Source organism: Eulemur rufifrons, chromosome 16 (assembly GCF_041146395.1).
Source record: "Eulemur rufifrons isolate Redbay chromosome 16, OSU_ERuf_1, whole genome shotgun sequence".
Classification (NCBI taxonomy): domain Eukaryota; kingdom Metazoa; phylum Chordata; class Mammalia; order Primates; family Lemuridae; genus Eulemur; species Eulemur rufifrons.
The window spans coordinates 9,351,783-9,415,039 of NC_090998.1; the positions used below are offsets into that span (position 1 = coordinate 9,351,783).

The window sequence follows — 63,257 nt, forward strand, 5'->3', positions numbered from 1 at the left end:
TCATAAAGGGTCCAGCTACAGAAGACAGTTGTGCTGCCACTAAGGAAAGCAAAATTTACTCTGAAACCTGCGGCAGTGTTTTCAAATGGATTTGCCAGTATTAGTGTTTAACAAAATTGATAATCAAATAATTAATAATCACTGTTTGGGGCCTATTACGTTCTAATATTTGTTAGGTCTGGAGCTGAGAGAGACACACACGAAGTCTCATGTGTAGCAAAAATGCTGTTTATTTTGAGCATCTGAGTGCAGGTGGGTGAAGGCCAAAAGAGTGTCCGCCCCAAGATAGGGGAAAGCCTTGGGTTTTATTGAGGGTTTCTCTGCAGGGAGTGAGTACCTGGGCCAGAACAGCTACTGTAATAAATTTTTTTTAAAACAACCAATTTCTGGGACCCCTGCATTGGTTTCATCCTGCAGACATAAGCGAAAGGGGAAGCTTTGTCCTTATCAGGGGGGATAGGAATGCTGGTGTCTGCAGCTGTTAGATTTACAGCCTCTGAACTCTCCAGACTTTTGCGGCTATTGTTTTACAAGCCTAAGTTTTCCATTAACTGCATTCCATCCTATACATACTTTTTGGGTTCCCACCTGGAACAAACCTAACAATAGTAATCTTCAGGACTAAGACTTAAGATGCCATTAAACACCAAAATCTCTTCTTTCTTCTCCCTCTATCATCTACAATGGTCCTAACATCAGAGTAACTCATGTTAACAAACTAAAGTGTACCCTTCAATTTTTGTGTGATAATATAATCCAATGTGAGCTCATGTAATTATATTCAGGATTTGTATTCATTTTTTATTTTATACCAAATATGACCATATTATGCCTGTTTTACTGTATCTTGCTTTTTTTTATTCTCAATAATATCCTAAGCAAATTTTATATAGTTCTAGGAGTTGATTTATAGTGTGAATTTATATATTTGTCACCCTTTCATTGTTGAGCATTAACTTTTTTTCCAGGTTTTTGCTACTGTGCACGCTGCTGCAATAAACATCCTGAATATTTTCTTAAGTAGTAGCACTTTTATTTCTATGATCTACAGCCTAAATATAGAAATTATGGGTAAAAGTGTTAAATGTGTTGTTTGTTTTAGAATTTATCCAATTTTTATATATTGTACTTTTTTACCTAATTTTAGAAACTAACACACTTATAAGAAGATACCAGGTACAGAAAAAGGAACATACTTTACTTCTCAAACCTCTTGAGAATTAGTTGCCACATCAATACATTTCATTATAAAATTTCAAGTATAATTGGATACTTTTGTGTGTAAATAAAAATCTCGTACATAACCACAATACAATTAGCAAAATCAGCATATTAACACTGACACAGAACTATCATCAAACTTTCAGATTTCCTTCAAGGTTTTCCAATTGTCAAAATAATGCTCTTTAGGGTAAAAGCCTCCAGCTGAGAATCAAGATCTGCATTTAGTGACTATGTCTCCTTAGTGTCCTTTAGTCTGGAAGAGTGCCTCAGCTTTCCTTGACATTCGTGTCCTTGACAATTTTGAAGAGTACAGGTTGGTTATTTTGTAAAATGTTCATTCAACTGGAATTTGTCTGATTGTTTCTCCTGGTCAGATGCCAGTTATGCCTCCCTAGGAGGAGCAGCACAAAAGTGACGCGGTGGAGTCTTGCTCTCACTGCCTCCTGTCGGGTGGTACACAGCTCTATTTGTCCCGTTATTGATGATATTTATTTCATTCATGTGATTTCTGCTTGGATTCACTGCAAATTTGCTCTTTTCCCCTTGTAATTAATTTGTGTTTTGTGGAGAGTGACCAAGATGACCTTAATATTACCCTTAGTTTCACTAAATTCTAAACAGGTTTCTTCTTGACTCTAAGTCTCCTGACTTCCCTTTTCTTAGAGCATTTACTTTAGCAAACATATAATTACAAATTCTGTCTCTGCCCCTTTGAGATAGCAATCTTTCTAAAAGCCTCTAACAGGTTTCACAAGCCAGGAAAGTCTTTCTCAAGGACCTGGGGGCCGTTGCTTTGAAACGTAACCCTCAAAGATGAGGGGGCCCCTATTTCCCAGCCTCTGTGGGAGGCAGGAGCCGAACTTCAGTGGGACATCTGGCTCCACATTGTAAGCCACCTCCTGTTGTGAGATCTGTCAAAGTCAAATAAAATATAGAGATGAATCTCTTAATTTAAAATGTATTGTTTTGAAAGTAAAAATTTGTAAATTTGGGGCATATGCATAGACTGGGTTGTCTTTGGTTGAAGAACAAAGAGAAGGTTGAAGGTTTTATAAAAAGGAGAAATGTAGTATATTATTTTAAAGGAAAGTTTGTTGGCATTAGTAAAGTTTGGAGGGGCTGGCAAGTTCTTGTTGGTAAGTGACAGCGGTGGGGAGAACTAGTCTTAGAGTCTCAGTTGGTTATTTTACTAGCTATTAGATTAAACTGCTTGCAGATTACAATAGGCAGTTTTAGCAGCCAGGCTTGTAGAGAATTATATTTTCGGAGCAATGGTATGTGCCCTGGGTGCCATTTTCCCCTGGCCACTCAACTATGTTTTAGTTAGGTGTGACAAGAAGTACCACATTTGTATGATCAACTTTTACAGATTGAAGAAAGTTTAATTTGCTTTTGGGTAAAGTGAATTAGCAAACACAGACGGTATATGATCTCCTCCTTACCTTCATTCCTAAAATACCTACCCATCTTTGTTTTGGCAGATTTTATTTCAGCCTGTGTTCTGGCCTCTTTCCCCTATGGCAATAGCCTTGAATAAAATATTCATTGTCTGTGTAACTTTGTTAAGTGCAAATTTTACTCTGTCAGGAGGTACTTTAAAATTTTATCATATCCCATTCATCACCAAAAGTTCAATTTAGAAGACCCACATTAGCATATTACTAACCTAACACCTGGCACATCAGCATAACATTAAACCTATTACCTGGGCAGACACTAACCTAACCTATTACCTGGCAGGCATTAGTCACCATAAGGCTGGTGGCAGGCACCCCTCCCCTCCCTAATGGAAAAAGAAGAAGCCTTAGAGACCTGCCAAGGACAATGCCTGCAAGGCTCAGCTAAGTTAAAGGATGACCACCCCTGGATGGTTACCCTGATAGGAGTCTCGGTTCCTGGAGTCCACACATACCACCGGCCCCTCCTATTTCTGAATACCTGCCCTAAAACTGCAAGGGACAATTCCTTGCTCTCCGCACCATAAATCTTCCTGCCAAAAAACCCCTACCCCCAGCCCTAAAAACACATATAAACCCACTCAGACTTCTGGGCGATGCGACTTCTCAGGTCTCTCTCTCTCCTGGGACCTGAAAATCTCGCCCAGGTCCCTCTCTTGGGACTCGTTACTCTCACCCAGGAGCGCTCCAATAAAGCCTCTTTACTTATCTCTTTCAACTCTGCTCGTCTTTCTTTCTCTGGGGCCGGCCAATCCCCAAAATCTTACAGTCACCTGAGACCCTTCCCCTTGGATCACCCAACTTAATAAAAATGGGAAAAATCGGGTAGACGGGACTCAGAATTTGGTGGTGAGACCACTCTGAGCCCGCTGGCGACTAAACCTTGATTCTCTGACTCTCCGCATGCCGCTCGGTTTGTCCTCTATGTAACACTTGCTGTAACACTAATGTTACTGAAAGCTCAGCACTTGTCCACGAGGCTGTATCAGAGGAATGAGGACAAGTGGTTGAGGAGAAGAAAAGAGGAGTTTACTACTTTCCTGGCAAATGAGGAAGATAGAGACTCCTGTCTAAATGCCATTGTCCTAAACATAAGCAGAAATACAGAACTTTTAAAGGGAGGGTTTTCAGTTCTAGGCTATTTTCATTCAACTACAGGTAATGAATGATTCTGATTGTTCCATCTCTGGTAAAGACAATTCCGTGACCTCTGCCCACCTGGGAGGCTCACCTGAACCCCCTTATCTGCCAGGCCTCCATCTGGACAGTTCAGCTGAGCCATCTCCAAAGCACCAAAACCATAAAAGTAACAAAAGTTTGTACTGGATGCTGATAATAAAAATAAGGATAATCAAAATACAGCAATAATTATAACCAACATTAATATAGTGCATCCATATGCCAGAGATTAAATATTTTCTGTATAATTGATTCATTTAATCTTCACAACAGCCCCGTGACTTAGGGCTAACATCTCATTTTTCGTATAAGGCAGCCAAGGCACAAAGAAATTAGTTACTTTATGCAAAGTCTTTAAATTTCAGATCTAGGATGCATGCCCAGCAATATACTTTAGAAAACCACACCTTATTTTGACACATAAAAATATAGGATATTTAAATCTGAACATCGGGTTTAATTTCATGGTAACTATAATCACATAGGGCCTCCTACTGACAGAATACTTCCTTTTCTTCCAGCTTGCACCTTGTTGCTGCAGTTTGCCTGCTCACCTTCAGACTTTTTGAATTCACCTGCTCTTTCCATAATTTCTGAGGTGTTTGACAAAAACACCAGGGACACTTGTTCAGCTTCCTGAGGCAGCAATAATAACAGAGACAAAGAGCTAACAAAAACATTTAAAAAAATCCTAAGAATGAGATGTCTATACTGGGCTTCAAAAAACTCTTGACATATTTCTGGGAATCTAAAAGGGCAGTGTGCATTTCCAGGGCGGCATGTGTTACTGACAAGTTCCAGGGTACTTGTCTTCGAGGCTACATCAGAAGAACGACAACAAGTGGTTTGAAGAGAAGAAAAGAGAACTTTATTATTTTGCTGGCAAAGGAGGAAAAATGTCAGACCTTCTCATCTCAAAATCCAAATTTCCTGAACATAAGCAGAAATATAGAGCTTTTTAAGGGAGTGCCCCTCAGTTCTAGGCTATTGTGGTTAACTATTCAAATCATCCCATCTCTGCCAAAGACAAAGCCCTACCTGGGCCCACCTTGAGGACTGGCATCAACCTGGCTTGGCTGAGTTATTTCTTGTAACACAAAGAACAAAAGACTTAACCTGTCTCAGAGATGTAGGTCAGGCCACAGTTCCCCAAAAGAGTGGGGGATGTTTTAAAGAGACAGAAAATCTTTTTTCTGTTTTTTCTCAGGCCATTTCCTCTGTTACATACACATGCCCACGAACTACCTGAGAAGCAGCTAAGTGATCACCTGCAGCTGACCTGGAAGCTCAAGCTATGTGGGAAGTGAAGGATAATCAGAATTGTAAACTACTTGCCTGAGGGTTCAAGGTGTGCCGCACCAGGCACACAAAGTCTCACAGCAAACATTGGGAAATTTGGAGTTCAAAAATGTACAAATCAATAAAAAAAGATAGATAACACAAATATTTAAGTGGGAAGAAGATTTGAAGAAACATTTCAAAAAAAAAAAAAAAAAAAAAAAAAAAAAACCCAACACCAGAATGGCAAATAAGCTTATCAAAACACTCAAATTAGTCATCAGAGAAATGGAAATTAAAACTAAAAGGAGTTACAACACACTGACTAAGATGTCTAAAATGTTAAAAGAAATAAACAAAAATAAAAACTGAGAATAACAAAGATTGGTGAGAATTTGGATTAACTCTCATAAACTTACAGAGGGACTGAAAATTGATAACTATTAGTTTCACAATTTCACTCATTTGTTAATAGAAACAAATTTGCAGGTACATCCAGAGGAAGGTATACATATTCATAGCAATTTTATTCATAATAGCCCTGAGCTGGAAACAGGTATCCATCAACTGTAAAATAGATAAATTTTGATGCATCCATACAATAAGCACTATACTTACTATAAACACAAATAAATATTGAAAATCTACTGATGAGCAAATAAGCCAAACACGAAGGAGTACAAATTGCATGGTTCCATTTTCATGAAATTTTTTAAAAGCCTAAAATAACACAGGGAAGCCAGTCTCACACAAATTAATATATAAACTGAAAGTGCTTCTTCACAGCCCATGTCAGTGTGGTTTCACCAGCTTTGTTTATTTCTTTTTTCTAAAATATTAAGTGAATACAAACATTTTGGTTACATGGATCATTTTTGTAATGCTTGAGTCCTGGCTATGGGTGCTCTTGTCACCCAAATGGTATTCATAGTACCCATTAGATTGGCTTATATCCCTCCCCTCTTCCCCCCATTGCCCTCCACTAAATTTTTTTTTCCCTCCATGCACTCACGTGTTCATTAGTTAGTTTTTATTTATTTATTTAGTTTTTTGAACCAATTTGTAATTCTTTTTTTTTTCAGAGTTATTATGGGGGTAAAAATGCATTTGTTACATAAATTGCCTTTGTACTGCCAAAGTCAGAGCTACAAGCATGCTCATTAACAGACAGCATTCACCGCACCCCTTAGGTGTGAATTTACCCAGGCATCCTCCCCCCTCTCCCTTTCCCCACACCCTATGAATGTTAATTCTCATATGTGCACATTGATGTTGATCAGTTAGTAACAATTTAATGCTGAGTATATGTGATGTTTGTTTTTCCATTCTTGTGATACTTCACTTGGAAGAATGGTCTCCAGCTAAATCCAGGATAATACAAGAGGTAGTTCACCATTTTTTATTATCGCTGAGTAGTACTCCATGGTATATATATACCACATTTTATTAATACACTCATGTATTGACAGGCACTTGGGTTGTTTCCCAATTTTTGCAATTGTGAATTATGCTGCTATAAACATTCAACTACAGATGTCTTTTTTATAGAATGTCTTTTTTTCTTTTGGGTAGATACCCAGTGGTGGGATTGCTCAATCAAATGGTAGTTCTACTTTTAGTTCTTTGAGGTATCCTCATCCTACTTTTTGTAGAGATTGTACTAGTTTGCAGTCCCACCATAGTGTATGAGTGTTCCTATCTCTCTGCGTTCAAACAAACACTTGTTGTTATGGGACTTTTTAATGAAAGTTGTTCTCACTGGAGTTCAGTGATATCACATTTTGGGTTTGATTTACATTTTGTTGATGATTAGAGATGTTCAACATTTATTCGTATGTTTGTTTGCCATTAGTCTATCTTCTTTTGAAAAGTTTCTTTTCATATCCTTTGCCCAGTTTTTAATGGGGTTGTTTGATTTTTTCTTGTTGATTTTCTTGAGTTCTACATAGATTCTAGTGACCAGCCCTTTATTGGATGAATAGCATGCAAATATTTTCTCCCATTTTGTAGGTTTTCTGTTCACTCTAATGATAGTTTCCTTGGCTATGCCTTTTTAATTTGATCAGGTCCACTTATTTATTTTTCTTGTTGCTGTGATTGCTTTAGGGTCTTCTTCATAAATTCTTTGCCTAGGCCAGTGTCTATGAGAGCTTTTACAACATTTTCTTCTAGAATTGTTATGGTTTTATGCCTTATGTTTAAGTCTGTTATCCATCGTGTGATGATTTTCGTGAGAGGTGAGAGGTGTGGATCCTGTTTCAGTCTTTTACATGTGGCTATCCAATTTTTCCAGCACCATTTATTGAATAAGGATTCTTTTCCCTAGTACATGTTTTTGTCTGCTTTTTCAAAGATCAAATGGCTGCATGAGGATGGTTTTATATCAGCATTCTCAGTTCTGTTCCATTGGTCCATATCTCTGTTCTTGTGGCAGTACCATGCTGTTTTAGTTACTATACCTTGTAGAATACCTGAAGTCTGGTAAATTGATGCCAAAGAGTGATAGTTTGACCTCTTCTTTCTCCTTGTGGTTAATGTAGGAAGGTTCAAGTCCATTTTGTTTTTCTTTTCAAAGAACCAACTTTTTGTTTCATTAATCGTCTATAGAGTTCTTGTGTTATTGATTTCCTTTAGTTATGCTCTAATCTTGGTTATTTTCTTCTGCTTGATTTGGTATTCATTTGCTCATCATTTCCTAATTTTTTGAAATGATTCATTAGATTGTTGATTTGTGATCTTTTATTCTTTTAGATATAGGCATTTATGGGTATGAATTTTCCTCTCAGAACTGCTTTAGGTGTATCTCACTGATTTTGAAAACTTGTGTCCTCTTTATCATTTAGTTCAAAGAATCTTTTGATTTTCATCTTAATTTCCTCCTTGACCTGACTATCATTCAGCAGTAGGTTGTTTAGTTTCTGTGACTTTGTGTAGAGATGAGTGTTTTTGTTGGAATTGATTTCTAATTTTATTTCGCTGTGGTCTAAGAAGATGTATGGTATAATTTCTATTTTTTAAAATTTTTTGAGACATGTTTTGTGGCCTAGAATATTGTCAATCTTAGAGAATGTCCCATGAGCTGATGATAAGAGCATATATTTAGTGGTTTGGGGTAGGATGTTCTGTAAATGTCTGTTGGGCCCATTTGTTCTAGAGTTCTGTTTAAGTCCCTTGTTTCTTTGTTTATTTTCTGGTTGGAGGATCTTTTCTGTTCTGTCAAAGGGATGTTGAAGTCCCTGTGTATTACGATGATATTGTTTATCATTTTGTTAGATTAATTAGGGTTTGCTTTATGACTCTGGCCATGCCTATGTTAGGGTGCATAAATATTTAGAGTTGTTTGGTCTTCTTGTTGAATTGTTGCCTTTACCGCTATATAATGACCATGTTTGTCTTTCATTACTGCTGTTTATTTGAAGACTAAGATATCTGATACGAGAACTGCTATACCAGATTTCTTTTGCTTTCCATTTGCATGGAATATTGCTCTTCTTCCCTTCACCTTGAGTCTGAATGAGTCCTTCTGGGTTAGATGTATTTTGTGAAGATAGGAGATACTTGGCTTATATATATTTATCCATTTGTTCAGCCTATGTCTCTTCAGTGGACAGTTCAAACTATTCACATTTATTGAATGAGTTGATAATTTTGATGAATTTCTGTTCATCTTGTTGAGTAAAACTTTGTTTTTTTGTTTTATCTCTTGAGCCATTGTGATATGTGGCCTTTGAACTTTAGCTTTTGTGTGATTTTATACAGGTGAGTGTCTATTGTGCTGATTTCGTGTATAATGCAGTTCTCAGTACTTCTTGCATGGTAGGTGTTTTGACAAATTCCCTCAGTGTTTGTGTGAGAAAGACTTTGTTTCCCCATCATATATAAAACTCAGTTTTGCAGGATATAAAATTTGGGCTGGGCATTATTCTGTTTGAGAAGAGTGAGAATGGGGCCCTAGTTCTTTCTGGCTTGTAAGGTCAGTTGAGAAGTCTTCAGTTAGTCTGATAGGTTTAACTTTGTAAGTTACCTGGTGCTTTCACCTTACAGCTCATAGGAGCACCTCTTTCATGTCTATTTTGGCCAGTATGATGACTGTGTGTCTTGATGTTTTCCTCTTTGTGATGAATCTCCCAGGAGTCCTTTGAGTTTCTTGTTCCTAGCCAGGCCAGGGAAATTTTCCTCCATTCTCTCAAACAGATTATCCAACCATTGTGTACTTTCTTCTTCACCCTCAGGGATGCCTATGGTTCTTATGTTGGCCTCTTTACATAATCTGATATTTCTTGTACACTTTTTTCATTTCTGTTATCTCTCTGCTCTATCTCTTTGACTGACTTGTTGAATCAAATGGTGTTCTCTTCAAGCTCTGAGATTCTTTCTTCTGCTCAATCTAACCTATTCTTAAGGCTTTCCACTATGTTTTGTAATTCCTTGAATGAATTTTTCATTTCCAGAAGCTTGCTTTATTTTCTTTAATAATTCCATTTCTTCAGTAAATTTTTCAACCATTTCCTGCATTGTTTTTGTGTTTTCTTTGTGGTAGGTTTCCATTTTATCTTGCATTTCATTGAGCTTCCTTACAGTCCATGTTTGAAATTCTTCATCTGTCATTTCGATACTCTGATTTTGATTAGTATCCACTGCTAGAGAGGTGCTGCTCCCATTTGGGGGTGCCCTTTCACTTTGCTTTTTCATACTTTTGGAGTTCTTTCACTGATTCCTTCTTATCTGGACCAGCTTTTGTTTCTTACTTTTGGATTTTCCTTTGTTTAGATAATGACATGCCCAGTTTAATATCTGAGCCAGAATGTGGTGCTTGTAGGTGAGAATTGACCACATCCTGTATGATGAATCAGTCAATGCAGTAAAAGGGTGTGCAAATTGACCACCCTCTCAGTAGGTGGTGCTTACTAGAACGAATAATTTGCAATGTTGTTTTTGGATCCTGCGACCAGTAGAAACACTCTAATGCCCCAGGTGGTGAGTGGGGTTTTGGAATTTCCAGGTGGTTTTTATTTCCACCTCAGCATTGTCCAGTGGCGGAATAAGGCTTGGCATGGCTGTGTTGGGTGAGCCTGCCCTGAAGCTTCACAAATGCTTTTATTAGAGGCCAAAGGTCTGTAACCCACCTCTGGGCAATGTTTCCACATGGGACCTGAAGTGGCCCACTCAACCAGAAAGTCTGAGTGTGGAGGCAGGGTTGTCTGTGACCCTAGTCAAGCAGTCTGGAGCAGGCCTCACTCCTTTCCATATACCCTTATTCATGGTTTCCCCAGACCACTTCCCACAAGCAGGACTTCAAGCCAGCCAAGCTCCCCCACAACTGTGATGCAGGCTGGGAGGTTTCCCACCCTGGGACCCAGCCTGAATTGGGAACATGGCCCTCCCCATGGGAGGAGGGGTGCCTCACAAGCATGTCACAGCTAGGACCCATTCTGTACTCTCACGCTTGGTTTGCCCCTGCAGGTACCCACACCTTTCAAGACTAATTCTCAAATATTCCTCTGTACCCTGGGACAATGTGCTTGAGGCCTAGGGATATGGCATCTGGCTTGTGGGCCCCTGAGACCAATCCTTGACCATGCTAGGGAGAAGGATGCTGGTCCCAAGTCACCAACAGGATGCCCAACCTGGTTCTATGTCCCTCCACCTTGGGGTGTGCTCTGCTCTACTGGAGTTACCAGGGAAGCAGCACCAGGGAGGACTGGTGGGCAGGGAGCTCACAGTCTGTTCTCCCCTCAGTCCCTGCAGGACCCCAAAAGTAAAGGTCTGTGCCCTGTTTCTTGTGGAAACCTCTATGTGGTGGCTCAATTGTCCCTCTCAGCATCCATGGGTATGGGAAGGAAAAGGGAGAAAAAGAGTCTAGATGGGGGAAAGTTTGCATTCTGGTCATCTCTGACCCTCTCTCTGGGAGGCAGTGCACCCAGAATGACCAGGCTCTGTGGTCATGAAGATCACCCAGGACCCACTTGCCCCCCGTGGCTCCTGTAGTCTGGGCGGGAGTTTGGAAATGTCTGTATGGGAAAAAGCAAGATGAAATCTGAGGGGTTGAGGCCCCCTGGGGTGGACAAAGGCACCCGGTAGGCTGAGAAGCAATATAGCACCTGCTGTGTGGCTCCCACTCTGTGGGGCAGAAGGTGCCCTGGAAGTGTTGGGAGACTGGTGCCCTGTAGGCAAGAAGCTCTCCACTCACTTGTGGCAGCAGTTTCTGGGCTCATGTTGGCAGAAGGTCTCTCCAGCAGCTCGAGAGCCCATCAACAGTCTGAGAGGCTCCACCTACCCTTCTTGCTAGTCTCCAAGCCTCTTGGGGTTTAATTTGCACGGATGCCTTTCCTCTTCCAGTTCTTCCCTGCAACTTCCTCCTGTGGTGTGTCCTGTACATTCAGGCACCCCTTCCTTCAGACCCTCATCTGATCTATGTTAGTCTGCTATTTTTTTGTCTTTTATCTAAAGCTTCTCCTTCTTACAGAGACACCCTGGCTGGTGGTGTCTCTGGTCCTCTGTCTTGTTCTCTGCTCCAATTTTCAATTCTTGGTTAGTTACAATTTAATGGGAAGTACATGTGGTAATCCAAATATTCTTGAGATTCTTCACTTAGGAAAAGGCTCCCCAGTTCCATCCAGATTGTTGTAAAAGGTATTAATTCATCTTTTTTCATAGCTGAGTAGTACTCCATGGTGTACATATGCATTTTATTAATCCACTTATGAATTTTTTTGGCTTTAAATTTTATTTTTTTATTTTTATTTTGTTTCTTGCTTTTATTTCTATTTATTATTATTTATTTATTTTTCAGAATTTTACAGGGGTACATAGATTTTGGTTACATAATTTGCATTTGTAGTTTGAATCGAAGTTGTAAGTGTGTCCTTCAGCCAGTTAGAGTGCACTGTACCTGTTAGGTGTGAATTTACCCATCCTCTCTTCCCCCCTCCCACTTAATTTATTTCTCTTGGATTTTACTTCCATATGTGCACTTCAGTATTGCTCAGTTAGTTTCAATTTAATATTGAGTACATGTGGTGTTTGTTTTTCCATTCTTGTGATACTTCACTAAGAACAATGGTCTCCAGTTCCATCCAGGTTGTTACAAAAGATACTAGATCTCCATTATTTTTATGGCTGAGTAGTGCTCCATGGTATATAAATACCACAATTTACTAATCCCCTCATGCATTGATGGGCATGTAAGAGAAAGGAAGGCATGGAAAAAAAAATGTGTATTCTGTCTTTCACTGAAACTGGCTTCCCTGCCTGAGGCCGGTGGCTGGAGTGCTCTCTTTGTAAAATCCCTTCACCCTTTAGAGTGTGTATTCTGTCTCTCACTAAGACCCACTTCCCAGTCCAAGACCAGTGGCTGGGTGAGCCAGGGGAGTGTTTTCTTTGATTCTTTGCATTACAGAAGATACAGAGGACCAAGAGACACTCCCAAGAAATCCTGGGCAACTCAGCCCAGCTCCAGACTGGTGGTGGGGGGATCCCAACAGATTCTGGAGATGAAAGTATCAGACCATCAACAGTAGTTGACAACACTCTGAACCTGAAAACCCTCCCCTTTAAAAGCTTTGTATTTTTGCTTATCAGGGAAGAATAACTGGATTTTGGAATGATAGCCTATGTTTTTTTCTCCCTTTGCTAGCAAAGGAATAAATCACTTTCCTTCTCTTCAACAACTTGTTCTCATTATTCTGATTCAGTCTCATGGACAAGTGATGAGTTTTGGAATCAACTTGGGTTGATTCCACATCTTTGTAATTGTGAATTGTGGTGCTATAAACATTCAAATGCCAGTGTCTTTTTTACAAAATGCCTTTTTTTCTTTGGGTCAGTACCCAGTAGTGGAATTGCTGGATCGAATGGTAGGTCTACTTTTAGTTCTTTGAGTAATCTCCATACTGTTTTCCATAGAGGTTGTACTAGTTTGCAGTCCCAACGGCAGTGCAGAAACGTTCCCTTCTTTCTTTGTTTATGCCAGCATCTATTGTTTTTGGACTCTTTAATATAAGCCATTCTAAATGGGGCAAGGTGACATCTCATTGTGGTTTTAATTTGTATTTCCCTGAAGATTAGTAATGTTGAGCATTTTTTGTTTCTTGGCCATTTGTTTCTTCCTTTGAGAAGTATCTGTTCATGTCTTTTGTCCACTTTTTGATAAGGTTGTTTGTTTTTTTCTTGATGATTCGCTTGAGTTCTTTGTGAATTCTGGTTATTAGCTCTTTATTGGATGTGTAGCTTGCAAATATTTTCTTCCATTCTGTATGTTGTCTATTTGCTCTGTTGATTGTTTCCTTGGCTGTTCAAAGGTTTCTAGTTTTATCAAATTCCATTTATTAATCTTTATTGATGCCATGATTATCACTGGGGTCTTTTTCATAAATTATTTGCCAAGGCTGATATCTAGAAGAGTTTTTTCTACATTTCCGTCTAGAATTCTTATGGTTGCATGCTTTAATTCTAAGTCCTTTATTCATGTTGAATTAATTTTTATAAGTGGTGAGAGGTAGTAGGGGTTTTGTTTCATTCTCCTGCATGTGGCTTCCATATATATGGGAGAAGGGGAAACTACTCTGTTTCACTAACCTCACCAGAATACCTGTTAACATTTTTGCCAATCTTTGAACTGATGATTGAATGTATGCTCTAACCTGATTCACAAACATTAATTACTTAGACTGATATAAAAAATGAATCTGTTTCTTTTTCTGGTTTTCTTTTATTTGAGTCTTTCATAATGTTATCTTCTGTCTCTTCCATCTTCAAGTTAGTGTATATTTTTCCTACAAATCCATTTTCTTTCTGTGTAGCACCGAGCTGTTCCAGCACCATTATCATTAAGATAAGCACATTCTTCACTCCCTTTCACATGAAACCTGCAATAAAAGAATTAGCCATTATGTACTAGGGAGTCATGTGATTTCTTCCTTGTCCAGTGATACTTTTAAACAAAAATCCTATCTATCCAAAGACCTGAAAAGGTATAATGTGATACAGTCAGTGCTCTCTGGCAGGGGTTGAAATACCTATACTAAGTTGGACCAAAAGAGGCTCTTTTATAAGAATTTGTATTTGTTAAACTGACATTAGGTCATTTACATGTATTTAGCAGAGGTACCAATTCATATAAACCAGTGGTTCTCAACTAGGGCAGATTTTTACCCTCCCCTCCAAGAGACACCCTTGGCAATAGAGGAGATGTCTGGAGAAATTTTTGATTGTCACAACTGGAGGCAAGGGTCTGGTGGGGTGGATAGTTACTATCAGCTAGTGGGTAGAGGGTTGCCGCAACATCCTACAATACGCCAAAAATTGCCCCATTTCCACAGCAAAGAAGTATTCAGTACAAAATGTCGGTAGTGCTGCTGTTGACAATTGTCAGTTGTCCCTCTCAGCATCCACGGGTATGGGAATGAAAAGGGAGAAAAAGAGTCTAGATGGGGGAAAGTTTGCATTCTGGTCATCTCTGACCCTCTCTCTGGGAGGCAGTGCACCCAGAATGACCAGGCTCTGTGGTCATGAAGATCACCCAGGACCCACTTGCCCCCCGTGGCTCCTGTAGTCTGGGCGGGAGTTTGGAAATGTCTGTATGGGAAAAAGCAAGATGAAATCTGAGGGGTTGAGGCCCCCTGGGGTGGACAAAGGCACCCGGTAGGCTGAGAAGCAATATGGCACCTGCTGTGTGGCTTCCACTCTGGGGGGCAGGAGGTGCCCTGGAAGTGTTGGGAGACTGGTGCCCTGTAGGCAAGAAGCTCTCCACTCACTTGTGGCAGCAGTTTCTGGGCTCATGCTGGCAGAAGGTCTCTCCAGCAGCTCGAGAGCCCATCAACAGTCTGAGAGGCTCCACCTACCCTTCTTGCTAGTCTCCAAGCCTCTTGAGGTTTAATTAGCCCAACAGCAGGACTACCGACATTTTGTACTGAATAATATGAGCTAAGCAGCTAAGTCACTAAGAGTCACCATTTCAGGTGGTATGCAGATTTTCAATTTTACAACACTGAAGATGTGAAGCCCAGGACAAATTGCATCATAATGCAATTACAAATAAAACCAAGTTAAAATGAACATTAAATTGAGCTTGAACTGTAAAAGACATCAGAACACAGGTAACATGATGCTTGCGGAAGAGATGTAGAATTGCAAAAGATAGTTTAAAATTAGGCAAAAGTTTAATTTGAGGGTAGCTATATATATATATATAATCAGGTCTTTATATTCAAAATAGCCAACTAGAAGATCTGCTCTTCCAATCTTTATGGTTGACTCTTGGAATGAAACTGAATAAATGATACGATTCCCCACTTCACCTTTCTAACATGCACAAAAATCTAGGGCTCTAGTGAAATTTAGCTAATGCCCAGGTCCTAGAGAGCATTGCACTATTTAAATGTAAGTAATCTCAGACAGAAAGAAACTCACCATTTGGGAAATGTGTTTCCATTTACCCATTGTCCTGTTTGATTTTTTGTCATCTTCAGCCCAATCCAATGATCAGAACTGCATTTGTACCGACTAAGAAAAGACTTTAGAGATAAAGTTAATTAAAATTTTACTTCTCAGTTTTCACTACAATCTTTTGTACACCTCTTGCTTTGCAGGTTGTAAGGTGCAAGACACCTTACTAGAAAATAGCGATGGAATTTTTAAAAAGTACTTTTTTACCTCTGACCTTTAGTTTCTTTCTTTATAAAAAAAGATGTGGGATACAATTTCTTTAGCTACTTTTTGATTCCAAATTGATAAAATATTTGAAAATCCATTCCTTCAGAATTTTCAAACTCTTAGCTCCTGAAAGCCAAGATTTACAATTGAGTTTTTGCATATCATTCCTAATCATCAGATATTTATTATAATATTTTTCTACTTCCTAGTAAATACTAGTATTTTCAGTTTAATGTTATATTTTACCTCAATTTCTCTCCCCAAACTACAGGCATACACACACACACACACACACACACACACCCATATATCCAATTCCCTTAAAACATAGCCATCATATTTTACTTTTCTACCAAACATTTAAATTTCTAAATATATCATTCAAGGATAAATATAATATTTCTTCCTCATGTTTAACTCTCCTGCTATCTTAGACCTTTTTTACCATAGGATTACATGGAGCAAGTCCTTGAGTATACTCTGCCACTAAATAGCTGGTAAATTTTACACTTAGCATTGTATCACTCCATTTTTTTAAAAATTTTATGATAAATATAAAGGAGTTAGGCCAGATTATAACACTATGGTTAAATCCTGTCTAGTATCAGTAACAGTTATAAATTCTGGCATTTTAATATATCATCTTCTGAAGAATTTCATAAATTTCTTTGAAAACAATTCAATTCATTGGGCTAAGCTATGGTTTTGCAAAGAAAAAGACTAATGAAACATTGTTCCTGGATTCAAAGGGCTTCATTTGTAATGAGGAAAATAATGTAAATGTAATATCAGAAAATATTCTACTAAGTAAGGACAAGATAATGAGTATAATAAATACAAGGAAATTGCAGTTTACAGAAAGCAACATCTGAGTCTTAAAGGCAAACTTTTATATAGGATGTGCTGTAAGGGAAGAGTAGAAGATTCCATGGTAAATACAGGAGACAAAGAAGAAGAGAGCAATTCATATTCTAGGCTCAGGAAAGAGCTTGTTTGAATGCAGAAAAATGTAAGAAAGGATACATGTATTGGAAATAAAGGAGCTCAAGAAATTTCATCCCTAAACATGACTCCTTGGTATAAAGAATATTTTTAATTAAAGGCCCTTAGAGATCAACAGGGCCTTGGAAGGGGCTTTCCCTCTATCTGCATAACTAGAGGGACCCATCAAAAGAACAATGGACTTCCCCTCCCTGTTATCTCACTATATTGCAGGAAAGAAAATCAAGAATGCAACCAGACCTGGCCCAAATTATTGTAAATATAATATCTGTCAAGATTAACTTAATTTGCAAAGGGAATCATTTATAAGTCAAGCTGTTTCCTCCATCCATTCCTCCTCCCTAGCAACCATTTATTGCCCCTAAACAGAATTGCCTATATTCCTCATCTTCCTCTTTGCTCTAAAAAGAGTATATAAAAATATCTGGATCCCATTGAGATATCGGGTAATCACTTTGTGATTCTCCCCATGTGCACAGTAAATAAACCTCTTCTACCTGTTTCTCTTATTAATTTGGCTTAATTGTGAATTAATCTCTCAGTAAACTTTTTGGGGAAAGGAAGTATCCCCTCACCCACACAGAAACCAACAGGATATATGTTATTAGATAATTGGGAAATTTGAATGAGGCTCAGTAGACATGGTCTTGGTGCCAAGCAACTGGAAGGTGAGTTTCTTAGAGCATGCTGTGTGAAAAATATTAATCATTATTTGCTCAATTAAGCAATCCCCTGTGTAGCTCCTTGTTAAAAATGCAAGAATTCTAAATAGGTGGAAATAAATATGAAAAATATTTCATAGTCACACTTCATACAAACTCATATTTATCTAAGATATATACTACCTTATGGTTAAAAATGCACAATACTTTAATTAAACAATTTTAAACAATCCATTAAAAGTCTTCTATAAATTACTTCCCCACTCCTTCACAGACAGCTTTACTTCATTCTGTTTGTCACTTAAACTTTGCCAGTGTATGTCGTACATTAGCCATCTGTTATCTTCACAATATATCAGGGTACTTTATGATCATTCTTTTCTCTTGATCCAAACAGTACAGCTGTCTTCCTTGATATATTTAATGATTTCTCTGAAGTTCAAAACTAATTATTTTTGTGTACTTCTGTTCTTTGTGTTCCTTGATCTTCACTATTTTTGTCAATCTTTGATGACAGAATTCCTATAGTAAATATTTTTTAGTATTGATTGCATTTCCATTTCTTTATCCTTCAAACATTTTAGTAACACTCATTATGCTCCCATCTTACTTCTAGAAAGAAAGCTTGTTTCCAATTAGCTTTATTTCCCCCAAGAGGAACTATAAGGAGCAGTCAGAGGATTTCTTAGAATGTTCATTTTCAAAACTCTTGCAAAATTCAGCAGTGACACTATTGACTATGGAAGCCCTTCCTATCAAATTGTGCTTCCACCTTAGTTCATCATTTGCTATATCTAGTCTTAACACATCTAGCTTTTCATGTTTTATTAAGCTGTCCATAACTTTTGTTGCTTGCAAAATAGTTAAGTTTCCTTACACTGATCTATAAATTGGCCCAGCCTGATTCACGTGCATTTAAATTTGAACGAATCTTCGGGTAGACTGTGTAAATATACTTTATTCATCACAGAAATAACACACAGCTGTCTTTTAACAATGTTGACCATTGTGCTGTTCTGCTTCACATTGGAAACACTTCTCAATTGTACATTCTTTGCAAAAAAATAAATTGTAATTAAGTTATATTACCTCTTATGTTATACTAGTCTCTTAAAGAGACTAAATAAAAGTAAACACACACATTTACCATATAAGGGAGTAAGGGAAAGAACACATTTCTCAAATCCAAAGGTACCATTTTATAATCCCTTGTTAAATTTCTTGGAGTAAGAAGAAGAGTCTTCTTACTCACAGGGATTTTGTCATGTAAATCAATATTCATTTAACAAGGATCCACTAGCTTTTTTGTTTGTACCTGACTTTGTGTGATATAGCCACGGATACAATTTCAGACAAGATGTGGTGTCTGCTCATTGGAAACTCATACTTTGGTCTGGGGGAAAATTTTCTTTTCACTATTGCATTACTGGTAGAGAGTGTTCTGATGGAGGCTGCCGTGGGAACTCAGGGACAGACAGCAAAGGAAGATGGACAATAAATTTCCTCAAAGGGAGTAGAATGGAGAATTGCCTTCTTCCTGAGGTGATTCTCCTTTCTTGGTGGAGTAAAAGGTTTCCAAATATTATCAAGCTCTTCTATTTGCACTCTTTAAAATATAAAGACAAATATCAAGTCTATTACTTGATGTGAGTCTTACACTCTTCAAACAAAATATCCCTAAGGTTTTTTTTAATCTCATATAGCATATTCTGAACATCTTCAACATTCTGCATAGATGAGAATGAATGAAAAGTTTTTAAAATTATAATGACATTTGAATATTTCTAATGCTTCAACTCAAGATAATTCATAAGAAATGGTTATTAAATTACTTACCATTTCTTTATCAGTGTCAATTGTAGTTAGATCAGCATGTGCAGTAATACAGTTGTCTCTACTTGATTTCCAATCCCCTTCTTTTTCAGAGAAATAATAACATTTGTCTTGGAAACCAATCCAATCATCTGGGCAAAAACTTTGATGGTGCCGAGGTAATAAAACTAAAAATGAGACAAATATATATTCTAAAATCCAGATAAAGTAATATGCTATTGTGTTTTTGGATGGCTGGGGAAAGACGGGATAGTAATGTAAAAGATTATGGTCATGACCAAATTTGTATCTCTGTCACATAACAGAGTGAAAAAATTGTATTTCTTTTGTCTTATTAGGTCAAACATGACAATTTAGAATTTAACAGGGCCCTTACATTCCTTTCAACTCCAACCTTAGTGACATATAAGCATTCCTTCCTGGAGCAACCAGTAGTATTCTACTTGTGTGGGTCAACCTTGCCATTTCTGGGTAAATGAAATATGATGAAATCCTAACATTATCTGGGAGTAATAATAAAACCTTAATTTATATTAGACTGTAATAAATCTAGTACACATGATTTAATGTGCAAGGAAGTAATTAAAACAATAAAACAGAATATATAACAAGATATTGGATTTCCTGTTGTCAGCTGGTTACCTCCATCACTGTGTAGTTCTAGCTTGGCTAATGAAAGGAATCCACATGACATTTGGAAGGTGGAAATAACGCAGAACACATTATTCCTAGAGATCATGGGGACAGGGGCTTCACAGGCCTTTCCATGAGTTCCACTTTCACAGTCTTGGCAACCATAAGCTTTAGCTTCTGAGACTTTCCTTTAGTATTGCATTATAGAACATTGGGTATTTAAGAACAAATTATTAATAGAATGTGTATGGGTGGTTGGCAAAATGGCAGATTAGTGGTGGCTTCCCGGCTCACTGCTTCCAGAGAAAGAGGTGAAGAACTCAGATAGCTACACACAAGTGGATCACTCCTCACTCCCCAGCACCCCCCCACCCCCCGCCCCCAGAACAGCATCGTGAATCTGCAGAGAAACAGAGTGTGACATGTAGCTCAGGAAAAAAGGTGAAAGAGAGATACATTCACAAAGACTGGAGAGTGCGGGAAACACAATAGGGAATAGAGAGATGCGCATGACTCCCCCACAGACCTCCACATCCATTCAGACAGGGACACACCTGAAGTTGGTGCAAAGTTGTGGCATGGGGCAGCAGGCTCTGTGGAGAGGAGACACTAGCAGCAAACATTTTGAACTCTCTGGTGCTCTGTGATGGAACCACACTGGGTGGGAGAGTGACTGGTCTGAGTGGTTACTTCCTGTGACCACAACTGCATGAGGGAGTTTGGAGACAGGCATCTCACCTCTGGTGGTCAATGGACTCAAAGCACAGGAGGTGAATGCTGAAAAGGGGGCTCTGCCGCTAGAAACTGGTGGTGACTTGGCCAGCTTAGAGTGGGACAAAAAGAGCAGGGCCCTCTGCTAGACAGATGTGAGACTGAAGGACTGTAATGCCAAAGTAACAGCTGGTGGCCTGTTGATTCAGCCTGCCTGACCGGCTTCTGCAGACTCCTGAGTGGTCACCCCCAACACTAGCTTTCCAGGGGCAGGCAGCTGCCATCTTTGGGGTCCCCAACCTGGAAATGCTGTAGCAGCAGTGGTTTCAGGCACCACTCCAACCCAGCTTGGGGACTTTCGTGCCAGGCATGGCAGACTCTACCCGTGCTGGTGGGGAGAAGCAAGAAAATCCATTTTCTCTGTGTGGCTGGCATGAATCCGTGGGACTTTGGTGCTAAAAAATAGTAGGAGGCCTGTTGATTCAGCTCACCAGACCAGCTTCTTCAGACTCTTGAGTGCTGGCCCCCAACACTAGTTCTCGAGGGGTGGGAGGCCACCATCTTTGGGGTCCCCAGCATGGAAACACTGCTGGATGTGGTGGTTTCAGACAATACCCCTTTTCTAGCCTGGAGACTTTCATGCCAGGCACAGAGGACTCTGCCCTTGGAGGTGGGGCAGAGCACTGAAAGCTACTTTTTCTGTGAGGCAGGCATGAATATGCAGGACCTTGGAGCCAAAGAAATCGTGGCCTGTTGATTAAGCCCTCTGGACCAGCTTAGGCCATCTAATAAGAACATAAGTCCAGGGCTTGCTCTCTGGGTCCCAGTGGCTGCCAGCACTGGGGTTTGTGGACACGGAAGGAAAAACCTCACCAGAGGCCTCAGCAATTGCACCAACTGAGCCCTCCCATCAGGAGCAGCCCTCCAAGTGTGGTGAAAGAGCCCTGAATAACATGTTAGTAGTTCCCCTTCGCAGCAGGTCAAGCAACCAGAGAAGCACACACACCTAGGCTTATGTGTACTAGCTGAGATCTATTTTGCTCCTACCCCTACCTTAAGGGGGAACAGGGTCTAAGCAATGCTCAGGAGTGGCAAGGCCCTTCCCAAAGATTGGGGCATTTGTATACCCCAGCCAAGGGACCAGAGCCTACAACAGAGACATCAGATTACCTTGGTAACTGGCTCTTCCATGCAAACTACAATCAATGACAGAGACTGTAACCCCATAGCTTAACACAGTGCCCTCAATCTCAAGCTATTGACAGCAGTGGAGTCATACCCACAAGTGCAATCCACCAGCTTGGAGCTTAATCTGGGGGTCCAAACTCACTAGTCTCCATTGGCAAGAGGTGAAGACAACAGGTCAGAGGTAACCCAACTTGCTAAAATATCCCTAAGACAATAACAGACCAGTGGCACCTCTCCCCAGCACTGTCAAAGAATGACCCTCGGAGACTTAGAGATAGGGCCATAAACCAGTCTTAGCACCCCCAGTTCTTGACCAACAAGACTGATGAGAAAGAATTAGTGAAAGAATGCAGGAAACATGAAAGAGCAGAGAGAAAAGTCACCCCAAAAGAAATCATTAGATCCTCAACAATGGATACCAACTCAAACAAATTGATTAAAATGACAGAGGAAGAATTCCAAATATAGATTGTAAGAAAAGTCAATGGAATTAAAGAGAAAATAGAAACCCAACAAAAAGAAGCCACAAGAACAATACAGGAAATAAATGAAAAATTCTCTAAAGAAATTGAAATATTGCAAAAGAATCAAACAGAAATATTGGAAATAAAAGAGGCATTCAAGGAATTACAAAACATGGTAGAAAGCCTTAAGAATAGGTTGGATCATGCAGAGGAAAGAATCTCAGAACTTGAAGATAATGTCTATGAGCTAAACAAATCAGATGAAGCAAAATAAGACAGAAGTAAGAGACATGAACAAAATATACAAGAAATGTGGGACTATGTAAAGAAACCAAGCATAAGAATTATAGGAATCCCAGAGAGAGAAGAAGAAAACATACAAGAGGTGAAAAATCTATTTCTTGGGATAATGGAGGAAAATTTACCTGCCTTGGCCAGAAATCTAGATAACCAAGTACAAGAAGCACACAGAACTCCCAGGAGACTCAATGTGAAAAGGCAGTCACCACATCATATAGTTATTAGGCTGGCCAAAGTAAACATGAAAGAAGCAATCCTTTGAGCAGTAAGATGAAAACAGCGGGTAACTTATAAAGGAAAATCTACAGACTGACTGCAGACTTCTCAACTGAAACCTTACCAGCCAGAAGGAACTGGAGACCTATCCTCAATCTTCTAAAACAGAATAATGGTCAACCTAGAATTCTGTATCTGGTAAAACTAAGCTTGTTATATGAGGGAGAAATACAGAATTTCCCAGACAAGCAATCACGGATGGAATTTGTGAAGACCTGCCCTGCAGGAAGTACTCAGACCTGCATTATACACTGAACAGCACAATAGACACCCACCAAAGTAAAATCACTCAAGAGTTAAAGTTTAGAAACGCTGATTCCACAATGGCTCAACAGGTAAAACAAAACAATAAGAATTTATCCAATAGTATGAATAGGAATATACTCCGAATATCAATTCTCTCAATAAATGTGAATTGCTTGAATTGTCCACTGAAGAGACATAGACTGGCTGAGTGGATTAAAAAAAACACAAGCCAAGTATCTTCTATCTCTAGGAAACACATCTTACCCACAAAGATGCTTTTAGACTCAAGATGAAGGGTTGAAAAACAAACTTCCAGGCAAATAGAAGCCAAAAGAAACCTGAGGTAGCTATTTTAATATCAGATAACATAAACTTTAAAGCAATAAAAATAAAGAAAGAAAAATATGGTCACTATATAGTGGTGGAGGGAAAAATCCAACAAGAAGACTTAACAATTCTTAATATTTATGCACCCAACACAGGAGTGCCCAGATACATAAAGCAAACCCTGTTTGATCTAAATAACATATGCTATAGTAGCTGGGGATTTCAATATCCCACTGACTAAACTGGACAGATCCTCCTGGCACAAAATGAGCAAAGAAACAATGGATGTAAACAGAGCTCTAGAACCAACAGGTCTAACAGACATCTACAGAACATTCCACCCAAATAAAACCGAATATACATTCTTCTCATCAGCTCATGGAACTTGTTCTAAAATCGATCACATCCTAGACCACAAATCAGATCTCAAGAAATTAAAAAAATAGAAACTATACCATGTATCTTCTGAGACCACAGTGGAATAAAATTAGAGATTAATTCCAAGAGAAACATTAACCACTTCACAAAGTCATGGAAATTAAACAATCTATTGCTGGATGACCATTGGATCAAGGAGAAGATCCAGATGGAAATCAAAAAATTCTTCAAAACAGATGATAACAGGGACTCAAGTTCTCAAAATCTATGGGATACAGCAAAAACATTCCTGAGAGGAAAACTAATAGCATTAAATGACAGCATCTAAAAGACAGAAAGTTCAGAAATCAACAAACTAATAACCATCTCAAGGAACTGAAAAAGGAAGAGAAAATCAATTCTAAACCCAGCAGAAGAAAAGAAATAACTAGGATCAGAGCAGAACTAAATGAAATCGAGAATAAAAGAACTATACAGAAGATTAATAAAACCAAAAGTTGGTTTTTTGAAAAGATGAATGAAATTGACAGCCCTCTTGATAGATTGACAAGAACTAGAAAGGGAAGGACTCTAATAAGCTCAATTAACAATGTAAAAGGAGAGGTCACTACAGACATCATGGAAATAGAAAACATTATATTTGAATATTATAAAAATCTATATGCCCAAATACTACAAAATGTGGAGGAAATGGACAAATTCTTAGAAACACACAATCTCCCTAGGCTCAATCAGGAAGAAATAGAATTCCTGAACAGACCAATATCAAGCACAGAAATTAAAACAGCAATTAAAAATATTCCAAGAAAAAAAGTCCTGGACCAGATGGGTTCACAGTTGAATTTTACCAAACTTACAAAGAAGAATTCATACCTTTACTACAGAAATTATTCCACAACACTGAGAAGGATGCAATCCTTCCCAATTCATTCTACGTAGCCAATATCACCTTGATACCAAAGCCAGGAAAGGACACAGCAAAAAAGAAAACTACAGACCAATATCCCTCATCAATATAGATGCAAAAATCCTAAAAAAAATTTTAGCAAATCGAATCCAACAGCACATCAAAAAAAATAATTCATCATGACCAGGTGGGTTTTAGCCCAGAGATGCAAGTCTGGTTCAACATATGCAAATCTATAAATGCAGTTCACCACATAAATAAAAGCAAGAACAAAGACCTAATGATTCTTTCAATAGATGCAGAAAAAGCATTTGACAAAATCCAGCACACTTTTATCATAAAACTCTTAACAAAATGAGCATAGATGGGTAATACCTCAAAATTATTAAAGCCAAATACAATGAACCCACATCCAATATCATACTGAATGGGGAAAAATGGAAAGCATTCCCACTTAGATCTGGAACCAGACAAGGTTGCCCACTATCTCCACTTCTATTCAACATAGTGCTGGAAGTGCTTGCCAGAGCAATCAGACAAAAGAGGGGAATTAATGGTGTACAAATGGGGGCAGAAGAGGTCAAACTTTCACTGTTTGCTGACAATATGATATTATATCTAGAAAATCCTAAGGATTCAACAAACAGCCTCCTGGAATTGATAAATGAATTCAGTAAAGTCTCAGGATTCAAAATCAATGCACACAAATCAGTGGCATTCATATACACCAATAACAGTCAAGCCAAAAATCAAATCAAAGATGCAACACCTTTCACAATAACATCAAAGAAAATTAAATATTTAGGAATATATCTAATGAAGGAGGTGAGAGACCTATATAGGGAGAACTATGAAACACTGAGAAATTGTAGACGATGTAAACATACAGAAAACCCTACCATGCTCGTGGATTGGCAGAATCAATATTATTAAAATGTCTATAATACCTAAAATGATCTATGGAATTAATGCAATCTTTATCAAAATGCCATCATCATTCTTTGCAGATCTAGAAAAAATAACTCTATGCTTCGTATGGAACCAGAGAAGACCTCATATAGCCAAAGCAATCTTAAGCAAAAAGAACAAATTGGAAGCCATCAGTCTACCAGACTTCAAGCTTTACTACAAGGCTATGGTAACCAAAACAGCATGGTACTGGCACAAGAACAGAGATATAGACCTTTGAAACAGGCCTGAGAATCCAGATATAAAACCATCCTCATATAGCCATCTATTCTTTGACAAAGCAGACAAAAATATACACTGGGGAAAAGAATCTCTTTTCAATAAATGGTACTGGGAAAACTGGATAACCACATTCAGAAGATTGAAACTGGATCCCCACCTCTCACCTCTCACAAAAATCAATTCACGTTGGATAACAGACTTAAACCTAAGGTGTGAAACTTTAAGAATACTAGAAGAAAATGTTGGGAAAACTCTTATAGACATTGGCCTAGGCAAAGAATTTATAAAGAAGACTCCCAAAGCAATCACAGCAGCAACAAAAGTAAATAAATGGGACCTGATCAAATTAAAAAACCTTCTGCACAGCCAAGGAAACTATCATTAGAGAGTATAGACAACCTACAGAATGCGAGAAAATATTTGCATGCTATACATCTGATAAAGGGCTGATAGCAAGAATCTATGTAGAACTTAAGAAAATTAACAAGAAAAAATCAAACAACCCCATCAAAAAGTAGAGAAGGGACATGAATAGAAACTTTTCAAAGGAAAACAGAATAATGCCCAGCAAACATATAAAAAAATGCTCAAACTCTCTAATCATGAGGGAAATGAAAATCAAAACCACAATGAGATATTACCTAACTCCAGTGAGAATGGCCTTTATTAAAAAGTCCCAAAACAACAAATGCTTGCAAGGATGTGTAGAGATAAGAACAATCTTACACTACTGGTGAGACTACAAATTAGTACAGCTACCATGGAAAGTAATTTGGAGATATCTCAAAGAACTAAAAATAGAAATACCATTTGATCCAGCAGTCCCACTACTAGGCATCTACCCAAAGGGAAAAAAAAAGACATTCTATAATAAAGGCATCTGCACTCAGAATGTTTATGGCGACACAATTCACAATTGCAAAGATGTGGAAACAACCCAAGTGCCCATCATCAATACATAAGCGGATTAATAAAATGTGGAATATGTACACCATGGACTACTACTCAAGTACAAAAAACAATGGTGAGCTAGCACCTCTTATATTATCATGGATAGAGCTGGAGTACATCCTTCATAGTGTAGTATTACAAGAATGGAAAAACAAGCACCACATGTACTCACCATCAAATTGGTACTAACTGACCAACTCAAAGTGCTCACATGGAAGTAATATTCACTGAGTGCTGGTCAGGTGGAAAGGGGGTGGTAGAGTGGGTAAACTCACAAAGAATAGTTGCGGAGCTCACTGTGTTGGGAAAGGGAATGCTTGTAGCTCTGGCTTGGGTGAGGCCAAGGCATTATATGTAACCAAAATTTGTATCCCCATAATATTCTGAACTTAAAAAAAAAAATGTATATGATGCCTATTCTGAAATCCATAAAGTATGGGTGAGGGAAACTATAGATCTCTGAATCAACATTTTAAATATATGATACAACATTAAGATGATTATTTCCTCAAAATTTACCATGGTTTAATGAAACCTCAAGCAAAATTACAAATAATTTATGTGGCAATTTAAAGGATCAAAAATGTTCAAGACAAACTTGAAGAAGAAAACCAAGGCCTTTAAAATACTTAAACTTCCAGATATCAAGACTTTTCATAAACCTGCAGCATTATAACAAAATTATATGAACATAAAGATAGATAAAATAGAGCAATAGAATATAAGAATTTAGTAAAAAAGATCTTCAGCTACACAGTTGATTTATGACAAAGGACCAACTGCAGTTAAGCAGGGAAAGTATGGTCTTTCCAATAAATTTTTCCATGTTGAAAAACTACTTAAATTGGAAAAATGCATCTTAATTTTTATTTCTCATATTTATGAAAATCAATTTCAAGAGGATTATATTTCTAAATGTGAAAGGAAAATAATAACATAATAAAGATAATCAAAACCCTGTTCTACATGTCTCTGGAGTGCAGTGAACTTCTTAAACAGGATGCAAAATGTGATAATAGACAGAAATATAAAATTCCACTCCCTTAAAATTAAGAAGTTCTATTGATTGAAAGATATCAAAGAAAGGGTAAGTTTTTTTGACTCTGTTTTGGTAAGACAAAGGGAAAATTTAATCTTCATAAGATATTTGCAATACCCATAAACTGCAAAAGATTCCCATCTAGAATATTATAGAACTCTTATGAATCAAACAGAAAAAGACAACTCAACAAAATATGGGCAAAATGTTTAAACATGTCTGTAACAAAATATTCCACCTAAGTAAACAGTAAATATGAAGGTACTTAACAGTATTGATGATCAGAAGAATGTCAATTAAAGCCACAATAAGGTACCAACATTCACTCATCAGAATGGCAAAAATGGAAAAAGCCAGCAATAAAGTATTGACAAAGATGTGGAGCAACTGGTATTCTCATACACTTCTGGAGGGATTATCTACTCTTTATGGTATCATATATGAAAGCTAATCTATACGTATTCTACAGCTTATAATTCTTCTCATAATTATATCCTAAATTATATCCACTATTTATTAAAAGATTAAAAATATAAAGTATATTCTTGTGTAAAACCATACTATTTGCAATAGTCAAAAGGTGGCATTCCAAATGTCCATCAAAAGTAAAAAATTAATACATGATGCTATATACATAGCATGGAATGTACTACAACGAAGGTCTGCAAACTACAGTCTGAGACCAAAGTCAGCCCATCTCATGTATTTGTATAGCCACCAGCTAAGAATGATTTATATGTTTTAAAATAATTCAAGTATTTAAAATAATTAAAAGAAGAATAATATTTTGTGAAACATTAAATTTATATAATATTTAAATTCTCATGCTGAATTTTATTAAAACACAGCCATACTCATTTCTTTATGTATTTTAATCTGTATTTGCACTACAAGTACAAAGTCGAATAGTGCAACAGAGATTGGCTAACAAAGCCTAAAATATTTACCATCTGGCCATTTATATAAAAAATTTTCCAACACTTTTTTTACATCAATGAATTAATGAACTTTTGCTACATGTAATGACATGAAAAAATTCAAACAAGCATAATGTTGAACAAAATAGAAAAGATGTAATAATACATGAAAGTTACATGATTTTATTTATATAATTGTTTTTAAATGAGCAAAATTAACCTATGGCAATAGAATCAAAACAGTGATTACCATTGGCAAGAAGTGTTGAATGGAATGTGAGACCATTAAGGTGAACAATTTTGCCTTAATCAATCTTGCCTTAATTACATGAATAAGTCATGTAATTAATAATCATTCATTCATTGGTACCCATTAAATATGTCATGAAAAATGGGAAGAGAATGAGTACAATGAGAAAAGATCATGACTGAGACAGAAAGGAAAAGGATCATAAAACAGAAAGCTTTGAATAGAAAAAAAGTAAGAAAATAAAGAATGAAACTTACCTGCTATACTCACTATTAGACCAATGATTATCATTACTAATAAAGCATATGCAATATGTTTTTTATATCTGCACATAAGACCTGAAAAATAAAAATAAGTACATTTAGGAGACTTCTGGTTCCAAATTGGTGGTGTAGAAGCAAGCTAGTTTCGCTACCCCCTGCAGAAAACAAATAAACAAAAAATGTGTACTGAGATTATCATCAGCAATACCCCAGAACTCAAATATGAGGATGATTCCGTTCCTGGAGTCACAAAGAAGTAAAAAGTCTCTGAACAAATAGTGAAGGAACTGGACCTCCATATCCATGATGCCCCTCCCCTCCATCTGCCCTGCACCAAGTACATGGAAAATTTCCCCCTGACTAATAGTTTCTATACTAGAAAAAGTGAGATCAAGGTGGACAACCAGCTTCCCCACTATCTTGGGTTCCCTTGCAGAAAACCTGTCCCTGCCTCAACCCACAGAAAGCATCAGGCATGCCTCAAGGAAGAAATATCCATGAGGACATCCAGAGACAAAAGGTGGAGGTGGGGCTACTGTCACCAGGCCTAGAAACTCTGTTCTGTTACTTGGCCAGAAAAGATCCAGATCAGGGTGACTGCTCAGCAGCACCACACAGGAGGAGGTTTGTTCCACAGGTCCTCTGGGAACAAACCACTAACCAGCCTTGCCACACTACCAGGATAGTCCTTTGGGACCTCGCCCATTTGGATGGGCGGCACTCTAATTGTTTACTAGAACAGAGGCAAACCTGTGATCAAACGCCATATAGTCATGAAAAGGAGGCAGCAACCTAGTGGGGAAAAAAAAAAAAAAGAAAATCAACAAGTAAATTATAAAGAGTACTTAAGCAAACATATTCAATATAAACCAAAACAACCAGATAGAGAAGAGTGGAATAAATAGCTAATCCTTCAATATAAAGACATTGATGTACATTTACAAGGAACAAGAGCAAACAGGGAACCAGAACCTCCCCAAATGGACAAAGCTAAGAATCAGCAACTGACCCTACTGAGACAGCAATATATGAGCTCTCTGATCAAGAATTCATAATGGTAGTTTTAAGGAAATTCCATGTTCTCCAAGATAACACGGAAAAAGCAATGCATAAATTTATCAGAGAAGTTTAACAAAGAGATTGAAATAATAACAAAAATCCAGAAATCTTGGAACTGAGAAATACTTTGCTGAACTGAAAAATTCATTAGAGGCTCTCAACAGCAGAATGGATCAAGCCTAGGAAAGAATCAGTAAGCTCAAAGATAGGATATTTGAAAATACACAAAGAAAAAAGAATAAAAAGAAATAAAGAATGCATACAAAAGACCACATCTTAGCATTATTGGTGTTCAGGAAGGGTTGAGCAAGAGCAAGGGGTTAAAATGTTTTTCAAAAAATTAATAACAGAAAACTTTCCAAAAGTTGAGAAAGAGATAAATATTCAGGTAGAGAAAGGTCAGAGAATACCAAACAGATCCATCCTAAACAAGACTACTCTTAGGCATATAATAATCAAACTCTCAAATGTCAAGGACAAAGAGAGGATCTTAAAAGTATCAAGACAAAAGAAACAAATAACAGTTAAAGGAGCTCCAATTGGTCTGGAAACACACTTCTCGATGTAAACCACATGGGCCAGGAGGGACTGGGATGACATTTCCAAAGTGCTGAAAGAAAATTAAAGAAGAAAAAAAAAGCTATGACCTAAGAATACTGTGTCCAGCAAATCTATCCTTCAAATATTAATATTAAAGAGATATAAAGTCTTTCCCAAACAAAAGCTGAAAGAATTCACCACCAGCAGGTATTTCCTACAAGATATACTAAAGGGAGTTCTCCAATTTGAAAGAAAAAACACTAACATGCAAAAAAAAAAAAAAAAAAAAAGTAAAAGAAAAGAAAAAACAGTTTGAGTTATAAAGCCCACTGGTAAAATTGAGTACATGGGCAAACCAAGGATATTCTATTAATAATACTGTAATCATGGTGTGCAATCCACTCATTACTATGAAACCTAAAAAACAAATCTATCAAAAACAATGATAGCTACAACAACCTGTTAAGGGATAAGCAATCTGAAAATATGCGTGGCTCTTTAGGGTGGAATTCCTTGGCCCTGTAGCTACCTCCAGGCTTTTGGCTTCCTTCCCTTTGGAGAACTATCAGCACATTCTAACACTGAATGTTTCTAAGAAAATCTACTTTTAAAAATTTATAGTTCCATAGATTTAGGGGTACAGGTGGTTTTTGGTTGCATGGATGAATTGTATAGCAGTGATATCTGAGTTTTTAGAGTACCTGTCACCTAAATGGTGTACATAGCCCCCAATAAGTAGTTTTTTACTTCAAGTTTATTTTAAAGGAGAGATAGCCAGGCATAGTCAAAGGTCATAGGTCATAGAACAATCAATCAGAAGGTGTGTATTTGAGATTTTTGCCACAAACAAACAAAAGGAATTTGGATAAGTCATTTTTTTTTTCTGATCCTGTGTTTCCTCATCTGCAAAGCCAGTAGAACAAAATATATCTCTGGTGAAGAATTGTTGTTCTTTTATTAGTATCCACTCAGGAGGAAATAAAAATAGAGAACACAATATTTTGAGATGATCATTTTATTATTTTATATGATTTTAAAGTATTTATCTTCATTATAAAATTTTATAAAATTAAAAAAATTATAGAACTTACTGTAAGATGTACTAATACTTTTTGAGATTATTTAGCATTTATATCTTTTTCACCTAGTGAAAAACTAATTATCCTTATGATGAATAAACTTTGTCTTTAGTCAATGTATGAAAATTTAAGTTTATACTACTTAAAGATAACCAGCATTATCATTTGGGTTAACATCCATCTATCCATATATTTCTCTAAGTCTATTTTCACACATATAACCATTATCTTAAGTACACATAATTTTAAGTGATTACAATCATAATGCACATACTGTTTCAGATGATAATGTTTTCAATTAGCAATTTGCTTTTTTCATGTGTAGTAGACTGTTAAAAGTGACTCCCAATTAATCTTGTCTCCCTGTGTCCACCACCCTTTTGACACATGACCTTGTTACTTCTCCCATCAAGAGGTATACTGTATTTCCAACACTTGAGTATGAATTGGCCTTGTGCCTTGATTTGACCAATATAATGTGGTAGAAGTCACACTCTGGACCATTGAGGCCTTACAGTTTGTATCTTCACTCTCAGCATCCAAGCCAACATCTAAAGAAGCCCAGGCTCTCCTGCTCAGGGAGAGGGAGGAAAGGGAGGGGAGAGAGGGCAAGAAAGAGAATGTCTGTGGAGGATAACCAGCTGACATCCAACCACTGACTCTGCCATTTTGAGTTCTCAGTCCCTGACCAAGCATCACAGCTGGCATCACATAGAGGAGAAATAAGCCATTCCCACAGACCCTTATCCATATTTCTAACCCACAGAACTGCAAACAAGACAATGATTTTTGTTTTAAGCAACTAAATTAGGGGATGTTTGCTCATTCAGAGCAATAGATAAATTTATACATCATATATGTTTATACATCATAATTGTAATGGCTATTATATGACTATACCATTAAAAAAACAAACTAATCCTCTTCTGATATTTAGGCTGTTCTACCCCTTTTTAAACCAGAACTGGAATAAATATAATGTAAATATGTCTTATATACTTGTCTAATTATCTTAAGATAAATTTTCAAAAATAAATAAAATTGGTATAAATTGGTTGAATGTTCTTCCAAAAGTGTTGCACTAGTTTTAAATATTATGGACAAGGCATGAATATAATAGTACCCACAAACACTCATAGAAAGTAATTTTTGTAAAGTAGCATAAAGGGAGAAAATGAATACAACAGAGAATATCAGCACTGTTTTGATCAAATTCAACTGTCTAGTATTATGGAGTTATGTCTAACTTTGTATAGTTCTGCCAGATTTCTAAAGTTTTATTTTTAGTTGTACACTTTCTCTGACTTTCTGGAATTTCAAAGCTACACAATAAGCATGAACTGCAGTATTTGCAATGCTTCACTTTTGAACCAGCTCTGTGTTCCTTTAATTGTTCATCTTTTAATAAATATTTATTAATCACCTATTATGTGCTAGTTTTCAAGAACTATAGTAGTAAACAAACAAGATAGAGTTCATGCCCTCCAGAAACCTACATTTGATGAGAAAGGCTGACAATAAACTAATAAAAAGAGCCCCAAATTACAGATTTTAACAAGTGCCAGAACAATAAACAGGATGGTCTGGATGGTAAGAGGAAACAGCCTAAAAACAATAGTCATAAGGGTCACTCTGTGAAAATGACATTAAAACCAATTAAAATATGACCAGTGGCCATCTATGCCAAATAAACAAGAGAAAACATTGCAAGCAAAGAGGACAGCAAATGCAAGTGCTTGAATCAAGAAAGAACTTAAAAGACTGTGGCAGAGTACAAGTGGATCCCAAATGGATCCGGAATGGATCTGAGAGAGTGAGGAGAACAGTGACTAGCTAGATAGGAGCAAAATGATGCTGAGTTTTGAAGACCTTGGAAGGAAATCAATTTTCTTCTAAGTGTCATAGGAAGCAACTGAAATATTTTATGTAGGTGTTTGGTATTTCCACCTTTATGTCTTGAAAAGATCTCTAGAGTACAGGGTGGAGAGACTATTTAGGAGACTGTGACTCTACCACACTGAATGATGGTGATGGTTTTAACAAGGGTAGTAGCAGTGGTTACAGAAAGAATTAAATCAAGCACATTATAGGTGTCCTTGATAGAGTGTTTTCAGGGAGTGATGGGGAAGGAAGTCAGATTGCTTGGGAGTGAGGAAGTGAAGTCAGCACGTAGACTCTTACAAAACTTGTGCTGTGTGAAGGGAGAGGAAGCAAATAGTTGGAATGAGATGAATGGTTATGATAGAAAGTTTTAAAAAGATGTTTATATGCTGAGAGGAGTGATTCAGTGTGACAGGGAAAAATTAGCAATGCAGGTAAAAGAAGGGGATAATTAATTAAATAAAAAATAATGGTTCTTACACAGGCTAGAAGGGTTTGGTCTGAATCACAAGTGGAGACATTGCTTTTAAGTAGGAGAATTTTCCCTATCTCCAGTGCAGCAAAGATCAAGAAGCAGAAGAAACAACATACATATGACTGTAATCCTTTTTGGTATCATACATGCCTCAGTTCAGAATTTGAATCCAAACTCTTTCCAATGAGGTTTTTCATCACCTTTCAAATATAACCTTATTAATTTTTAAATTCTCTATCAATTCTTGTCAAGAAAACAAGAACTTGTTTCTTCTTTTCTATACCACAAATCAAATAAATTTGTCACTGTGATATTCTATGTTTTATGTCCATGAATTGGTACAGTGTAAAAAGGGGATATTAGTAGAAGAGATACCATGGTTTCAAAAGCTTGGTCAAATATTTGTAGTGTGTAATTTTATTTTCTTACCCCATTTGATCTTATATCTCTTTATCCATTAAATATCATGCAATCTCTATTTTTTTAAAATTAAAGGGCACAGGTATATTATGTTTTTAGAAAGCAAATAATAGGAATTAAATAAAAGGTAGCTTTTGCTATTATTTTTTCTTGTGTTATAGCTATCCTGTTTTTCAATATTTTAATTATTATGTATATGTGTTTGAGTGTGTGTGTGTGTGTGTGTGTGTGTGTGTGGAAGGTGAAGATTATTTACAGCTGTACAAAGTGGAAATATTTTTTGATATATTTTCACATCCATTATTTGAAGTAGGTAGTAGGCCATTTTGATACCCTTTTCTTCAGCATGATTATTGAAAAGAAAACTCAAAGCTGCTTGAAATGAACTGCCTTTTCATTAAAAAAAAAAATCTTAGGTTTTTGAAGTGACGAAATGGTGTTTCTGAGAATTGTGGACTCACTTTTTAAACAGGAAACACCTCTGAGCTAACAGGAAGAACAAAGGGTGTGCACATCCTAACAATATAAGAAATGATCATTTGCACATCCCGGCTGTAATGAGAGCCCTTCCCATGGCAGAGATGGCAAGACATTAGAGCATAAGGCTTTATGGCGCCCGTAGGAATGCTACATCCTAGGTGCTGATGGCCCCAGCTTCAACCAAGATGCATGAACTTCAAATGAGACAAAAGAACAATGTGGCTTCTGTTGTAAATGTGACACAGAAATAGCAGAGCTAGAACTAAAAAGATAATTCAAATTGGAGCTTTGTCTTCTCAGAAGTGATCAGTGAAAGCATGACTAAAAGTCATCTTGATGCTTTGATGTCTGAGAAACTGGGAAACTTGGGAAAGACCTGGTAAACTTCATATAACCTTGGAAGAAACCTCCCACTCTTACCAGCACCAAATGACAAAAGGTAAATAACCTGTTCACTCAGGAAGATGGGAACTTGGAGGGGCATTTCATTTAATTTAAAGAGCTAACGAATTGAACATTTCTTGCACTGCTTAAAATGTGAGTACAAATTTATTCCTGCTATATGTTCAATCTGGGTGGACCTCCCAGGTGGGCAGAGGTCATGGGATTGTTTTAGGGAGAGATGGGACAGAAATGGGACCATTAGAATCATCAACTGTAATTGAACAACAATTGCTTGAAGCTGAGAACGCACACTCTAAAACCTCTGTATTTCTGCTTATCAGAAAGACGATGGCATTATAGACAAGGGTCTCCATCCTCCTCATTTGCCAGCAAATTAATAAATCTCTCTTTCTCCAACCACTTATCCTCATTCTTCTGATGCAGCCTCAAGGACAAGTGATGAGCTTTTGGTAACAGTAGCATACATTGGTTGAAATGAAATTAAATGGGAAATATTTAAAGCTCACCCTAGTCATTGTATTTAATTCATCTTAGTTTCATCCCCTCCCTCTTCACCACATTTTCACTATGTTAAAATGACAAAGATTTTCTCCTTAGGTTTAGAGTTCGAATCTTACATGCTCTGAACTTACTACTTAATATTATCAAGCTGTTTTATAAATGTACTTTTTTTAAAGTATGTTTTCATTCCTTATCTTCCTTAGGTTTGGTAAAGACATCTCCAAGGGTATCAGAGTACTGGCAATTATTTAGTAAGAGTGGGAAGGGGAGATGCTCTTACTGTTAAATACTTCTAAAACCCAGTCTATCTTGACTCCACTCAAAAAAGCAATCTTTTAAAATGTTTGAAACATTGGCTAAGTTTTTTACATTATGTATGCATTCTGAGCATTGCATGAGTATCTGAGTCATGTTTAACATCTTCTATAGTATTCGTTTCATGAAATACTTAGTGAAAATGATACTAAATCTTGAGCACTTTTAAATCATGTTTAATACTTCTGCATTATTAATTAACGTAAAAGTAAACCTGAATTTATTAGGCCAACGGTCCATTACAAATCTTAATTTTGTTGTTACAAAGAAGGTATTTTCTGGTTTGACAAAAGAAATGATAAAACCCAATCCTTTTCTTTAAAAGCTTTGTTTAACATTATGAGTCATAATTTCGGTGAGTAACTTTCATTCTGAACAATTGAAAATGTCCTTACCTTGCTTGTTTTTATCAGTCCCCTGGTTGCTGTTCTCAGTTTTCATCATCGCTTCAGCCAGGGTTTTCATCCTGATGCTTTGTGTCCTATCTTCCAGAATGTCTCTTCAAAGTTGTAACTTTAATATAAAAAGGTTATTGTTTTTACCGCACAGCTCCAAACTAGAGTTATTCTACTTTTGAAGAGTGATTCAAGGTGTACGCAGCATTTCCCATACGTTCGGTGGTTCTTCAAAACCACGTGGGTACTAGGAAGTCATGTAAACCACAATATTTTTCTTATGAACAAAAAGAAGTTTGTCAGGGAGGGGAGAAGCTTATAAAATAAAAATTAAAAGGTGGTTAAGCACACACATATTTTCTTACTTTCTCAACAGGAATCCTTTTCTGAACCACAGAACAGAAAATTATTCAAGTGGCTGTTTTTCCAATTCTCCCAAGAGTGGCATATAGCTAGTATCCTTCAAGAGCCATAGGAGAGACAGATACTAATTAATTTTTATAGAATGCATGCTTTAGGATATTACTGCTTAATTATCTTGTGTTAAGAAAGACCACCTTAAAAGTAATGAAATCAAAGAAAAACTTTGAACTTTAAAGTTTAAACTTTACTTTAAACCTTGGCTACCGAAAGAACAAAAGCTATTCTCTCTCTTTCTCTCTCTCTCAAAGACAAGCATGGGTGCACAGACACACACACACACACACACACACACACACACACGTTACCGAAAGCTCGGCACTTGTCCTTGAGGCCACATCAAAAGAACAAGAATAAATGGTTTGAGGAGATGGAAGGAGAAGTTTATTACTTTTCCGGCAAAGGAGGAAAAATGGCAGACTCTGTCATTTCAAAATCCAATTTTTCCTGAACATAAGTAGAAATACAGAGTTTTTAAAGGGATGGCCCTCAGTTCTAGGCTACTGTGTTAATTATTCTAATCATCCCATCTCTGCCAAAGACAAAGCCTGTGATCTCTGTCCACTTGGGCCCACCTGTGCTCAGCTGGGGGGCTGGTGCCAGCCTGGGAGAGCTGAGATATCTCCTGTAACATAAAGAACAAAGGAGGTACCCTGCTCCTTCCAACCACTGGCCTGAGACAGGGATGCAGGTTTTAGTTCTCACAAAGGAGTGGAAGATGTTTTAAAGGGACAGAAAATATTTTTGTCTTTTGCTTGTTTGTTTTTGTTTTTGTTTTGTTTTTGTAGGCCATTTCCTCTGTTACATATTCCCCACTCTCAATTGTATGCTTCCATATCTATGGGAAGAGGGGCAACTACTCTGTTTCTCTCTCTCTCTCTCTCTCTCTCTCACACACACACACACACAAGAAAAAAAAAAAGAAAAAAAAAGGAAAAAAGAAAACAAATACAAAAGTGCCCAAATTATCAGCAACATACAAGATGACGATGCTATTATGTTAGTGCAAGGTTACCAACCCACAACTTCCTTTTCAATCTGTTCCTTTTTTCTTTTTTTCATTTCAATAGATTCAAGGGGTACAAGTGTTTTTGTTATTACGTGGATGAATTATATAATCTTAAATTCAGGGTTTTCAGTGTACCCATCACCAGAATAGTGGTACGTTTACCTAATAGGTAGTTTTTGATCCCTCATCCTCTTCCCACCTCCCCCCTTCTTAGTTTTTAGTGTCCATTACACCACTTTATGGCCATATATATCCCCCATTTGGCTCCCACTTATAAGTGAGAACATGTGGTGTTTGTTGTTCCATTCATGAGATGCTTCACTTAGGATAATGGTCCACAATCCCATCCAAGTTGCTGCAGGAGATTTCATTGCATTCCCTTTTATGACTGAGTAGTACTCCATGATGTACACATACACACACACACACACACACACACATACACTTTCTTTATCTGCTGTTGATTCCATATTTTTGCAATTGTGAATTGTGCTGCAATAAACATTTTGGTATAGCTATTTTTTTTTTTTATAAAGTGACTTCTTTTACTTGGGTAGATATCCAGTGGGATAGTGGGATTGCTGAAGTGAACAGTAGGTCTACTCTTAGTTCTTTGAGAGATCTCCATACTGTTTTCCATAGAGGTTGTACTAGTTTATATTCCCACCAAGAGTGTATAAGCATTCCCTTTTCATCACCTCCATGCCAACATCCATTGTTTTATTTACTTTTTAATATGGTCATTCTGACTGTGTTAAGGTGATATCTCATTGGTGGTTTTAATTTGCATTTTCCTAGTGATTAGTGATGTTGAGCATTTTTTTCATATTTTTTTTGGCCACTTGTCTATCTTCTTTTGAAAGAAATCTGTTTATGTCTTTTGTCCACTCTTGGATAGGGTTATTCAGTATTTTCCAATGATTTTATATCCCATCTCCATAAATATATTATGGAGGAAACTGAGGATAAGAAGCCTATGTCCCCCAAGCAGCTCCAGAATTGCCAACACATTGGTTCTGAGAGAGAAGCTATAACAGAGGGAATGGCCCCCCAAAAATGGCAAAAATATTTCCTGTCTCTTTAAACTTCCCCCACTCTCTTTGGGAACTGTGGCCTGGTCTGCATCCTTGCCTGAGGCAGGTGGTCAGGAGGGGCAGGGGAATGTCTTTTGTTCTTTGTGTTACAGGAGATGGCTCAGCCATCCCAGGCTCTGGCAAAGACCTCCCAGGTGGGCAGAGGTCACAGGCTTTGTCTTTGGCAGAGATGGGACAATTAGAATCATTAATGATAATAGCCTGGAATTGAGGCCCATCCTTTAAAAGCTCCATATTTCTGCTTATAGATAGGAAATTTAGATTTTGAGATGAGCATCTACCATTTTTCCTCCTTTGCTGGCAAAGTGATAAACTTCTCTTTTCTTCTCCTCAAACCATTTTTTCTCATTCTTCTGACGAGATCTTGAGGACAAGTGCTGAGCTTTTGGTAACAAAGCTATGAGGGGGAAAAGAAGTGAGAATAGAAAAGAAAGTATAGTGTAAAGAAATGAAAAAAAAAAAGAAAATGTGAAGAGAATAGGATACAGGGTTAAACACATCTGAGTGATCTCAAACATATAACTCTGGTCATTGCTTGAATAAGGAAATTACGCAAGGTAAAATGCAGAAGAAAAGGACAGATGATAAAATTGTTCTTTCCATTTTGGGACAGAGAAAAGACAGAAAGTTTGTGGAGAAATAAATATATTCTACTTTTGTTTTTAACAAGAGATGGTATCCAAGCACTATTAGAAATGCAAGTATAGAAAAATATAGAGATCATACAATCATGGTTAAGTGATATCTAGTTTTGTTTCTAAAAGGAAAACAGTCAAAATATAAAAATAGACTCAAAATATAAAACATTTCATCACCTCAAAATATTCCCGATGTCGCTTTGCAGTTCATCCTCCTGCCCCTGTAACCAGGCAGTCATTGACTTACTATCGATAAAGTTGAATTTTGCTAGTTTTAGAATTCTGTATAAATAGAATTACAGAGTTTGCATTCTTGGGATTTTACTGTCTTTCACTCAGCATAATATTTTTGAGTTTCATCCATGTTGCATAGAGCAGTAGGTAATTTCTTTTTATTAGTGAGTAGTATTTCACTGTATAGATACATAACAATTTGTTTATCCATTACTCCATTGAGTTTTTTTCCACTTTTTGGCTATTATAAGTAAGGTCAACATAAACATTTGTGCAAAAGTCTTTCTGTGGACACATATTTTCTAATCTCTTGAAGAAATATCTGGGAGTGGAAATGCTAGGTTGTATAGAAAATATGTTTTATTTTATAAACACACAAAGTTTTCAAAAAAGGCTGTTCCATTCCCATCACTAATGCAGGAGGGTTCCATTTGCTCTACATCAGTAGCAATGTTTGACATGGCTAGTCTTTTTAATTTTAACCATCCTTGTAGGGATGCAGTGAAATATAAATGTGGTTTTAATTTGCACATCTCTAATGTTATGTTGTGCATTTCCTCATGTGCTTATTTGTAATTCATTTTTTGTGACCTCTCTATTAAAATATTTTGCCTATTTTGGGGGTTATTTGTTTTCTTATTATGAGTTTTAATATGTATATACAACTCACATAGAGAGAGACACACATAGATATGTATATATAAATATATAATATGGGTTATAAAATAATATGGAAAAATTTCATTATCAGATACATATGTTGCAAATACTTTCCACTATTTGTATAGAGCCTTTTCACAAAATCTTTCTTAAAAGTCTTAAAAAAATCTAGAACCTTCTAAACATTGAACCCTCTAAACCTGAGAAAGTGATGTACTCTCCCCTGCTAAGGTCTAGCCTTTTTCCTTACTTAAAGTAAATTTTGAGTCCTGGTCCATGAAAGAAACTACACACCTTCCATATAATCCTCTCTTCCTTCCCTTCCTGGCCATAAGGCCAGTAACTAAGAATAAGTGCTAATCCTTGTAAGGGACAAAAAGGACTAGGCTCAGAATGATTTTGGACTTAACCAATATGTAATGACAACCTGGAGAGTACATAGTGGGATGGGATTCTGGGGGTGCCAGATCAAGAGAGAAACATAAAGCTGGATAAGTGGTATTCTATCAAGATTGGGGCGTTCTGTTGGAATATAGAATTTCACAACTTGGTAAAATGCTGTGAAACAGTGCAGGTGTCGCTGAGATAACTCCAAGAAGATTGAAGAAAGCAATGGCTCATTCTAAGCACAGTAAAATATCAGAATCACTGTGGTGAGTAGTTAAAGAAAATATAAAATGACTTAGAGAAGTTACATGCTATAGTGGATATACTACATAAGGACAGGAAATCCACCAAGTTACTACATTCCATGGGATGGTATAATGGGCACTTTACTTACCAACACAATAAACAACACACTGGTGAAAGAACATGAGTCCTACATAAGCATCACTGAGGATCTCAGCATGGCTTGCTTCTGTAGGCCAAGGATTACAGTAGGAAATTCTTGCACAGAATTGGATTTACTGAGAGTATTGGGAATGATGGGATTTGGAGTAGGAGAGGCCAAGAGTCACAGCTCCTCTATTAAAGAAGGTGGGCACAATTACGGTAATTAGCATTGAATCTGTAATAGCAGCCAGATTACTGACACACAGAAAGCTATAGGAATATCAAATAGACCCCAGTATTCCCAGAGGGAATATAACTAGGTAATCAAAAGTGTGTGTCCACTTCTGTGCTGGTCTTTTAACAAATGGTGGCACAGAAGAAAAAAAAAAAACTCAACAAGCTCTGGTTTGTTACATTTGCTGATTTCTGTGGTATAAGTATTCCCATAGTGGCTGATTTCAAGCTATCATAACTGAACACAAAGTTGGGAAGAGATGTGCAATACTACACCATTACATGTTATTTCCACTCTATAGATGTAATAGATGTCAATAACTGCATGCATACATAATAATCAAATGTACTAAAAGTCATCAGAAATTGATGAGTTCTAAGTATCTTACCTTTGCTTTTAATATTAATTTAATTTTAAGTTTAGATAATGCAATTTTTGATAGTGACTGTGTTTAACAATTAGCTCACAAAATCCTAAAAATTTAACAGGCAGCTATTGCAAATATACCACTGGTTTTGTTCCACATCTACAACAGAAAAATCAAAGATGGAATGACTTTTGTTCCTTTGGGTAGATGCCCAATAGTGGGATTGCTGGATCGAATGGTAGGTGACAAAGCCACCTGTGCCCGAATGTTTATAGCAGCACAATTCACAATTGCAAAGATGTGGAAACAACCCAAATGCCCATCAATTCATGAATGGATTAGTAAATTGTGGTATATGTATACCATGGAGTATTACTCAGCTATAAGAAATAACGGTGATATGACATCTCTTTGGTTCTCCTGGAGAGAGTTGGAACCCATTATATTAAGTGAAGTATCCCAAGAATGGAAAAACAAGCATCACATGTACTCACCAGAAAATTGGTTTCCCTGATCATCACCTAAATGCACATTTGGGAATGACATCAATTGGATATCAGACTGAGGTGGGGGTGGGGGGAGGGGATGGGGTATAACTACATGATGAGTGCGATGCGCACTGTCTGGGGAATGGGCACGCTTGGAGCTCTGACTCGGGGGGATGGGCGGTACATGGGCAACGTATGTAACCTGAACTTTTGTACCCCCATAATAAGCTGAAATAAAAAAGAAAGAAAAATCAAAGATGGATCTTAGGCTAAGGGCAACCATACCCCCAAATCTTTTAAACTATTACCTCAATCTGGTTTGGCCTGAGCCAGTTTTCTGACAGATGACCCAATTATAGAAGAACACAGGTCTTCAGAAGGAAGACCTCTTTGATGCCAACACTATAATAAATGTTCATTATTCCTTTGGTCTAACCTCAAAGGGACTTGTACTAGTCTTTTAAAAATAAGGAGACACAAAATCTGGTAGGCCTTGTCTGGTACTGGAGAAGCATCGCCATACCTGGGAATTGAGTTCTGACATGTGTATTAGGTGATGCAAAAAGCTGCTGGGCTCCCGGAGCAAGAAAGGACTCTGTAGCGAGTCTGGCTGCAGTGGAACTATCCCTGCCACTAAAGCCATATGATTTATCACACACTATGACACCAGAGTATCAATAGTGAGAAAAGATTTTGTAGGATTTATGGCTAAGCCCTGACAGGTGATACACAATGTCAACTAGTCCTTTGAGTTCTGAAGCAAGGCCAGAGCAATTACAGCTGAGCATCATAGAACTTTTGTAAAACAGCTCATGGACATACGAAATATATCACCTGACTATAGGTATTAGGTTTCCATACACCTAGAACTGCCTTCAATGAAGTAAGTCCTGTGAGACTCACCAAATATAAGTTCAGGTAGTCTCAGTAGCAATTCCTCATAAGATGACATTGATAAACCCAGAGTCAGTACAAGCAGATTCCGAGTGAAAAGGCAAGCTGAAGTCCCCTACGCCAACTGGAGGGCACAGGCAAGTTTCAGATCTTATATTTTCTAACCTTGCTCCACTGGTACCTCTTCCTCAGCTCATGCCTGTGGCTGTTTGAGATAATCTCTTATGACCTGCTGAGGGAGGAGGAATAAAGTTGAGTTGATTCTTAGAAGGGTCTGTTTGGGTTGTAGGTCTAAGCTCCAAATGGACTATGGTTATACTATAGGGCCACTAACTGAGCTTCACGAGGCAACAGAAGTAGCCTATGTTTAAAATATATATAAACTCCTGGGCAGTGACTAATGTGTGTCTCTGCTACTAGAATGGAAGCTCTATGAAACCATGAATTCAGAGACTTTTTTATTTGTTTTGTTTGATTTTTTATTTATTTGTTTTCACTGATCTATCTTGAGTGCCTAGCACAGTGCCTGGAGCATAGTATATACCCAAAAAGTCTTATTGAATGAATTAATATATTAATAAACATAATAGTGAAATAATCATTAAGACATTAACAAAAAATGAACAAAGGCATGAAAACCTGTATAACAAAAGGCATATAGTCAACATATGCACAGTTGTCTAAACACAATGAAAATTCAAGAAATGTAAAATTAAAAATGTGCCTATAAGATTAGCATGATAATTTTGTATGGCTGTGGGAAACCTTTAATTTCAATAGGAGTGTAAAGTTTGTAACATTTCTGGAGAGAATAAAGACTTCTTTTTATTAAGTAATTCATACGTGAGGTTATGAATTTTACAAAAGTTATAAATTTCCTATATCTATTTTGTTATTTTTTCTTTGTCACCAAATCGATTTAGTATCTCAACTCTTAAAATTACTCTGTCTATTCTCTTGCATGGGTCAACCAGAGGACAGGGCAAAGGTAGACCCAATGCTGTGAAGACTATGAGTTTGCAAAGACAGAGTTTGGTCAAAGTGGTGGATCTTAAAATGGGCAGTAATAAAACTGACCAGGGAAATGCACAGGGGATTACACTGACAGAACTTCATGACTAAAAGAGTAGAAATTATAAATCTAGAGTTTGAGGTAAACATTATGATACATATTTTAAACATCTTCAGATTGAGATACTCTGAAATATCTCAGCATTCAATCCCACCAAATCTTCTTGCCATCACACTCATAGTGAGAAAATTAGCCCAGAGAAAGTAAAGGAAAAAGAAACAAAGTTTCCAAAGCTGCTTGATGGCGCTTGCGTGGAACTGAGGGCTGGGGAGCCCAGGATGCGGGTGGGGGAGCAGATTCAAGCTTCACCAACTTTTGCAAGCTGAGGGGGCTGGGCAGACGTTTGGCTCTTTAAAATCCACCTTCCCCTCCTCTCCATACCCTCCCTCCAGTCTTTTCCTCCCTCTATTAGAGGCCAATTTTGTTAATTAAATATTTTGGGAGGTATGAGGGGTGGAGAATGCATTGGTGTGAACAATGCCTTGGTGATGGCGTGTTGTGGTGACTGTTCTCTGTAGATCAGAGATGGAGTGGGAGAAACCACAACAGACTTGGGGTTTTTGATATTACTGGTAATAAACCTGGTTCTAAAGGTCAAGAGGTTACAAGTGCCTCAATAAGCAAGAGGAACTGATTGGTAATCAGAGTTTTCATCACAGCAGTCTGTGACAATGATTAGTTGATTTTGGAGATTTTTGGAATTAAAACATAAAAAGAAAAAAAGAAAAAAGAAAGGCTATCCTCCTAAGGAACTGCCTCATATGCTAAGGAAAATTCTAGGAGTGTTGACCAGAAACTTAACTCATGTTTTCAGAGAGGAGATGCACTATGTCTTATCCAGTTCCCAGACTTCAATGCAGTTACTAGACAAAGCCCTTCCCATGCTAGGAACCCCTCAGTTGGGTGGAAGGTAGGCTGGATCCCTTTGGGGTGGGACTGTAACATGGACATGGGTGTAATTATGATATTTATTCTCCAAATATTATTTCCCAGGATGACTGTATACTGGGAAAAAGCTCAGAACCTATAGTGATTGATTCCCAGTTTGTGTTTACAAACATAAATAACAAATATTTCTTTGCTGTCTTGCATAGGTGCATGTCAGCTCTCCTGATCTGTGTCATAAGGTGGCCCAGAAGGAACTTGATTATCCTGATACAAATCCCAACATGACCTACCTCAGAATTGACTGCATAGAATAGACTCATTACATTGATGCCACCATGCTAACTACCTGGTAAAGGGGAAACAGTAAACATCCCACACACTTTAGTAAAATATATGTTCACCACCATAAACTTGACCCAACTTGACTGCTTTGAGCCAGTGGACCCTAAAATGGTAAGTGCACAGAAGCACTCTAGCAAAAACTCAAAAGTGGCATTTGGGAGGTGAGGTCTGAGCAGTTTCAAAGAGCACAGTAAACTGCATGAGCAGATGGCTCAGACTCCCATGGCACATGTTTGCATTAATTTGCTATCTCCAGCTCAACCATGCCTATGGCCTGGGTTGGAGGAGGATGGAGAGGGCTCCATATGATTATATAATTAAAGAGCAAAAACAAAAGGGGGGTTACCAATGGATATCTCAAATATGGCAGGTGGAAATAGATGCCACCCTACAGTCTCACTCAGGGGTGTCCCTGAAAGATGGAAGTGAAAGTAAGACTTTCCGTTGAACAGAAATTTGGGTGATATATCTGGTTATCCACCTAGCAAGAAGTATAAGTACCCAGAGTTATACATCAAATCGATGCATTGTCAGAGATCAATGGGTTACGTGGCTGGTCAGGAACTCAAAAAGAACAAAATTGGAAAATTAGTGAGGAGGACATTTGGGTGAGATGTATGTATAGGAATTATGCAGGTGATTCTATTCCCACTAATTTGAGACTTATTGATTTATTATTTTCCTGTTTTGCTTCATCTAACCATTGTTATCTGGGCCCTACTAGTCAGATATGTCCCCAAATAACAAAATGGCTATTTTATTTTATTTTTTAATTTAAAATTGTTATTTTTATCTATCCAGACACTTGTTTTCTTTGGTGTTTATTTGGTTTTATTTTATTTTTTTCTCTTGCTGAATGTAAAAGACAGGCAGGTAGGAAGTATGTCTATCTTGTTCATGATTATGTTCCTAATACACCCCACATAAGTGGCTGGTACACAGTAAGTGAACAATAAATAATTGTTGAAAAGAATAGAACAAACCAGCTAGCTTTACCTTGAAATATACAGAATTTTAGCCATAAACTAACAAGTCTACTCATTTTAATTTACCAGCATATCCTGTGTGGTTTTAGATAGCTGTGCCTAAGTCAATTCTATTTTTGAATTTCCTTTTAGTTTTCCTTTGTACCTTGCACCTAAGAGAAATATCTGAGACTGAGAGTAGTCTCTATTTTCTTTTTACCATTTTCTGGATAATAGCACATGAAAATATTTTAAGAGATGGACAGTGAAGATGGGCCTATGACACTGAATGTCAGGAATTGTTTCAAATCCAGCCGGAGATCTGAAGGTAGGAATATATTGCTCCCCCAATTCAGACTGTAGCTTAAAACTGCATTATTCTCCTAGGAAGATAATGTAATGTGTTAAAATTGACCATATTCTGGGATTTTTTTAATAAATGGTTGAAAATTGTCTAAGATAGATTTTTTTAGATTCATGTAAGCACCAGGAATAAAAAGGCCGCATTTTCATAGCCACGGGATCAGAGAAAAGCATGTATCATGTGTAATCCTCAGTGTTGTAGTATCATGATAAGAATGTAACTTTCAAATAAAAATAGTGTTTTTTACAGAAATGATTCCTGCTGCAAAACATAGGTTCATGGAAACACTTGTGGTATCTGTGAAAGTACGTGTAGTGAAGACACCTGTTGTATTAATAGTTGGGAAGTAAGATCTAGCAGTGGTGGAGAGAGGAACAGTGGTCCTACAGTGATTTATCACTTAGAAAGCACACATATATAGATATGTAGTATCTTTTCAATCTTCACAAAAGCCTCATGGGGATTGGTAGAACAATCCACTGGGAATGAGAGAAGGGCAAAAGAAAAGAAATCATTAATCATTGCTACTAGGGTTACTGTACGGGTTGTTTTATTGTTTGCTTTTTCAGGTCTGTTACAGGTTCTATAGACAAATTTAATGAATAACATTCGGGTGCCTGAATTCAGTCTGTCTAAAAGGAATTTTGAACCAGTGCACTACAGATACTCAATTCTCCGTTTACCTGGTTTGATACAGTATGTAAACCGTGCCTTGTATTTAAAAAAATTGATTTTTAATTCATAGCTAAGATTTTTATAAGTGTTATTCAGCAGTGAATTTAAAATCTCCCTCCCTGGCAAGTAGGGAGAGAGCGCCTGTTCTATATTTCCCGTTAACTGCAGATCCAAATGCTTATGACTGTTATCTCCTCATAAAATTGCAGAAATATGTTTTCAGGATTTTCAGCTAACTAGAGGTATTTTCACATTTGCTTGGGCAGAAGAAATACCCAGAGGCAAGAAAAAAATTAGAAACTTATTTATATTTATTCTGTAATACAGATAATTGGGTAGTAAATTTCAAAAGTTACACTATATTTAGCAAATCCTATAAGTATATACTATAGCTGTAATAAGATCACTAAATCCACAAAACATACTGAAGTAAGGCAGCCACAGAGTACCCAGATTTGAGAAACAGCACTTTTTATTATGGGTTAGAAGGCAAATGGTTTGTAAAATGCACTACCAAGGTGATAGAATTAAGTGTTTGTGTTTATATATATAAACTAACAAGAACTAGGGAATAATTATCAGAGTATCAAATTACTTGACTCTTTGGCCACTAGTATAGCTAATTGTCAGGCTAGAATGATTCTAGATCGAGATAATATTCATATTATGTCTGCATGTCAAAGGGTATGTGTCTTCATTTTGTTTATAAAAAGAGTGTATACATCCAACATATTCAAAAGTGCTAATGCATGGAAGAAAGAAGATAAAATTGAAAGAGGATCATAACATATGCATTCCTGTTTAACCTCTCTGGAGGTTACCCGTTTTTTCCTCTGTATGGAGACTATTCTTATCAACTCTAACCCAAAAGATACTATGGCATAGATTCTATAAAAGGATCATTAATTGGAGATCTATGCTGCCTAGGCTGACACTGATTCATCTAAACAGTCAAAGTCAGGAAAACATAATGTATTACACGTAAAAGGTGAAATAATATGTGAATATTCCCAGTACAATGATAGAACTTCAAAAAATTTTCCTTTCCCTGTTTTATTTCCTATAGTGAGTAATTAAAATAAATTATATGCATAATAGTGCCTACTATATATATATTCCATATATAATTTATATTATATTGTATATTTATAATATATTATGAATAGGTTTATAATATATAAATTATATATAATATAAATTATATATTAATATATTATAACATATATTGATATTTTTGTATAAATAAATATATTCCACATATTATATTATATTTATTTGTATGTATGTATAATAGAATAGAATTTAAGACATAATTTTTTAAGTCATCAAAAACACCACAAAATAATTAACAGAGCAAGACAATGACAAGATAATGGCAATATGATCCAAAACATTAAATAACAGTAGCATCTCTTTGTCTTTGGATTTTAGATATTTATTTATTTTCAAGTTTTCAATTAATCATAAATTCCAGTGGAATATCTAAAATGAACATGAATCATCTCTGTAATAATAATAAAACAGGAAAATGTTTATGAAGTGAATAATCACAGGAGTCCTAAAATTCATGAAAAATTTTTTTTAAGATTTCATATTTCTCCCTGTATCCACAATATTATTGTTTTATGCTTGTATTTGGATGCATTGGGATCTTTATTTTTGTGATGACAGTGATTGGCCTAAACTTTTGGGATGAGTAATGGAGTTTTATTTATTTGTACACTTTCAGAAGGTAAATGTTGATCCTTAATTTCTTTCACTAGGCAGTTAAGCTACACACTCTAGCCCAAAATTGGTAAATTAAACTGACTAGCCATATATGTCACATTATAAAATTATATTAAATTTAAGACAAATTAAGAAATGCTCAAATATAAAATTAGCATTTATTCTGTATCTTTTCTTAGAATCTCCATGAAAGATTGACTTTATCATCTCATAATAAAAATTAATAATGTATTTTTGCAAAAATTATATGTGCTCATTGGTATCACTTTGAGAGATAAAGATTTAAATGTACGAAAGCATTAATTAAAAAAAAAAAGGACATCTTTGAAAACCATTTCAGGTAGACCGCTGGACTTGTCTTTTTCTTCCTGAAGTGGTATTTGTATGTGTATTCTGTAGTCATTCTTTTTAAAACAACCGGACTAGTTTACAGTTTCAATAATTTTCTGCCTTGCTCTTAAGCCTGTGAGCTGTAATAGGCAGTGTCTTACATATAACACTGACATAAAAACATAAATTCCTGAGGCCTTTGAAATGAGATTTCGCAATTTGGTGAGTCCTAAAGCAACTTCTCTAAGTGAGACAAAGAAGTAAAGGATCTATTTTTGTATTGAGCGATTATATTTGTTTTTGTGTTTTTCCTTATACAACAAGGGAATATATCAGACTTTTCTCAGACAAAATACACATTTTCTACTTAATGTAATTTTTCTGTGGTTACCAATCATATCCCTCAAATGTCTTCAATGCTTATATTGAAATCAATTACTAATAATATGAACATTTCCCCCCATTTAACTTTCAATATTAGATGACTAATTTTAGTTAGCATTGATTTCTGTTAACCAGCAATTCTAGGAAGTTGAACCCACTGTAATAACTATTATAGCTTTAAAAATGTTCTGAGAATTCAGGAGCAGTTTCTTGTTAGCCACTGATTATGATCTTCACAGGCCACCATGATATCTTGCAAATCAGTTTTCTCTTCTCTAAAATATAAATGGTAAAATGGCATCATTGGTACAATAATCATTCTTTTAGAGACAAATGCTATTAAAGAGAAATGAATAAAATTTGTCATATGGGTAAATTATTAGTAGGAATTTTTTTTCCTTGTAATATTTTTTATTCTAATAAATTAGTGACAATTTGAATTAACTTAAAGGAGGGAGTTAGCCATGTGGATATATGGGGGAAGGTCATCCTGGCAGAATTGTGTGAAGATCCTAAGACAGGTGTATGCCTGGCATATTCCAGAAAGAGTGAGGAAGCCAGTTGTGTCTGGAGGAGGAGAGTAGCGGGAGATGAGGTCAGATAAATCACAACAGGCTATTTTTGATTTTGCCATCCTGATGTCTCTGGCTAATATTCTAAGTGAAATGGGAAGATGGAAATTATTTTGAGCAGAATAATAGCGTGATCTGACATACATTTAAGAGATTCATTCTGAGTAGTGTCATCAGGGTAAATTGGAAGGGGATGAAATATACTCGCCTAGCCTGAAAAAGTATGCTTTTTAGTGTGTTTAAACTCCTGCCTATCATGATCATATAGTTCACCCGCTACCCTATCCTTTGTTTCATTCTCTTTCCTTCTTTATTTGTCAAATCTTCATTATTGAGCATGCTGGCTCTTTTTAATAATATTCTCATCTCAGCACAGTTTGATGGCAATTTCATCATTATTTGATGCAATCTGGCCCCCTTCCGATATGATAGTCACCACCCCAGCCATGACCTTGAAAATGCACAAGTCTCATTCCACATCCTCCTTTTGATGATGATGGTCATCTTTTGTAGCACCGTAATCTGAAAAGTTTAGAAAATTTTTGCTTCTTGCACAGCATGTAAATTAATAATTTAACAAAGCCTATATTTAGCCTGCTAACACAATTTATACACTATTAAATTCCAGTCCCTGTAAAGAATGAAAAGTTATTGACAAAATTTGCTTCTGGTGTTGCTAAACATAACATCTATTTTTTTCTATACTTTTTTCCAAACTGATTGAATGTCTACAGTGTGCATGAAGCACAGCTGAGTTTCAAATGTGCTTACCATTTCCTGTAATTGCAGGTAAGTAATCTAAGCTTTCATTTGCTCATTTATTTAAGAAAAATTGATATAAAATATTCACCATTAAGGGGTGAAAATACTTAGAATAGTTCATGGTATAGATTAATACTTAAAAGAGAATACTCATTATATTAGGAAATGTAAACTGAATAAAATAAAATAAAGTTAAGCTAAAGTAAAATATTAAAAGGTGCATATATTTTTAATGACAACTCTTGTCCTCTGTCCCTCCAAGACCTGTTTAAGTATTACCTGGAATCTAAATCCCCTAGCGTCGTGGGAATCCAGAGGAATCTCCATGATTTCCTCAAGTCACCAGGACTCCTTTCTTCTTGGTCTTCTCTAGCTCTAAATACGTACGCTCTGCTCACCATGATTCATGTCACAAACCTGATTCCTTACTAGGATCAGCAACAACAGCAACAGCAAATCTAGTTAACGTAAGTAATTCTTCAGTTCAATAACTTGACTAAGCACCTAGGGAATCACGGAAAGCTGTACTTGGCTCAGTGTGAACTTTATTTCCAGGGAATTTGGTCTCTGGTGGTGATACAAGACGAGAGACCCTAATCAATTTCCGAATATTTCTTCCATGGGCTTCCTTCCAAATTCTAAACAAGTTACATAGCACTTAAGGCTGAGTAAAACACTCTTGACCCTCACCGAGTGCTGCATCTCTTCTATCTCTTTTACACAGACTTAACTGAACTTGGGCCAAGTAGAGGCACCTTTCACTCCCTTACCTTTACCTTCCAATCGGTTCCACTGGGGCACTGCTGATGAATCAGCTCTGACCAAGACCACCATTATGCCCATAGGCTGAGATGCACCAGCTTATGTAGTCTAGCAACATCATGTAAAAACTCAGTTTAATTTCTAGGCTTCTTGATAATTATTCAGACGAAGATAAAAGTCATTTATATTCTCATCAATCAACTGAAAACAAAACACATGTTCCACGGGAAGGACAATATATCTATATGAGTTCATAATGCATAGAAAGGATGGTTTTTTAAAATTATTTTATTTCCTGTATGGGAGCACTCTGTCTAAGGACAGTAGCTTTTTCTGCTGCAAACATATTTTCTTATATCATTACAATTGGCACTACTTATGCCTGTCTTAGGTATGAAGGCACAATCGCAGCCTTCTTCAGTATTGAATCTGGAACAAAAAACCAAGAGATGAATTCTTTATTTACTGGACCTCCGGAAAAATAACTGAGTAAAGCCTCAGCTATAAACTGTAAACTTTGGCAACCATGTTTCTAAATGTGTAAGGCGTAAGGAGTGGAGATGGTAAAATTCGCTGTTTTTCTCCTCCTGTCTCCAGACTTTACCTTGGGACTCTGATAGTGGGAGGAAAAGGACATTGTGGGACTTCACTGCCAGACGGAGCCCTGGAACTCTATGCCGGCGATAATGTGGTAAACATTGTAAATCCATTTGTGAGGGGTTGGATTCTTCCCTTTATACTTTAGAATAAAAATTGATAAATCTATTTAGCCATTTAGAGACTGCATAGAGGGGGAGTGTAACTGACATTTCATTGAACTCTTTTCACATATTATAAAATTGGTCTATTTTAATGCTGAAATAGATGTTCACTCGGCCACACTTTGCTACCGTCACAATAGTAAAATAGATATCTTTTACCCGATAGATTAGGATACCCAAAAGTAATCATAAATAAAATATCTAGAAAGCATTTCCTAAATTTATATTTTAGGTCATGTATAAACATATGAAATTCAAAAATTCAAAATGAGGGAAAAATATTAAATAGAATGGTGAGTCATGGCACATTTTTGGTTATATCATAATTAAAATGATTCCAGCACTTCATTTTTTGGGAACTTCACAGTATTGGTATATACTTTCCTAACTTCTAGGGTACCTTCAAATTTTTATCCTGCCCACTCCCAAACTGTATGTGCATTTCCATTCTATCCATTCTCTAGTATCCATTCTCAACAGAGAACTCATCAACTGTTATGAACTGAATTACATCCCCCCAAATTTCACATGTTAAATACCTAATCCCCTAGTACCTGAGAATATAACAGTATTTGGGGATCAATTTTTGAAGAGGTGATTAAGTTAAAATAAGGTCTTTTGTGGGGCCCTAATCCAATATAACTGGTGTCCTTACAAGAAGAAATAATTTAGATGCAGACTTGAGCATGCACAGAGGGAAGACCGTATAAAGACAGACTGAAAAGACAGCTCTCTCAAAAGCAAAGAGAGAGGCCTCAGAAGAAACCAACCCTGCCAACACTTTTGTTCAAAAGTTAGATCTTGGTTCCCTTTCTCATTTTCCTAATGCTTATTTACTGGGTTGTGAACAGTAGAATACATAGAAAATAAATAGAAAAAAGAGATAAACATGATGGTTGTTTGCTTGTTGTTTGTTTTTCTCTGGAAGATGAACAATGACATATGTTCCCTTAGGTATAGTAACAAAAAAAAAACAATAGTCGTCTGAAGTTTGATATGTGGAGGCATTGTGTTTTTTCTTTGAGGGATTTTAGGATTTTCTAAAAAAAAACTGTAAGTGACAATTTCTAATCTGATATCCAAACTAGCATTTCTTTCCCTAAAATTGAACAATTGGAGTCAGAAAGTGTTCTCCAGGCCAAAGCATCTAATTGTTATTCTAACTTAGCTGCTTTACCTTCTAGAATGATCAGTCTTTCAGTAAATATTTCTTGAGCTTCAGGCATAGTTCTAGGTGCTGATGATACAAAAATGAAAAATGGTATTTCTTGCCTGAAAGGAATTTACCTTTAACTGAGGGAACAAGCATGTAAGCAAATGGTTGCAACACAGTGAAATGATTGCTAACCAGATGTTCAATGTGAAGCAGAAGAGAAGTAGATTATAAAGCAGCCTCTGGTAGTTAAGTAAGGTTTTGCAAAGGAGGAAGTATTTGTGCTGAATCTTAAGGCCAGGCAGGCATTGATCAAAGAACGCCTTAGAAAGAACTTCCTTGTAGGAGAATCATATCAAGTGTAATTGTGGCAGAGTTAAAAAGAAGTAGAGCATCTACCCCCCAAAAACAAAAGGCATTCTTTAAAAAAGACATCTGCACTCGAATGTTTATAGCAGCACAATTCACAATTGCAAAGATGTGGAAACAACCCAAGTGCCCATCAATATGTGAGTGGATTAATGAAATGTGGTATATGTATATCATGGAGTTCTACTCAGACACAAAAAACAATGGCGATATAGCATCTCTTGTATTATCCTGGATAGAGCTGGAACCCATTCTACTAAGTGAAGTATCCCAAGAGGGAAAAACAAGCACCACATGTACTCACCATCAAATTGGTTTTAACTGATCAACACTTAAGTGCACATATAGTAATAACATTCAGCGGGTGTCCGGCAGGTGGGAGGGGAGAGGGGGTGATGGGTATATACACATGTAATGGGTGCAGTGTGCACTGTCTGGGGGATGGACACGCTTGAAGCTCTGACTTGGGTGGGGCAAGGGCAATGCACATAACCTAAACATTTGTAACCCCATAATATGCTGAAATAAAAAAGAAAAAAAAAGAAGTAGGGTGGAGACTGGCAATTGTATTACATTTCTCTAGTGCATTAACACTTTCACTCCTATAGATTAGTATTTTGCACCTTCTTCTTTTTTACTTTTTTAAAATTTTTTACTTTTTAAACATTGTTTTCTTTTTTTCCCCCTACCGGCCCATCCCTTACACCTTCTGCTTTATCTCCAAACTTTTATCACCCCTTTCCTCATCCTCACCCTCTAGTCTACTTGCTTCAAACCTATTCTAATTTTAACATTTAGTAGAAAACTTCCAACTATTTCTATCACCACAACTACTTACTTACTTCCATTGCTGCTACCTGGCCACTCTGTTTATACTCCTGGTACTGTAGATGGCGTATTAATGTTCTACACTGGATCCTATATCTTCTCATTTGATCGATAATGTCACTCTAGTAATTCTCCTCTCTCCTACCTCATTTTTTTCATGTTCGACTGACACATCCCCATCAGCAATGCAACATGGTAGTGTCCATACCCCCAACCTTCAAAAACAAACAAACAAACGGAAAACGCATTAGACCTCACTTATCCTTTAGCTCCTAATTTTTTTTTTTCCTCCTTGGTACAGAAACCACCTTCAAAAATTGTCTTTGATATTTTTTTTTCTAATTATGTTCTTCCCATTTCCTATCAAATCTAAGCTAAACAAGCTTCCCCTTCTGCTTTTTCCATCAAACTTGCCTTTCTAGTTCACCAGTAACTTCCATGTTGCTAAATCCAGTGGTCCCTTCTCAGTCTTCACCTTACTGACCTATCTGCGGCCATTGACACGTCCTCTTCCTGAAAAATAATGTCTTCGCTTGGCTTACAAGATACTATATTCTTATGGTTTGCTTCTCCCCTAACACAGGGCCTTCTATGTTTCCTTTACTTGTTCCTTCTTTTCTCCCTGTGTTAACTGATGACAGATGCCTGGTGACCAATCACTGACAGACTTAAGGAGTGACATGGTTGGTTGTTAATCACAATGCATATATGTTATGTATGCAGTGATTTGTGAGCTGGAAAACTATTATTCAAGTTTGTACTTTTTACAATTTCTTACAGTAAATATACCATAAACAGAGATAGTATACTATAAAACTGAAATTTGAACCATGTTGTTGAGAGGGTGATGTTACTTTAATAAACTTGGAAAATGAAGGTTATAAATATTGGAACCATGCAAAATGAAGTGTATACACACACTTTACTCCTTGCACACATTATCTTTAAAATATACAAATGAATATATATACACATGTAAACAAACATGTATATACGTCATTCTACACATACATGCTATTCTATACTTAGCCCTTTGACAGATTTCTGTGACTTTGGTAATTAATTAGCACAAATTTCATAGCTTTAAAATGCTAGAAATTTATTCTCTCACAGTTCTGGAGGCCAGAAGTCTGAAATCAGGAGGCTCTGAGGGAAAATCTGTTTCATACCTCTGGTGACTGCTGACAATCCTTAGTGTTCCTTACCTCAAAGCTGTGTCATGCCAATCTCTGCCTCCATCATATTCAGGAGAGGAAAACAGTTGCTAGAATTCTTTTTTTTTTTGAACAGTTTTTGTTTGTTTAATACATCTGAAAACAATGCATACACAAAGAATTGAGAGATGAGAAGATTGGTTCAACACTAATGAATGTACAAGAATTAGGATTTTGGGAAGGGTGAAAAAGATTACCTAAACATTTTTAAAAGTTGGAAACTGCAATCAAAATAAGATGATAAAATCCCTATTAACACTTTGAAGAGTCTTCGTAAGACTTTCTGTGATTTTATTAAACTAGAGAGCCTCATCTGCTCTACGGTTCCTTATGTGCAAAACAGAAATAAGGGGAGTCCCTGACTGGTCCCCATGCAGTTACGTGTTCTCCCCACCCCACCCCCAGCTTCTTTAGGAAGCGGGCCTCCACCCTCACAACCCGAGAGGATGCAAATCATTCCACAGACATCTGTCTTCTAGCGCCACCCCTCATATCTCCTCTACATACCAGGTCTTCAGCTGTGTTCTAGAAACACCTTATTATGTACTATTGAGTTGCAAATCCATGCTAAGCATATAAGACAATGACTGACAGGGAAAAAAATTTAATTATGAACTCAATCCATTTAGTGTATTTCAAAGGTGCAATACTTTTCTTCATTTATCAGTGAAAGAAGTTAGAAATTAACTTCCAAAAAAATCAGCAAATGGCAAACAAATTTCCTTGAAAGTCACAGTCACATATATAGTGCATCCTTAAAAAGAGAAGGTGCAAGACAGGTTCCACCCACTTTCATGAGTGTCAATCAAATACTGGATCTACTCAAGCATGGAGAGAAAAGGCAACTTTCAAAAAGGAACATGTTATTAAATGAGGCATTTACTATACTCCTTCCTGAGAGCACCAGATCAGGAACATGTTTTCTAAACTAGATCTAGGAAGTGGAATGTGGAATCAATCCATTCTCCTCCCCTTAAGGGCTGCGCATTGGTTAATAAATTTAAAAAACAAGACTAAAAAACAAACCCCATACACAGTTCCCCCCAAAACAGAGGAAAGAAAAAAAACACTAAAATATCCCAGATTACTCTCCAGAGCGCAACCAGGGAGAAGTTCAACAATTCAAATTAGTCTGTTACGGAGTCATCACAGGCATGCCTTGCTTTAAAAAAAAAAAAAAAAAAAAAAATGGAAATAACAAAACAAAAACTAGTACTGATCATTTTTCTGACAATACACAATTATTCAAAATTAACTATTAATAGTATTGGAAGGGTAAAGGGGGGCCATACCTATGGGGTTCATCTCAACGTGAGTACAGATGCAGGACATTTGTCATTATTGCAAAAATGAATTTTAATTTTCAAACTTTAGTTTGATTTAAACATTGCTTTGAGTATGATGCCAACACCAGCTGTGCAGAAAAGGCTCTGGAGAGATGCTCATAGCAGCGCACACCTGCGGGCGGCTCTTCTTTGGTTCTAGAGGCTCCAGGGCAGCCAACATTGGTTCGTCGAATATATTCTTCAGACCTTCCTATGTGAGTGAAGAACACGCCACAGACTTAGCCTGCAGGTCACGGGCCAGCTTTCCAGCAGTCTCTGAAGTGGTGGGCTTGTTTTTCTTGGCAAGCTTCTCAATAGTAGAGGGGTCATTTCTGAGATCACTTCAGGTCCCAGCAAGCAAGAAAGGAGTCTTTCGACAGTGGTGAGTTATCTCAGGCACCCACGTTTCATTCACATTTTCAGACGAGGATGAAGAGACCACTGAAAAGCAGACTAGAAATACATCTCAGCGCTTGTGATCTGTCATAATCCTCTTGCCCTGCAGTATCAAAAGTGCAAGAGTATATGGCTCTCCACCAGTCATCACTATGACTGCATGGTCGTCAAAAATAGTCAGAACATATTTGGGTGGAAATTTCTTTGTTGCGCAGGATATCAGGAGACATGTTTTACCAACAGCACCATCGCCCACAACAACGCACTTAATTGTCTGCATTGCCAAAATACTTTTACATCCACTTTAAATATTTCAAATCTGATGGTGACTGCAGCATCTCCACTGGGGCATTGGCAGTGCTGTGCAGGGTCTCCTCGGCTGTCAGACAGTGGCACCCAGTTGCTAGAATTCAACCAGAATATTTCCCCCATTTTTTATTCACCATGCCTGAGTCATGTTTTCTTTCCTAAGATGATAACTTTTTTCCCCCCAGAGACAGGGTCTCACTCTGTTGCCCCCACTAGAGTGCAGTGGTGTCATCATAGTTCATTGCAACCTCAAACTCCTGGGCTCAAGTGATCTTCCTGCCTCAGTCTACCAAGTAGCTGCAACTACAGGTGCATCCTACCATGCCCAACTAATTTTTCAAATTTTTTGTAGAGACAGGGTCTCAATCTTGCTTAGGCTGGTCTTGAACTCCTGGCCTCAAGCAATTCTCCTGCCTCAGCCTTCCAGAGTGCTAGGATTACAGGAGTGAGCCCCCATGGCCTGCCTAAGGTGATAACTTTTAAGAAGAATAGAAATACTATGATTGGCTTAAATTATACCCAATTGAATTAGTATGGATAAGGTCAACCTTTTCCTCAGAGAAAGGAGTGTATACCACACTGTACAGAAGGAAAAAAGAAAACCTAATTATTCTCTTCCACCCTTCCCCCAACACTCTCAATACTTCACTTCTGGCACCAGATGTGGGGGGGGGGTGGAGATGTTCTCCACAAATCTAGGGGACATCAACTGGATATCCTCTAATTCAGTATCATTCTGACAGTATTTACCTGGAGTTAGAGTCAGATCCCACAGATTAAGGGCTCAATCCTCCAAGGCTGTCCCCCACTTCAGATGCCAATCACAAGTCTGGGCTTCAAGAACTTCTGGCTGCCAAGCTTTAAGTTGGGGGGTCCCGTGACCTCCTCCTCACACTTGATTAAATTGATAGAATGGCTCAGAGAACTCAGGGAAACAATGTTTGCCAGTTTATTATATTAATATATATACACACTATATATTATATTAATAAAGAGATGCATGGGAGAGGTCTGGAAGCATCTGAGTGCAGGAACGTCTGTCCCTGTGGGGTTGGGGTGCATCACCCTCCCAGCATGTGGATGTGTTTACCCATCTGGAAACTGTGGAGCCCTGTACTTTGGGGATGTTGATGCAGGCATGGTTGATTGCTAACTCTTTTTTCAGCCCCTCTCTCCTCTTTGGAGAATGGGGCGTGGAGTTGAGAATTAATGGCTTGGTCTTTCTGATAACCAGTCCCAGTGTCAGAGCCTTCCAAGAGTCACCTCATTAGAACCAAAGATGCTCCTATCATCTAGAACATTCCAAAGTACGTAGGAGCTCCATGCCAGATCCTCCTATCACGCAGGCAATTACAAAGCTGTTAGCAACTCTGTGTTCAGGAACTGAGGTTAAAGACCACATACTAAAAGATGTGGCACCCCTATTGTCAGGAAATTAAAACAATCTTAGAATCTCCGCACCAGAAACCAGGGAAAATAACCTACGTATATATATTATATATTTTTTATTATTTCACACACGCCCACTCCCCACCTCCAAAATGGGACTCTACCTGAAATACAGAAGAAGAGAATTGATGTGGATACATAACTGATAGTATCTTATACAGTCTTATTGTCAAAAGCTTTTGAAAAATGTCTGTGGCAAGGGAGGGGGAGGTTGTTTACTACAAGGCACAAATAAAGGAAGTGGTACCAATACCACTCACACACACACTTTATCACCTTGTTACAAAGTCTTATACAGAGAAACCAACTCTGCTCAGTTTCTGCTGAGGTCTCAAAGGTGAAGACAATTCAGAAGTTCTAAGTACCCTTGTATCCTAAAGCCGGGTGCTCTATCACTAAGCAGGACACATTTAAGAGAGTATAAAATCAAGTTGACCTACATTAAGCCATAATTCTCCTTATGAGAACAAAGAAATTTAAGTGCAAAAATAGAAAACAGAAACTTATTCGGAAAGGGTTGTCATTATGCTGTGCATCATCTCAATGATCCACAGTGAGGGAGGGAAAGTCCTTCCTACTTATCCACAAAGAGGTGAGAGGAGGCTCCCAGGGACCACTCCAAGACCACAAATGTGTCCCCTGGAGTTAGAATGGAGTAGTGACCATTGTCGGACTCTAACTAGGGAAGTCTGAAAAGTATTTATAGAGTAGCCTGAAGTTGTTAGAGCAAAGAAAAAACTGTAAAGGGGTTCTTCTACTTCTACTAATCACAGTAGAACCAAATATGCACCCTACCTTGGGCACCTGGCTTGGGGTGATTATAAAATGTATCCAATAGACTTAATGCAATCCTTATCAAAATCTCAATGGTGTTTTTTTTCCAGAACTATAAAAACCTATGATATTTTAAGAGACTCCAAATGGCCAAAACAGCATAGAAAAAAGACATTCAAAGTTAGAAGTCTCACACTCCCCAACTTGAGAACTCATTACAAAGTTATAGTAATCAAAATAGTGTGGTAATGGAATAAAAACAGACATATAGACCACTGGAATAGGATAGAGAGCCCAGAAATAAACCCTCACATATATGGTCAAATGATTTTCGACAAGGGTGCCAAGACCATTCAATAGGGATAGAACAGTAAATGGTTTTCAGTAAATGGTTCTGGGGAAACTGGATATCCACATGCAAAAGAATGAAGTTGGACCCTTACCTTATACCACAAAAAGCATTACCTCAAAATGGATCAAAGACCTAAATGTAAGAGCTAAAAGTATATAACTTTTAAGAGGAAACCTTCGTGAAATTGGATTTGGCAATGATTTCTTGGATATGACACCAAAAGCACATGTTGCCTATGCTTTTACAAAAGTAAAAATGGGTAAATTGGACTACTTCAAAATTAAAAACTTATGCACATCAAAGGGCATAATCCATAGAGTGAAATGGCATCCTATATACAGGAAGAAAAATTTACAAATCATATATCTGATAAGACCTTAAAATCTAGAATATATAAAAACTCCCACAGAGTAACAGAAAACAAACAAATGAAGGAACAATCTGATTAAAAACCGACAAAGACACCTTCACTCGAATGTTTATCACAGCATAATTCACTATTGCAAAAATGTGGAATCAACTTAAGTGCCCTTCAATTCACGAGTGGATCAACTGTAGTGTACACACACGCACACACACACATACACACCCCATGGAGTACTACTCAGCCATAAAAAGGAATGAAATAATGTCATTTGCAGCAATGTGGATGGAACTGGAGACCATTATCCTAAGTGAAGTATCTCAGGAATGGAAATCCAAACACCACATATTCTCACTAACAAGTGGGAGCTAATAGGTGGGTACACATGGGCTCAAAGTGATATGCAAGACATGCGAAATGAAAAAGGGGCCAAGGCAGGAGGGTGAATGTGGGATAAAAACTTACCTATTGGGTACAGTGAACACTATTCTGGTGATGGGCACCCCAAAAGCATTATATAAAATATCAGTATAATAAAACCACTTGTACCCCTTACTTAATATTTTGAAATAAAAAAGAAATTTGAAATCCTATCAATAAATAAATAATTTAAAAACTGGGCAAAGGACTTGAATAGGCATTTCTCAATAAAACATATACAAATGGCCAAGACATATGGAAAGATGTTCAACATCACTTACAATTTGGGAAACTCAAATCAAAACCACACTGAGAGGCCGGGCGTGGTGGCTCACGCCTGTAATCCTAGCACTCTGGGAGGCCGAGGTGGGCGGATCGTTTGAGCTCAGGAGTTCGAGACCAGCCTGAGCAAGAGCGAGACCCCATCTCTACTAAAAATAGAAAGAAATTATATGGACAGCTAAAAATATATATAGAAAAAATTAGCCGGGCATGGTGGTGCATGCCTGTAGTCCCAGCTACTCGGGAGGCTGAGACAGGAGGATCCCTTGAGCTCAGGAGTTTGAGGTTGCTGTGAGCTAGGCTAACGCCACGGCACTCACTCTAGCCTGGGCAACAGAGTGAGACTCTGTCTCAAAAAAAAAAAAAAAAAAAAAAACCACACTGAGAAACCACCTCACATCCATTAGGATGGCTCCTTTCAAAAAAGAAAAAAAAAACAAAACAGAAAATAATATAATTTTATGGATGTGGATAAATTGGAACCCTGTTGAATTTTGGTGAGAATGTAAAATAGTGCAGCCACTGAAGAAAACAATATGACAGTCTCTCAAAAATTAAACCCTGAATTATAATATGATCCAGCAATTTCACTTCTGGGTATGTAACCAAAATAATTAAGAGCAGGGTCTCCAAGAGATGTTTGTAGACACATACAGCATTAATCGTAAGCCCACAGGTTGAAGCAACGCAAGTGTCCCTCAGTGGGTGAGTAAACAAACAGAATG

The 63,257-nt window shown here is 37.2% G+C and overlaps 2 protein-coding genes and 1 pseudogene across 4 annotated transcripts in view; 1 reads left to right on the forward strand and 2 right to left on the reverse strand.

Moving 5' to 3' along the window:
• KLRF2 (killer cell lectin like receptor F2) overlaps positions 1–170 on the forward strand; it is a 14,589-nt gene extending 14,419 nt beyond the window's left edge. For 2 of the 3 annotated variants that reach the window (XM_069490949.1, XM_069490950.1), the window contains one exon: positions 1–104. This exon is cut by the window's left edge and continues 5 nt beyond it. In XM_069490949.1, coding sequence (XP_069347050.1) covers positions 1–104 — 104 coding nt within the window. The other variant, XM_069490951.1, reaches the window with a different exon arrangement.
• Positions 171–13,896: 13,726 nt separating this feature from the next.
• LOC138396811 (C-type lectin domain family 2 member B-like) lies at positions 13,897–52,608 on the reverse strand. Its single transcript, XM_069490483.1, has 4 exons — positions 52,545–52,608; positions 19,292–19,455; positions 15,549–15,652; positions 13,897–14,005 (listed from the first exon to the last, which is right to left on the reverse strand). Exons 1-4 carry the CDS (start codon positions 52,606–52,608, stop codon positions 13,897–13,899), a joined length of 441 nt encoding a protein of 146 aa, XP_069346584.1.
• A 5,633-nt stretch (positions 52,609–58,241) lies between these two features.
• On the reverse strand, positions 58,242–58,862 carry LOC138396812 (cell division control protein 42 homolog pseudogene; annotated as a pseudogene).
• Between the last annotated feature and the right edge of the window lie 4,395 nt (positions 58,863–63,257).

What these genes read in the sequence shown, in the direction of transcription:
- LOC138396811 (XM_069490483.1), bottom strand. Translation starts at nt 52,608, where the DNA reads ATGGTGGTCTTGGTCAGAGCTGATTCATCAGCAGTGCCCCAGTGGAAC. An exon ending in TTGACACTGATAAAGAAATG is followed by an intron (nt 15,653 to 19,291) that starts GTAAGTAATTTA and finishes TTATCTCTAAAG; the next exon opens with TCTTTTCTTAGTCGGTACAA. An exon ending in GGAAACACATTTCCCAAATG is followed by an intron (nt 14,006 to 15,548) that starts GTGAGTTTCTTT and finishes CTTTTATTGCAG; the next exon opens with GTTTCATGTGAAAGGGAGTG.